At 41.5% G+C, this 72089-nt stretch overlaps 2 protein-coding genes across 3 annotated transcripts in view; both read left to right on the top strand.

Annotated features, from left to right (window-relative positions):
* Nucleotides 1-19292: 19292 nt before the first annotated feature.
* On the top strand, nt 19293-32240 carry Tmigd1 (transmembrane and immunoglobulin domain containing 1). 2 transcript variants are annotated; one of them, XM_008828737.2, is made up of 6 exons: nt 19293-19476; nt 21224-21502; nt 25677-25955; nt 29793-29896; nt 31200-31243; nt 31742-32240. In XM_008828737.2, the coding sequence occupies exons 1-6, from the start codon at nt 19398-19400 to the stop codon at nt 31743-31745; spliced, it is 789 nt and encodes a 262-aa protein (XP_008826959.1). In that variant the 5' UTR covers nt 19293-19397; the 3' UTR covers nt 31746-32240. The 2 variants fall into 2 exon arrangements, with proteins under 2 accessions (XP_008826959.1, XP_029417248.1); XM_029561388.1 differs by lacking the exon at nt 29793-29896.
* Nucleotides 32241-57869: 25629 nt separating this feature from the next.
* The window catches only part of Blmh (bleomycin hydrolase), a 47699-nt gene continuing 33479 nt past the window's right edge, over nt 57870-72089 (top strand). The window contains exons 1-6 of the mRNA XM_008828735.2: nt 57870-58103; nt 58403-58600; nt 62424-62533; nt 63492-63633; nt 65001-65089; nt 66423-66515. Coding sequence (XP_008826957.1) covers nt 58091-58103; nt 58403-58600; nt 62424-62533; nt 63492-63633; nt 65001-65089; nt 66423-66515 — 645 coding nt within the window. The 5' untranslated portion in view covers nt 57870-58090. The remainder of the gene's footprint in view (nt 58104-58402; nt 58601-62423; nt 62534-63491; nt 63634-65000; nt 65090-66422; nt 66516-72089) is intronic.

Raw genomic sequence — 72089 nt, 5'->3', positions numbered from 1 at the left:
ATGGCACTGCACGACATGAGTTGCACTCACATCCTACATGCACGCAATACACTGGTACACATAAAATGAAATATTTTTAAAAATAATAAAATAAAAAGGAATGAAGGATATTAGAAAGGCTACTGATGGGATTCAATGATCAAGTCCTTGCCTAGCATTGACTGAGACCTGGGTTCAAGTCCCAGAACCATAAAATAAGAATTAAAAACCAGAGGGTCCTGATAAGCAGGAGCACATTAAGAAGTAGGTAGGGCAAAGCACAGGGGAAGAGATGTAGAGCTTTCATCCTCCATCCACCTTCCAGAACCTCCATATGGTCAGCTGCCTGGAAGTTCTCTAAGCCTTGTCCTCTGGGGTTTTATGGAGACAACTTTCTTTAGGGTTGATAGATCTAATCATTGACCACTGATGATTGATTTAACTTTCAGCCCCTATGATAGTTCCCTCCCTGGAGATCAGGAAGTGTAGCTGATCAGTCCCAACCCTCTGGTCATCCTTTGGCCCTTCTGGTGACCAGTCTTCATCCTGCAGGTATCTAGGAGCTGTCAGTTACCATCATCTCATTAGCATCTAAGACATGGATCACTGACTATTTCAAGGATTTTAGGAGTTAATATGACAGGAAACTGAGAAGAAGACCAAATATACATTGTACAATATTACAAAAAGTAACTACTATTATGTGTACATCCTAGAGGCTATTTCTCTTTACATAGGAAGGAAATAACTGATATGCTGAATATAAATCAGCCTCTCACATGTGTGTGAAACCGTATGTAGAAAGCATGCGGTGACATTTTGTCCAATTTATCATTGCAGACTCATGCTATGAAAGAAGAGATTTTTCATGTATCATAATTATTTTGTGAGAATTATCTATGTTGGAGATAGTACCTATGGAACCTTCACCATATGTTTTATTTTCAGTCCTGCAGATGGAACTAGAGCCTTGTGCCTGCTAGGCAAGCACTGTTACACGGAGCCCTGTCCCCAGCTTAGCAGAGGAGGGTGCTGCTACAGAAATAAAAAAGCTCTACCTGAATGCCTATGGAAACTGTTTCATTCAGAGAAAAAGTGCCCTGACCTTGAATCAGTTGCCTGTTGTAAGTATGATCAAGCCAAAACCACTGAGTGGTTTTTCACTGTGGTGTGAGAAGAAACAGTGAGAACAAGAATTCTTTCAACAGGGATGCCTATTGCCTAACAGGGCACAACCACAAATTCTTTGTAAATATAGAAAGTGAATGACAGGTGTGGTAGCATGCACCTTTAGTTCCAGCCCTTGGGAGGCAGAGGCAGGTGGATCTCTGTGAGATGGAGGACACACTGATTCACATTATGACTCCAGGTGGGCTGCGACTAGGGAGACCCTGTCAAAAAACAACAACAACAACAACAACAACAAAACACACAAAAAAGAGAAAGTAAGTAAGCCAGGCCTGGTGTTACAGGCCTGTAATCCCAGCTTCTCAGGGAAACTGATGCAGATGGATCACAAACTAAAGGCCTGCCGGGGCTACAAAGTAAGTTCAAGGCCAACAACTTAGTGTGGTCTTGTCTCAAAATAAAAAGTAAGGCCAGGTGTGGTTGGTATAGGCCTATAATCCCAGTACTCAGGAGATGGAGGCAGAAGGATCAGGACTTCAAGTACATTGTTAGCTTGCAAGGCCAGTTTGAGGCTACTCTGAGATGCATAAAACTCTGTCTCAAAAACAAATAACTAAGTAAAAAGTAAAAATAGAGTGGAGGATAGAGCTCAGTGATACAGCACTTACCTAGCATCTGTGAAGCCCTCGGGTCAATCCTCAAAATACAATAACTAACTAACTAACTAACTAAAATAAATAAATAAATAAATAAATAAACAAATGAAATAAGGTATTTCATCGTTGGCACTCAAAATATTTTATTATTTTTATTTTATGTGTATGAGTGTATTGCCTATATGTGTGTAAATGCAGCTGTTGTGCAATCCCTAAATAAATAAATAAATAAATAAATAAATAAATAAACAAATGAAATAAGGTATTTCATCGTTGGCACTCAAAATATTTTATTATTTTTATTTTATGTGTATGAGTGTATTGCCTATATGTGTGTAAATGCAGCTGTTGTGCAATCCCTGCGGAAGTCAGAAGAGGGTGTTGGAGCCCCTGGAACTGGCATTATGGATGGTTGTTAGTCACCATGTGGGTGCTGGGAATTGAACCCAGATCCTCTGCAGGAGCAGCAAGTGCTCTTAACCTCTGAGCCATCTCTCTAGTCCCCATCATTGTCACTCTTAATGCCTTTTTATATTTCTCTACTCTCAGGTGGATTAGTTCAACTCATGCTGGCATAGCCTGACCCTGCTACTTCAGGACTGATGGTAAAACAAACTTGATCAGTGGTAATGAGAATAAGCTAGTAGGATTTCTTAGGAACAGTCAGACCTGAATTGCATAATGGGTTATAACAAAAGTAATTGAAACAACGAACATTCATTGTCTCACAGTTTCTGTGGTACAAGGATATAGATGCCCATCATCTGGGTGACTCTGGCTCAGGGGTTATGATCAAGCCATCAGCCAGGGCTGGGTTCATCTCTGGGCTGATGGAAGAAGGATTCATTTCCAAGTTCAGGTGGCTGTGGGCAGGCCTTAGTCATCCTTGGCTGATAGCTGGCGACATCATTTCCTTGTAGTGTGGGCCTGTTCTCTAAGCCAAAAATGGTATGAGATAGAAAAGCTCTGGCTGCATTTGCCTTTTATTTCTGTGGATACATGTAAATTTCTTTTACAAAAGGATAACTTTCTAGAACTATTCCTGTGCCTGCGGTTTCTCTAAATAAACAACTTGAAATATGTCCATTTGTTTGCTGTGTACACTTCCCACCAGACACAAACTCTGCCCCACCTAGAAACCCAAGACCCTATCCCTTCCTTAAGCTCTGCATGAGGCTCAGCTGTCCTGCCCCTTTTTGAGTCTCATACAGAATGTATACGTGGCTTCCATACTGATACACATAATACAATTTACATGGTCTTTTTCTAATTACCTATCTATTGCCAGTTTATGATAGACTAGAGTTACAGAAAAATCAAAAGGAAAAACATGCATTTGAAACTTCCCAGCTGGGTGTGTTGGTGCACATCTGTAATCCCAACACTCAGGAAGCTGAGGCAGGAGACTCACTATAAGTTTAAGGCCTGCTTGGGCTATATAGTGAGACTTTGTCTCAAAAAACCAAAAACCCTGGAAACTTCCCTACAGTATGAATGTCAGGAAGTAGACTATTGAGGCATCTGAGAAACTGCTTGCCACCATTTTCACATACTTCCACAGGTGTGACTCTGCTTAGCCCAGGTTGCCCACAATTCACCAGGTCTTAGTTGGTGAAGCTCTCTTAGTTGGGATGGCCTGCATTCTCAATGTCTGTGATCCACAGGTGCTTAATATGTGTGCAGCTTGTGATGTGTTCAGTACTCAGCACCACCTCCCCCCACCCTGCCTCCCCCCACCCCCATGGACAAACAAAACAAAACAAAAACAGTAGGCAGAACTTGATCAGCCATGTTAGAAACTGGAAATAGGTACAAGGTCTAGTGGCCCCAGAACTGGTGAATTTCTCCCTTTTGTCCTCATTCTTTAACTGTCAACTTTATACACCCTAGAGTCATCTGAGAAGAAAGGCTTGATTGAGGAATTTCCTAGACCAGAATGACCTGTGGGTATGTGTGAGGGGATTGTCTTAATGATTAATTGATGAAGGAGGGACTAGCCCACTGTGGGAGGTACCATCCTTAGGCAGGTGACCCTGGGCTGTATAAAAAAGCTAGCTAAGCCTGAGCCTGTGAGTGAGCCAGTGGGTCAGTAAGCAGCTTTCTTCTGTGGTTTCTGCTTCTAGATCCTGTCCTGACTCTCCTCAATGATTTGAAGTATACATTTGGAAGTATAAACCAAATAAATCCTATCTTCCCTAACTTGCTTTTGTGATAAAAACCTAAGTGTTTTATTACAGCAACAGAAGGAAACTAGAACCCCTTAACATTGACTTTTTGCTGAGTCAGGTCTTAGCACTGTTTCTCCTTCCCATGGCAGGGACAAAATTGCCACTGCCAGCCCTGGGCTATCTCTGAACATTGTAAGTATGCAGTCAAAAATGAGTTTGCTGGGGGCTGAAGAGGTGGCTCAGTGGTTAAGAAAACTGTTCTTACAGAAGACCCAAGTTCGAATTCCAGCATGGCAGCTAACAACTGTCCATAACTCCAGTTCCAGGGGATCTGACAGCCTCTCTGTCCCTCTCGGGCATTGCATGACAAGAGTGCACTAACTTACATACAGGCATAACACTCATACAATAAAATAAAAATAATAAATAAAATATTTTAAAAATATTTTTTAGAAAAGAAAATGAATTTGCATTTTAAAGTTGTATTTAGATTTTTCTGTTATTCTTAACTGAAACTAAATCAACTCTCTGTGTTCAAGTCCAAATTCTAAATTTATGCGTTTCAAATATAACTCTGTCATGGCCTGAACAGCCCTTCGGCTTCCTACTGTGTTCTTCTAGTGGGTATCATCTCTAAACACTCAGCAAAGGTTATAGCAAACACTGGTAGATCCTACTGGTAATGCATAAGAACCCAGTGGCTGGCTGTATCCAGAGTACGGGGCAATTGGCAGAGAGCTAGATGGCCCTACTGAGCCATAGGGATGAAGCTGTGGCTAAGGAAGGGCAGGGGCTAGACTTTAGGATTCTAGCAGGTAGCAGATCAACAAGAAGCTATTGTTCTCCTGCCATCTGTCCGGGGTGCTAAGTCCAAAGGTCTGATATATATATAAGACTTATAGGTCAAGTCCCTAACCCAGATCCACAGAGCTAGTATGCATCTTTAAAAACAGAGCTAGATGTGGCCAGGGATGAGGAAATACAGATAAAAGACAAGTCAAGTTTGTCTACTTCTGGAAGTAGACAGAGAAAGAAATCTGTATAAGGCACCAACGTGGACAGTGTTTGCATTATGTGTGCGATGCCAGCCAGAGCTCTTGGAAAACAAATGTCCTACTTGTTTTCCTTTCATGGCCTCTGATCCTCTGTTTCAGGGACTTCTTTAGTATAACCTACACTCAAGCTTATGCCAGGGCTGTGCTCAACTCCCTCTCCTTTTCATGATGTGCCAGGGGTACACATAGTTGGCATTTGTAGGATCCAACAATAGCAATGGCCAACTCAGGACACCTACCAGTTTCTTAGGCCTAAAGAATTCCTATTTTAAAATGCAAGTCCTGGTATAGAGCATGGTGGCGCACAACTTTAATCCCAGCACTGAGGAGGCAGAGGCAGGTGGATTTCTGTAAATTTGAGGCCAACTTTGTCGACATAGCATGGTTCAGGCCAGCCAGGGCTACATAGTGAGACCCTGTCACAAACAGACAAACAAAAACAAAATGCAGGTTCTGGGTTGTAGATAGGGAAAGAATTCACTTTAGGTAACAAGATGGTTAGCAAAACTCCAAACTTCTAATAGTTACATTTAAAAAATTGTGGGAGAGGAGGAGGAGATCAGAGAGGTTGATTCTCGACTTCAACTGACCATGTGGGTCCCAGGGATAGAGCTCACATGGTCAGCTTGGTCAGCTTGGCTCTTCTTCTAAGAGCCATCTCATTGGCACCTTAAAAAAACAAAAAACAAAAACAAAAAACAGGATTTTATGCATGCTGGGCAAGTGCTCAACCACTGAGCTGCATCATCAGCCCCTGGACTGTGGGTATTTTTGTTCCCCAAAGCTTCTGAACTAAACTTAATGCAGTGCTGGGGATCCAACCCAGGGTCTCCAAGGTCTCCTACATTCCAGGGAAACACTCTACCACTAAGTCATATCCCCAACCCTAACACTTGACCTTAATTTAATAAACTAGCTAGGGCTCCCTTCAGTTATCTTCTGTCTGGTTTTCCTTGGGCTGTGCTAGCTCAAGAATGTCCCTAGTCCAAATCCATTTCCCAGTGCCATTATTGTAAAATATGTTTCCCTCATTTATGCAGAGGGACCTGGTAGGTGTGGAATGGAAGGGCCTTCGAGTCAGGTAGATGGCTATGAAATCAAGATTCTTACATCAGAATCCAAAGACATTATCTGAGGTTGTTGGAATAAGACACAAAGGTGCAATTACATTCATTACAAAGGAACTAATAAACCTTGCCAAAAGCTTGAAGCAGGTAAGGACAGAAACAAGGAAATATAGTTAGTACACAAAATCCTCACATCACAAGAGGTAACAGGAGATCAATGGATAAGTCCAGAAATGATTAGGGTTGAGGTATAGCTTAGAAGCCCAGGGTTCAAACCCCAGCAGGCAGGGTAGGAGAGGAGGGAGTGTTTTTTCAACAAAAATTTTCATGTGCTAGGTGTGAACACACAGTGAAAACAAAATGAAGTGACTGCACTCATTCTCATATTAATAAACCTTAAAGAGATACCAGGGGGCTGGAGACGTGGCTCAGCAGTTAAAAGCACTGGCTGCTCTCAGCACAGGACCGGAGTTTGATTTCCAACACCCACATGGTGGCTAACAGTCATCTGTAACTCCAGTTCCAGGGGATTTGACATCCTCTTCTGGCCTCTGTGGACTTTGCATGACACCGGTGCTCTTATGTACATTCAGACAAAACACTCATACACATAAAATAAAAATAAATTTTAAAAAAATTTAAAAGAGACACCAAAGTGTCCACCAGAAGAAATAGTTAAAACTCCTAACAAGAGAAGCCTTGGGAAACAGCTTTGGGGGTGGGGGGCATGCAGGGAAGTATGGTAGGGGGTTGTTGTTCCTGATAAATCTTGCTATGTTATTTGATTTAAAACTTAAAAAAAGAAGCAGAGGCAGGCGGATCTTTGAGTTCAAGGCCAGCCTGGTCTACATAGTGAGTTCCAGGCCAGCTGGGGCTACAGGGAGACTCTGTCTTAAAACTGGATGAACATTCCACCAAGGGCCACATTTCCAGTTCACAGTTTTTTTTTTTTTTTTTTTTTTTTTTTTTTGAGACTAGCTCAGGCTGGCCTTAAACTCAAAGTCCTCCTGCCTCAATCTCTCAAGAGAAGAGATTATAAGGGTATATCATCACATCTTGCCTCTCTCTCTTCGTTTTGCTTCTTTTCATTTATCTTTTTCTTTCTGAGTGTAGCTGGTGATTGAACCTAGGGACATGCATGTGCTAGGCAAGTATTCTACCACCTAGCTACACCTCCAGCCCCTCAAAGACTATGTTATAGGAGTACTTGGCATGAAGTAGGCATACGAATGTCCATGCCTTCTCTTACATGCCCCATGCTATACCCTGAAGCTTAAGGTCTTCAGGCTGAGGTCTGATACCCATTGTTGGGTCTGGCCTGAGCAGGTTATGTGACTTCTCTTTGCCTGTTTCTCTCCATCAGACCCCAAAATACTCATATAAAAAATTTCAGTGTCCTAGAGGAATAGAATGTACATTATGGAAACTCAGGAAGGGCTTTTGAGCTTCTTGAGAAACTGCTGGCCAGGGCTGGGGGTGGAGCTTGGTAGTAGACCACTTACTTGCCTATGAGGGGTGAGGCCTGGGGTTAAATCTGCAGCACCGCAAAAGAATCAACACAGACACTGAATCTGACAGTTTCCATTTGGGAGATACTGTGTAGTTGTTGGTGGCATCTGTATTGCCCACTCCTGGAAAAACAGGGTAATTTGCTGTCATGACTGTATTATTGTTACAGGTGTCACAGTCCTTAAGGCACTGAGGGCTTCCTTGTTTAAGGGGGAGAACAACTGAATTTAAAAGAAAGGAAGGAAGGAAGGTAGAGAGAATGAGAGATAGAGGTCACTGACTGGGATTAGGAAGAAATTACCAGGAAAATATTAAGGATGTCCACATGACAGAACAAGCTTGCTGTAAGGGGGAAGTGTACATCTGTGCTCCTTTGTGTGTTTCTGTGTAGACAAATGCATAGAAGAGGGCCGGCAGGTTTGGTGGGATTGGTAGTATGTGTGTTGTGATATAACCATGTGCTAGTAAATGTCTAACCGTTCTGGTGACAGGAGCCTGGATTGTCAGTGGTTGGCAGTTTCAATGACGTAAATACTTTCATTGTGGGCAATTTCAAGCTCCCAGACTAAAATCATTGGATGTGGAGCTGGGAGAGACTAGCAGTTCTCAGCGGTGGGTACAAGCTGCCGGGTCCAGACAGCTTCCAGTACTATGGTTGCTTAAAAATGGAAAAGCTTCCCAGTTCCTAAAGTCATTTAACCTTATAGATATTGCTTGAACCTCTGGAACCTATCCATTTTTCTCAAACAGAATTGTTCATCGTTTTACCAGGCTCATTTTCCCCACTGAGCATTATGCCAATCACCGAAATGACAAGTTTGCAAAAGGAAAGTTTATTGTTGCGGTGGCCAAAAACAGATCCCAAATCCCACCTCCTTGAGGCTAGAATTTGGGGATATTTATGACCTGAGGTGTGGGGAAAGGTGAGTGGAGGTTTAACCAAGAATAGATAAAACAGGGGATATTAAAGGGTTTATTCAGAGCAGGTGGTTTCCCCCGTTCAATTCCACCTCATCATTTATTTTTTTGTAAAGTTCACAGCTCATTAAAACTCAGGAATTCTGGAACCATCGTTTTAGCAGTTTTTTTTTTTTCCAAAATCGACACAATGGTTGGCGGGACCATTTGTTTATTCAGAAAGCAGCTAACAGGATGCTACAGGCCTATCCGTAAAGGTCCACAAACTCTGACCAGCCACAGGAAACTAGGCAGGCAGGAGAAAGGACTCCCTCACTTCCGGTCTGTGCAAACACCAACCCCACCCCCGCCCCAATTCTTTGCCCTTTGGAAGTTAAGTGGCTGCTAGAGTCCTAAGCACTTGTATGAATCCTCCTCAGCCCACAGGAAACCCTCCCTTATTAGCTTGGCGGGTTTTCCTTTGACGTGCCTGCCCTCCTTTTCCTCTCTGCTTGCTTAAATCCTATGTTCTAGAGGCCAGTGTGAGGCTGCAGCCAGGCCCTATGGGGCTTGATGTTTATATGAGGAGTCTCCTTTAAGGAAGAGAATACAGAATTACAAACATTCAGTGATTAGGGTCAGGGTCTTTAGAAGAATCCCTGGGGCTGAAGCTTAAACAATTGTTTAAGACTCATGAATGGGTTTAAAGACAAGTGAACATGGATATTCAGACAGATGCTAGCCTCTCCAGGTTAAAACCTATGGGGCTTGATGTTTATATGAGGAGTCTCCTTTAAGGAAGAGAATACAGAATTACAAACATTCAGTGATTAGGGTCAGGGTCTTTAGAAGAATCCCTGGGGCTGAAGCTTCATTAGTGTCCAGTAAACATATCCTGAGACCACAGGACTCAGAGGAAGGTGAATGTTTGTGGTGATGGCAGGTGATGGAATGTCTTGCTTCGGATGGAATTTTTTTCTTTTCTTTTTTTCCTCACCTTTTGGATGAGGAGTTTTAGAACTCTATTCCCACTTGGAAACTTCAAGGTCAATGCTAGAGAACATTACCCCCCTTTTCTAAGGGAGCCACTTTATTCTACATAGCTCTTTCCATATCGTATCCCAGCTCCCCCACCCCCATCTGCTTGATACAGAATAGACCAGTCAAGCCAGTAACAGGCCAAGGCCTACCGTGCAGAACCTTCTCTAATCCTGGCTCCAGAAGCACTGTGGGTGAGAAGTGACCTCTAGTGGTTAGTCCTAAAGGTCACCTACTTAGGCTCTTCGTGCTCTGGCCTAAAGTGGAGGAAGCTGGGGAAATGAAAGCCCATTCAGTTGATGGGGGCTGGAGAGATGGTTTAGTGGTTGGACCGAGTTTGATTCCTACCACCCATGTCAGTTGGCTCCCAGCTTCAGTTCCAGAGAATTCAATACCCTCAACACCCCTCTTTGAACTCCATGGGTACCTAAGCTCATGTGAACATACACACAGATATACAGATATACACTTAATTTAAAAAAAAAAAAAGCTGGGCATGGTGGCACACGCATTTAATCCCAGCACTCAGGAGGCAGAGGCAGGCGGATCTCTGTGAGTTCAAGGGCAGCCTGGTCTACATAGTGAGTTCCAGGATAGCTGGGGCTACAGGGAGACCCTGTCTCAAAAAAACAAAAAAATAAAAATAAAAATAAAAAAAATAAAAATAAAAATAACTCTTTCATTAAAAAGCCCACTAAGTTGAGTGTGGAGGCTGAGGCAGAAGGATTGGAAGTCTGAGGCAAGCCTGCACTACATGGTAAGACCCTATTTGAAAAATAAGATAAAGGAAAAATAAGATAAAGGGGCTAGGGAGATGGCTTAATGAGTAAAGTGCTTGCTGGGCAAACATGAGGACCTGAGTTCAGATCCCCAACACCCACTTAGAATGTGGTAGCATGCACTTGTAACCCAAGTGCTATCTGTGTGGGAAGGAAGAAAGACAGATGGATCTGGAATCTTGGTGACTAGGGAGTCCAGCCAAAATGGTGAGCTCCAGATTCAGTGACAGATACTGTCTCAAAAAAAGTATGAAAGCAAGGAATGATGGCACACATCTTTGGTTCCAGCACTCAGGAGGCAGATGCAGGCAGATCTCTGTGAGATTGAGGCCAGCCTGGTCTACATATCAAGTACCAGGGCAGTTGGGGCTATAGGGAGACTCTCCTCAAAAACAAAAAAACAAAAACAAGGTGAATAGTGATAGAGGAAGACACCTGACATTGACCTCTGGCATCCATATATGCAGGCCTGTGTAAGCACCAGTGCACACATGCACTCACACACATTATGCATTAAAGTTCATTTATAGTAGTTCAAGAAACAAAAATAAGAAACTCTAAAGACATCTGGAAAAGCATGCAATGGGGCAGACAGCGTTCTGAGTGGATTCTGATTCCCGCTTGGTGACTAGAGGGACCTGCCCCTTTAGACAAGACCCTTTCCTTATCTACACTCTATCTTTGCCTACTAAAATTCAAGTGAGGGGCTGAGGATATAGCTCAGCTGGTACAGCACTTGCCTAGCCTGTGGAAACCCTGGGTTTGATTCCCAGCATCCCATAAAACAGGCATGGTAGTGCATGCCTGTAATCTTGGCACTGGGGAGGTGAAGGCAGGGGGATTATAAATCAGAAGTTCAAGGTGATTCTTGACTACATAGTAAGTTAGAGGCTAGCCTGAGCTATATGAGACCCTGTCTCAAAGAAAACAAAAACAAAGCAAAACAAAACAAGTGAGGATTATGTGGCCAACATTATAATTATCTGAACAAATAAAACGCCTAACTCTTAAATTTAGTTTTTTAAGAGCAGCCCAAACTCGGGGGAAACTAGTTCCCTTAGGTATCTCTTGGAACCGTCTGTCTCCTGGGTATGTGCCGATGGAACTGTTGCTGGAACTCCGTCCCTGGAACTGTGTCCTGAGTCCAGCCCCACCCATAATTTTATTCAAAATGATTTCTCCAGCTTCAGTTGGGGAAGCACAAGCTTGGTTCACACTAATCTTAGCTGGAGAAACCATTTTCATTCCTAGTTCTAGAGTATCTCATTTATCCTAGGTCGCATGCCCTTCCCAATCTCCCTTGTGTCCAATGAATATGAGACACACCTTTTAGCTCTTTGACGTATTAATTCTCAAGCGTACCCATGTTCATTCATTATCATTTTGGATAGAGTACTAAATTGAGGTTGCCTAGGAAACAAGATTAGGTGCCAATGTCACAACATAAAACACAAGAGTACATGGTTATTTTGGGATTAGTTAAAAGTCATTAGTCCAGATTATGTTCTTTAATAAAAATCATTCCTACAGGGCTAGATTCATGTGCAGTTGCCAGATCAAAGAAAGGATGCCTAGCTATATTTGCATTTCATAGAAACAATGGTTTTTGAAAAATTTTTAATTAATTAATTTATTATTTTATGTGTATGAGTGTATTGCCTGCATGTGAGTAGGTGCACCCGTGTCATGCAATGCCCACGGAGGTCAGAAGAAGGTATTGGATTCCCCTGGAACTGGAGTTATGGACGGTTGCTAGCTACCATGGGGGTGCTGAGAATTGAACATGGGTCCTCTGGAAGAGCAGCCAGGGCTCTTAACCCCTGAGCCATCTCTCCAGCTCTGACACAATGATTTTTAAATATTAGTATATATCAAGTATTGAATTTGTCATGAATTACCATATTTATCATTGTACTAGATATACCTAGATTTTAAATGCATGATTTACCCGAAATTTAAATTCATTAGGGCATGTCCTAATATATTTTTACTTGCTAAATATGGAAACTCTAAACAGGTGCCAATTCTGGTCTTTTTATACTTTCTTCATCAGTCATTGGTACTAGGGACTGAACCAAAGACCTCCCATATGCCAAGCATTCACTCTAATACCACTGAGGTATTTCCCCAATAGCAATTCAGGTGTTGATTCAAGGGCTATTGGGTGATAAGGAATCCTAGTAATGGGGAGTGGGAAATTGCTTGAGTTAGAAATGCTGACCCATGAGCAATTTTTTTAAGGTACTGGGGATTGAACCCAGGGCCCTGCAGTAGGCAAGCACTCTACCGCTGAGTTGCATCCCCAGTCCTTTATTTTCATTTTCACATGGATTTTTGCTAAAATGTCTAAGCTGGCCTTGAACTCACTGTGTAATGCAGGCTGGCCTCAAATTTTTTATTCTCTCACCTCAGCCTCTGGCAGTGGAATCATAGGTATGCATGACTATGCCTGGCCTGTGAATAATTTAAAGCAGTTTACTAGACACTGTTGGATTCTGAGTGGAAAAGGCAACACACTGGGTCACTGCATTGGTTCAAAAGCTATACTACGTAACTGCCAGATTCCTAGATTTTCTGTCACTTTATAATCTTTAGTGGCATTTCCAGTGACCTGGTCAGACAACCCTGCTGGCCTGTGACCTTGTTGCTATGGAGCCACAAGGCAGCCCTGGATACATAATACCTTCCCAGGCAGATCAACTCATACCTCTAATTTGTACTGGAATGAACATCCTGACATCTCGCCCTTCAGCTCATGCCTCTCGAGTAGCTATCATGCCTTAGAAACTATGCTAGGGTCTTCCTTTTGTAAAGGGTTTTTACCTTTATCACCTTGGTCGAGGCCTATTTCATAGCCCATGGCTCTCAGAGATCCACAAGCCACCAAGTCACTGTGTATGAGCCACTTGAGAGGCTTATCAAACGTTAAGACTCCCGAGTCTCATCAGAGCTGATGAAGGAAAGGCTAGAGGTGCCCCTAGCACGTTTTACTACTGCTAAACTGTACTTCTGCCACCCCAATCCCCATAGTTCTTACGCTCACCTAATCAGAAAGTTAGAACTGCCCCTTGCTTTACTCCTTTCTCTGATACCTTTCTAGAAAGGCCTGAGTCTGGGAATATGGAGCAGATGTGTCTCTTTTCCTAAAACTTTTAAACTAAGGCTGCCCCTTCTTTGTTCCTTTGGATCTAAGCTAACTTGTGAAAGCATGGAGTACTGAGCTCTGCTTTTGCAGTGCTGGGGATGGAACCCAGAATCTGGTGTGTACTAAGAAAGTGTTCTAGCACCTGTTCCTGCACAAGCCCTGAACTCTACTAATAATTTAGACAGTCAGACTCCTTAGGCTTAATGGTTAACCAGACTTAACTGCTAGTGGAAAGATGATTTTCCTTCTCACTAACTTGTAGGAAGGAGAATGTCCCAGGGATTTATATGACCATAGGCAATCACATCAGTTCCTTGACTCTCCAAAAGGGGCACCATGCTACCATTTTCTTATTGGAAATCTCTCCTCCTCACCCCATGGCCCTTTACAGGGCTCCTGATTGTCTTTAACTTTTCACTCTAGAATGACTGAAACGTTTCCACCTTGAAGTTGAAAGTTTTGTTTTATGCATTTGAGCATCTCTCAGGACACCCACTTAATGTTGTGAAAATTATGGAGCACCATGTCTTGGAGACATCATATCTTTGTAGAGTTACTACAACAGTTTTCCATAGAGGGCAGTAGAGTAATTTAAGAAGACATCTTTCCCTAATTCAAGACAGAGCGATCATATTGGTTTAGATGGGATTGGCATTCCAAATACTTAGTAAATAAGAGCTATTCAATAAATACTTGCTAAATAGACTTCCTCAACATTTTAGTTATATAAGAAAGGTCAAACATACAAACAAAAATTGAAAGAATAGTACAATCAAGATCTAAATAACCCCTATCTGAATTCAGCTTTTTGTGTTGCCAGAGATAGAACCCAAAGCCTTGCACAGGGCAAGCACATAGTCTGCCACTGAGCTAGAGTCGTAACTGTTTTTTTTTTTTTTCTTAAGTCTTTAAAAAAAATTATTATTTTTATTTTATGTGTATAAGTATATTGTCTGCATGTATATAAATGCACCCATGTCATGCCATGCCAGTGGAGGTAAGAAGAGGGTGTCTGATTCTCTGGAACTGGAATTACAGATGATTGTTAACTGCCATGTGCGTGCTGGGAACCAAACCCAGGTCCTTGCAAGAGCAGTCAGTGCTCTTAACTGCTGAGCTATCTCTCCAACCTCTCATTTTTTTTTTCTTTTTTTGAGACAGGGTCTCCCTGTAACCCCAGCTGGCCTGGAATTCACAATGTAGACTAGGCTGGCCTCAATCTCATAGAGATCCACCTGCCTTTATCTTCCCAGTGCTGGAATTAAAGGTATGTGTCACCATGCCTGCCTTCTAGCCCTTTTTTTAAAAAAAAATTTTATTTATTATTTTTATTTAACATATATTAGTGTATTGCCTGCATTATGTAAGTGTACCCATGTTGTGCAATGCCCTAAGAGGTCAGAAGAGGGCATTGGATCCCCTGGAACTGAAGTTACTGGAGCTAACTGGTTGTTAGCTACTATGTGGGTGCTGGGAACTAAACCTGGGTTCTCTGCAAGAGTAACCAGTACTCTTAACTGCTGAGCCATCTCTCCAGTTCCTTATAGGCCTGTTTTTGCTGACTCATTTGAAAGTTATAATCAACAGGACTTTTAATGTCTAAATATTTCAGGAGATATCACCTGAAAATTAGGGCATTCTTCCATATAATTGCAATATCCATATCACACTTTGAATTATCAACTTTTATTTCCTAATATCATCTAATATCTAGTTATAGACATTGCTGTTGGTACCCCACCCATATCCCCATGGCCTACATAGAAGTTTCCTGCAAACCATTCCTATAAAGCAGGTCACTTCCTGTATGTCTTTAAGCTGGCCACGAGGCAGGCTGGAAGTGCTGCGGAGTCAGTGCCTCACACTGTCTCTCAACTAAAGATGGAAAGACACTGGTGGATAGTTACCCAAGCTTCCTTCTGCTTCATGAGTTGACTGTGAGCTGTATTGCACAGAACTTGTCAAAGGCTCCATAGCAGCAGTTATCCACAGCAGGAACTTGTTCACTGACACATCCTTTATTAGTTTCCTTCCTTTCCCTGTCTTACTTTTTGCAATGCTTCCTGAGATGGTCTTCAAATAAACTATCTGTACTCAAAGTTTTGTTTTAGGACATGTTTTGGAGGGATCCAGAATCAAAGACATGAGTCTTTTGCTAGATTCATTTAAAAATAATAATATTAAATCATACCGTTCTTTTATCTGTAGAAAAGCAAACTCCAAGCCTGCTTGGAGCTTGGAGCCGGAGCTGCTCTTGGTGATGATCCTTACTTGAACAATCCTAAAGTGAGGTTGAGCCCTGCCCAGCCTATTTTAATAACAATAATAGTTATGAAGAACCTATTGTTCCATTTCATTTAATCCTCACAGTGACTCTGTAGGGTGGTACTATTATTATTCCTATTGTGTTAATCGAGAGGTTAAATAACTATTCAAAGTCACACAGCCAGTAAGAAACAGATCTCTAGTGTGCTTACTCAATGTGTTACAATGTATTGAAAGAGCCAGGTGTGGTGGTGTGCATCTGTAATCCCAACATTTGGGAGTGGAGACAGGAGGATCAGGAGCTCAAGGCCATCCTTAGCTACACAGTGAGCTCAAAGTCATGCCTCAAAAACAGAACAAAACAAAAATGGAGAGTTGGGGGTATACCTTTGTAGTAGAGTGCTTACCTAGAATATGTAAAATCCTAGGTTTGACCCTGCAACAGAAAAAGAAAAAAAAAGTATGGATAATTGCAGTCTTCTATTTTTTTTTTTTTTTTTTTTTTTGGTCTTTTTGAGACAGGGTCTCCCTGTAGCCCCAGCTGGCCTGGAGCTCACTATGTAGACCAGGCTGGCCTTGAACTCACAGAGATCCGCCTGCCTCTGCCTCCCAAGTGCTGGGATTAAAGGCATGTGCCACCACACCCAGCAGTCTTCTATTTTTTTTATAAATGGGAACAATAGTACTTTATGGATAAAATTTTCATTGGTAATGATACTGTAAACGTGTGTGTGTGTGTGTGTGTGTGTGTGTGTGTGTGTGTGTGTGTGTGTGTACATGTGTTCATGTGTGAAGTATACAGGAGCATAAGTGCATGTGGAAGTCAGGGGATGACTTTGGGTATTGGTCCTGGCCTTCCATCTTGTCTCTTGTTTGCTGCTGGGTACATCAAGTCAGCTGGCCAGTGAGTTTCCAAGGATTCTCCTGTCTCCACCTTCCATCTCACTGTAGGAGCACTGGGATTACAGCTACTACATCAGGCTGTTCGTGGGTTCTGGGGATCCGAACTCAGGTCCTCATACATTCATAGCAAGTGCTTTACCCACTGAACCATCCCTTGAGCCCAAATTTAGCTAGTTCTTGGAAGTATAATGCAAGGATTCCCCAATCAAATGAGAGCCTCAAGGAACTAAAACCATTCCTTGTTGGATTGGCACAGTTTATGCAATGGGCTCAGGCTATCAGTGGTAAAACTTTTCCAGAATTAAGTTGTGTGAAATCTTTCAATGTTTCAACTATTGTGAAAGTCAAACCTGTCCTTGGACTTGTCCCATTGCAGTCCTCAAGCTATCAGATGTTAAAGCACAGTCATCTCAGCTGAGTATGACAGTGTTTGCTGGGATGTGCTACAGATTTTTTTGCACAAGTTCAGGCTTTCTTGGAACAATACACCCCTGTTAGTAATATCCGGCCCCACCTGGTAACCTGGATACACAGAAAAACCTAGATCTTAAGAAGATGCCTTTCCCAATTACTGTCTTCTCTAAGAATCCATAAAGAGAAACAGACTTTGAACCCAATCTATCTGTTACTTGACCCTACTGTCATAAAGTGTTCAAATTCAGGTATTATAAAGGATCGTAACAGGGAAATAACTCAGGGTTCCTGGGCAGAGGAAGAGTTAGCTGAGGAGGTCAGCTGCTCAGAGCTTAGCAGGTAAGTGGCAAGCCTATCTTGTACAGAAAGGAGATTTAAGTGAGGGAAATTTAGTTTGAAAAATTGGTGTCTTGGAAGGAAAGAGTAGACAGCAAGTCTTCCCCTTTACAGGGTGGGGCAAGGTGTGGGAGGAAGTTTCATACTCCAAGTTTTACTGATAACTTATAATGGAAAGTGCTTCAGAAAAGTGACTTCTTTATCATCTTTTTTCAACCCTCCATGCTTTATTTACTTACTTGTTCTTATAGAGCTGGGAATTGAATCCAGAGCCTCAGGCATGCTCAGGAAGTACTCTTCCACTAAGCTATTCAGAAAACGATTAATGATCAAATTCTGAAATCACTATTTTTTTATTTTTATTTTATTATTGATGTGTGTGAGTGTGGGTATGCATGTGCCATGGCACACATAGGGAGGTCAGAGGACAACTTTAGGAAGTCGGTTGTTTTCTCTTACATGGGTTTCAGGATCAAACTCAGGTTTTCAGGTTTGCAGGGCAAGCACTTTTACTCACTGAACCAACATCTCTCCAGCCCTGAAATCATCACTCGTACAACAGAGTGATAGAAATATTTTGAGCAAGAAAATTCTATTACAAAAGAGTTCATCTTAGTACTCATTGCATCTTAAAAGATTGATGCAGGTCTGCCAGCCAGAAAGGTGAGCCTAGCAAGAAGGAAACTTGCTTTTGTTAGGACAGGCCTGGAACAGGAAGGAACAGAGGAGGCCCAAATTAGTCAGAGGTATATTCCTGGTCATGATGGTTAATGCTCATGGTAAAGTTACAAAACACCAAGTTGCTCAAGTTAGTGGAGGGGTCGGGAATGAGAAGAGATCAGCAGCATCTTTTGAAGAAAGAGAATATTAATTTAGGCAGAAGGGTAACTGTGAGCCTAGCCTTGGCTGTCCTGGCCTTGAATCCTGACCCTGACGTTTACCATCTTTTGGATATTGGGCAAATTGCATCATCTCCTTTAGAAACTACCTCAAGAGGTTGGTTGTTGCTGGGCATGGTGGTTTGCACTTGTAATTCCAGCACTTAGGAGGTTGAAACAGGAGGATTATGCGTTCCAGCCCAGCTTGGGCTATATAGCAAGATCCTTTCTCAAAAACAAAATGAAATAAAAAGGTGGTTGTAGGGCTTAATTGTGATTGAATGACTGTATGTGAAGTGTTTAATATAGTGTTGAGAAGTCATTCCATTATGCGTGTCTGCTGTAGGCATAGTAGTTCTGTTTGTCTGCCCGGCCGTCTGTCTGTCCATCCATCTATGCAGTGTTGAGAATCAAACCCAGGACCTTGCACATACTAGGCAGGTAGGTACTCTACCACTGAGAGCTATACCACCTGCCCAGTACAGTTGAACTCTAAAGGAAAGAATCCAAACATGCTTTTCCCAGATGCAAGTAGAAATATCTTAGAGGGATGAAGGAACAAACACATAGGAGAAGGAAAGGTGGATGTCTTGATTATACATCCTTCATAGTCCATGTATGGTCAAGTGGGGGAATGTTAAGACAAGGATATTAGCATGGTTTAAAACTAGAGGCCATGTTTCCACTGAATCCTTTCTAAGTGTGCACTGTTTGAATCTGGAAGTGTCGCAAGAACTCTCCATGATTAGGGAACAGCTTTCCAAAAATGACCCAAGCAAGGCTTTCAAAAAAGAATGACTTTGTTCAGTAAGACCACTGAGAATGGAGTTTCATTTTCCTTTTTGTTAAAGTGACATTCTACCCACTTTTCTGGGGAAGACCTGTTTCATCTTCTTTATGGCCACCCTGTATCATACAGCCTATTTCATTGTGGTTTTCTTTCATTGCCTAAAACAAACAAACAAAAAACCTCTGAAAACTAAAAGTACTTTGAACTTAATCAGAACAGATTGTTTAATTAAAAACTAGAAGTAGCACCGTTACAGCTGGGATGACTCACCTGGGACTTTATTTTAAATCCCTAATACACGGGAAGAAAGTTCATAAACTCATTGTAGAACAAAGTACAGAACCAGTTGCCTTCTTTGCCTCCAGGAGAGCCAACTTGAATTCATTAAAGATGGTGTGGAAGAGCAGCGGTCCACTGAAAACATGCAGACTTCTCTTAGTGGCTTTATTTTTGTCACAGGGGACAGCAAGTAAGTGAATATTCTCTTTGACTTCTTAGATTAAAAAAAAACACTAAAATTAAAATAATAATGTAGGGCTAGAGGGATGGCTTCGCAGTTAAGAGTGCATACTGCTCTTTCAGAGGATCTGAGTTTGAACCTCCAGCACTCATATAAAAAAACCGGACATGGGGGGCTGGAGAGATGGCACTGATTGCTCTTGCAGAGGACCTGGGTTTAACTTAACTCCATTTCTAGGGGATCCTTAACTCCAGTTCCAGGGGATCCGAAGCCCTCTTCTGATCTCCGCAGCATTGCACAACACGGGTGCACTCACATACATGCAGGCAATACACTCATACACATAATATAAAAATAATAAATAAAATATTAAAAAAAAAAACAGACATGGTTGTGCACCTAACCTTAGCATTAGGGGGTTAAAAACTGGGAGATCCTGAGAGCTCACTGGCTAGCCAGCCAGTCTAGCTAAAATGGCAAGCTTCCTATTCAGTGAGCAACCTTGTCTCAAGGCAATAATGTGGAAACAATAGAGGAAGGTACCCAAGTCCTCCCTGGCCTCTGCACACACATGCACAATTGCACATGCATACATCCTTGTGTGTATGCACCCCCCACACACAAACCAAATTAAAGGTGTTATGGGACATAGTAACATATTTTCTGAAAAGAGGTTAAGTGGTATCTGAGGCTCTAACTTTCTTTTACTTGCTTCTAAACCAGGAAAATAAAAACTGAAATTAAGGTATATTGCTATACAATGAATTTCTAAAAAATCAGAGTAAAAAAAAAAAAAAAAAGATCTGCTATAGACCCCAATCATGTACCCTATAAAAACGTCTACTGCACATACCAAAGCCACGTAAATATCTTTTAATTTCACTATACTTCCCAATAGTAAAATATCAGAAATGTGAGACCCAATTTGTCCATATTCCTATCATTTAATCAGAGAAGTATTTTCAAGTCAAGCTTTTCCCATATGCATATTCAATTGATATAATGTGATAATTATTAGAGCTGAACTTTCTATTTTGCCTTTTGGCTTAATGTTAGATCTTAATTACTTTTCCACTATGGCAGCCCCTTTTCCTTTTTATTTCCCTCTTTGACTCCCTTGATTTCCTACTTTTAACCCCTTAAAACAAACATTAAGTCTGATATTTCTCCACTTTTTACCCTATATTTACCACTGCTACTCAATATAAATATATGATATTTTCTCAAGATTTTTCTTCTTGGCTATACATTTTAAATCAGTTCTGCTTTTTACTTTGGTATTTGTCAAATTTCACTGAGCATTAGAATCACCTTGGGAAACTTTACAAGGTCTAAAGGTCAGGTTCTGCTCCTACCAATCCGTCAGATGTCTGGGTATGAGCTTAAATTAACATCAGGACTTTTTAAAAGACCTCCAGGTGATTTCAATATGCAGGAAAATTTGGTAACCACAATGTTTTATATTTTTCTTATTTTAGCTAATAATACTTTATGGGGTAGGCACAATAGCTCACACCTGTAATCCCAGTACTTGACAAACTGAGGCAAGAGGATCTCGAGTTTGAGACCAGCAAAATCTCCAGACAAACATTGTGCCTTTATTTCCCTGTAAAATCATACAGATCCATAATTAATTCTAATTACCAAGAGTATATTTTGCTGCATTAATATAACCTAATTCATTTATCCTATCCCCTGTGTATGGACCTCTATTGTTTGCTCTGCATATTTTAATAGTTTCTTCCTGTATCCTTAGGTTCTGTTTTAACGGTGAATGGTAAAACTGAGGACCATTTCCTGGACACTTTACCTGGGACTCAAGCATCTCTGGAATGTGCTGTTCAAAACCACACCAGAGATGAAGAACTTCTCTGGTACAGAGAAAAGGGGAGAGTGGATTTGAAACCTGGAAACAAAATCAACATCAGCTCTGTCTGTGTCTCTTCCATCTCTGAAGAGGACAATGGAGTCAACTTTACCTGCAGGCTGCAGAGCGACCAGACTGTGTCCATCTCAGTGGTGCTGAATGTCACTTGTGAGTGGAGGGAAAAGAAACTGCTAGTCTGTAATGTATTAAGTGTTGAAATCTAGATCTTGATTTTGCCACATGGCCCAATCTATGTTCCTACATGAAACATCAGCCTGCCTATTTTCCTTCCCCTTGTGAGAACTGGATATAAGCTAGCCCCATTTGAATAGCCCCCCACCCTTCATCTCTCTGTGTCTCTCGTCTTACAATGTTGCCCAGTCTAGTTTCAAATGTATGGGCTCAAGTGATCGTTCTGCCTCAGCCTTCCAAGTGCTGGGACTATAAGTTGTGTGTGCCACTGTGCCTAGCTTATTTTCACCTTTTAAACAAAAATGATGGTAGTTGCCTTTTCATACACATATTGGCCATCCATGTTTCTTTTCTGTGAAATGCCTTTTCACATGCTTTACCCACGTTTCTACTGGGTATTTGCCCCTTTTTCCTCATTAATTTGTATCAGGTAGTAAAGCATGGTGGTACACACCTATAATTCCTTAGGCCCCTGGAGAGGGGCCTAAGGCAGAAGGATTACCAGTTACAGGCCAGCCTGGGCTACATAGCAAGACCTTGTCTCAAAAACAGCAATAATGCTGGGTGCTGTGGTACAAGCCTTTAATCCCAACACTTGAGAGGCAGAGGCAGGCAGATCTCTGGGAAATCAAAGCCAGCCTGATCTACATAGCAAGTTCTAGGCCAGCTGGGGCTACAGGGAGACCCTGCCTCAAAACAAACAAACAAACGAGAAAACAAACAACAACAAAACACAGCAAAACAAGACAAAAATATAATTAGGGAAACTAACCTTTTGTCATTTTGAATTTTTATTGCATTTATTAATCCATTTGTGTGTGTGTGTGTGTGTGTGTGTGTGTGTGTATGTGTGTATGTATGTGGCAATCAGAGGACAACCAAAGGAGTTGGTTCTTTCCTTCTACCATATGGATCCTAGGGATTGAATTTAGGTCATCAGGATTAGTGGCAAGTCCCTTTACCCACTGAGCCATCTTGTCAGCCCCAGCCCCCCTCTCATCCCCCGGCCTCCGGTCCCCTGGCCCCTGGCCCCCAAGCCCCAATCCCCCAGCTCCCCAGTCCCCACCCCATGCCATTTTGGGTGGTATTTCAATTACTTGCTTTTGAAATGTTTATAGTTCTTTTTGTGACTATTTTAACACATATATTTAATTACCAGTCATTTTTTTGTGCTTCTATTTTGAAAGATAATTGAGGATTATTTTCCATCAGTCACCATAAAATATCCCGAAAAGTGAAGTTTTCCAATGGGTGGCTTCCAGGCATCTCATTGGTGGAACAACATAAAAGATTCAGGGCTTGATCTCTAGAACTGCAAGAAAAATAAAACAAAAACATCTAAATGGAAGCTTGATAGTATACCATTTGAGGAAGCGTGTGGAGAAACTGGTTCTGCTGTATGTTGTTGCTCAAAGTATGTGGTATTTTTCCAGTGGGCATATTATATGTACATAGAAAAATACGTTTCTATTTTTATTTATGTGTGTGCATGCCACATATGTGGGTGTGTCTGTGGAGGTCAGAAAATGGCATTGAATCATCTGGAGGTGGAATTGTTTGTGAGCCATGTGGGTGCTGGGATCTGAATTTGTTTCATCTGGAAAAGTAGGAAGCATTCTTTTAAAAAAATTTTTATTTAATTTATTGGGGCTAGAGAGATGGCTCAGCAGTTTAGAACACTGACTGTTCTTGCAGAATACCGGGGTTTGAATCCCAGCACCCACATGGCACCTAACAACTGCCTGTAACTCCAGTTCCAGGGGATCCGACAGCCTATTCTGTCTTCCTTGGGCATTGCATGACACGGGTACACTTACCTACACACAGGCAATACATGCAAACACATAAAATAAAAATAATAAATAAAATATATTTTTAAATTTTGTTTATTTATTTTGGTCTTTTTCAGACAGGGTCTCCCTGTAGCCCCAGCAGGCCTGGAACCCGCTATGTAGACCAGGCTGGCCTTGAACTCACAGAGATCCACCCGCTTCTGCTTCTTGAGCACTGGGACTAAAGGCGTGCACCACCATACCCAGCTAAATTTTTATTTATTTTTAATATTTTATTTATAATTTTCATTTTATGTGTATGAGTGTATTGCCTGCATATATGTGAGTGCACCTGTGTCGTGCAATGCCACAGAGGTCAGAAGAGGGCTTCGGATTCCCTTGGAACTGGAGTTAAGGACGGTTCATAGCTGCCATATGGGTGCTGGGAATCGAACCTGGGTCCTCTGCAAGAGCAGTCAGTGCTCTTAACCACTAAGCCATCTCTCCAGCCCCTAAATATTTTTTATGTGTGTGAGTATATTGCCTGCATGTATGTAAGTGTACCTGTGTTGTGCAATGCTGAAGGAGGTCAGAAGAGGGTGTTGGATCCCCTGGAACTGGGGTTACAGATGGTTGTTAACCGCCATGTGGGTGCTAGGAATTGAACCCAGGTCCTCCTCTGCAAGAGCAGTCACTGCTCTTAACCACTGAGCATCTCTCCAGCCCCAGGAAGTATTCTTAACTGCTGAGTCATCTCTCCTGTCCATAGAAAGATATTTTTAAAAGGTTGAGAAAGGTTTACCCTAAATTCATAGCAATAAGAAGTCAGGAAGTAACTAGGCTGGAGTCAAAGAAAATTTTAGCTTTATCCAAGATGTACTGATTTTTTTTAGAGGGACAGTGTTCCTGTATAGCAGACATGCTTAAGCATTCATTAATGCTAAATGGTTAAAAGGAATAGTCAATAAGATCTGTCCACAAATGATCTGTTGTACTGGCAATTATGCCATCCTTCCCTGCACCTTCCTCTATATCTGAATGCCATATAACATCCTTGCTGGATATGAATACAGAATTCAAGCTCATTCCAAAGAGCAACAAAATGTCATTCTCCTGAGAAAGTTATTAATAGCACAACCTACTCAGGGTCTAATTATTCAGTGTGCAGATTACACAAGCTCCTTTTTCCTCCTTCTCCAGGTCTGTCTCCTTTCCTTACAGCCCACTTTTCAACCATTTTATTAATCTTTTAAACCTTTGCCAATACATACACGAGGCATAAATAAAAAGGGAAAATTGCTGGACTGTCCATGGGCCTGTGACTGTTCTCACTGTGGACGGAGTAAGGAAGGAGTTACTAGGAAAGCAAGATGAAAAGGGATCACTAAGCTCCCATGAAGGCCAGAGCTACCACAGTTGGAACGCCTCTGAAGGTGGACATTCTTTCCAGAGGATCACTAGGGAAATGCAAATATGCATTGGCAAATATGTGGCTAGGGCAAATGTGGTTAGACAGAATGCAAATATAGAGGGTGTGAATAAGCTGTCAAAACCACTGCCACCACATTCATAATAGTAGTTAGCATGATAGCAAATTCTCTACAGGATTGTCTCAATCTTCACAGCAACTCATTTTTTTTTTTTTTTTTTTTTTTTTTTTTTTTTTTTTTTTTTAGATGAGGAAACCAAGATCTTAACAGTTAAGTACCTGTCTCAAAGTCACAGTAGGTGATATGTATGGAACTTGGGCTACCTATAGCACCTGCCTTTGTAGTGTTATTATCCTGTTTTATCCAACTCTAGCACAAATCGGTTTATTATATATGCTCAAAAATCAAGGACCCATGGTTTATTCTCTTGGGTAATGTTACAAACTGTCTACCTGGACAGATTCATTATTATAAATGATGTTCCTCATCATATGCTGTTTCATGGTATTTCTTCACCACATTAAAGATTCTATAAAGTTAGAACCTGAATGCTTGGTATTTACTTTCATGTTCCTAGTTCCTAGCCAACTGCACCCAGTAGCTACTCAGTAAATCTTTGTCAAAGGAGTGAATGAGGGGCTGGCGAGATGGCTCAGTGGTTAAGAGCACTAACTGCTCTTGCAGAGGGCCTGGGTTTGATTCCCAGCACCCACATGGAGGCTAACAACCATCTGTAACTCCAGTTCCAGGGGAACCCAACGCCCTCTTCTGTCCTCCAAGGGCATTGCATGACATGGATGCAATTATATACATGCAGGCAATACACTCATACACATAAAAGTTTTTAAAAGGAGTGAATGACGATCTGATGTTGACAGAAGATCTTGAATTGCTGATGGTGAACTATTGCTTGCTTTCTAACTAACATTTAATGCTTGAGTCTTGCAGTTCCTCCTATTCTAAGTGGAAACAGCACCCAAACAGTCGAGGAAAACAATGATGTGAGGTTGGTTTGCAACGTGAACTCCAATCCCCAAGCTCAAATGATGTGGTATAAGAACAATAACGTCCTGGTTTTAGAGAAAGACCGTCACCAAATCCATCAGACAAGTGAATCTTTTCAGTTGTCAATTACCAAAGTCAAGAAGTCTGACAATGGGACATACAGCTGCACTGCAAGCTCATCGCTGAAAGTGGAGAGCCTTGATTTCCACCTGGTTGTTAAAGGTAGCTGTCTCTCATCTCTCTCATCTCTCTCATTTCTCTCTCTTCTTTCTCTCTTTCTCTCTCTCTCTCAGTAATACTCATCATGGGGCATAACTTAGAATAAAGGCTCAGTAAGCATTTTCAATGACAACAAATGATGATGATAATTACGATTTGTAGCTAAGATTTTCCTTGGAAAACTATCCCTATCCAAGAGATTTCTCATCAAGAATTTTAGCCTTAAGGGCTGAAGAGATAGCTCAGTGGTTAAGAGTACTTGCTGCTCTTCCAGAGGACCCAAGTTTGCTTCCTAGCACCTACATTGGGTGTCTCACAACCACCTGTGACTTCAGGTCCATGGTTTCTGACTCCCTCTTCGGGCTCCTGCAGGCTCCTGTGCATGTGTGTGTGCACACACGCACGCGCACACACACACACACACACACACACACACACACCCACACCCACTAAAATAAAGCTTTTTTTTTTTAGAATTCTAATCTGAGCCAGGCTAGTTCGCACAAGTCTGTAATCCCAGTTACTCAGAAGGCAGAGGCAGGAGGAGAGTGAGTTCAAGGCCTGCCTGAACAATGCTGTGGGACTATGAAAAGGGGCTGAAGCTACAGCTCTGTTGGTAGGGTGCCTCCTTGCATGCGTGAGGTCTTCAGTTTGATCCGCAGCACTGCAGGTAGAGTGTTTCCTTTAAAAAAGAAAAAAGAAATTCTGGTCCATCCTTTCAGAAGATTTATGCATACAAACTTTTGAGGTCTAGGACCGAGTGTAGAAGGCAATTCTGGTGGAGCTTTTTTTTGGCAGGGAGGAGTGAATTCCAGAAATTTTGTTGGCAAAAAGGCATGCAAGACAACCCAATAATGGAAGAGAATTCAGAAACACACAGAAATAAACCATTGATTAGATTTCTGACAAAACAAATCTCTGCAATCATTGCTCCTAACTCTTGACATCTGACCTGTCAGCTGATCAGAAAGGGAGTGGGGAAAGATGATTAAACAAGAAGCTCTCTCCCTGAAGTTCTGCTTCATCCACTCCTTATCCACCTCTGTGATAATGGGGAACAAGTGACATCCCGAGTGTCCTTGGATTTCTTGCTCAGACAAGACGAGGAAGGTAAGATAGCTGGTGCTGTGGATGCACAACCTTCCTGTATACACGTTCTGGTCTTGGGCCAGTACTCAGGGAGCAGCCAAACAAGCTGAGGCTTCTGCATCATGTTAGAACATTACTTACTTTGACATTTGCCTCCCTGTGCCCCCTCATTGCCATTCTTGCCAGTCCCCAGGAAACAAACCAACCTCCAGGATGGACTGATGTCACTGCAGCATATCTTACTTTCTCTCCACACTAGGGAGCCCAGGATATGAACAGAGCAGGTAGTGGGGAGGGAGACTTGTTGTTGGTTAAATGCCTGTCACTGTGATTGCTGAGTTGTTCAGTAATTTGTTCTGCAGAGCAATGACAGTATGCCTAGGCGCTACTTGATTCAAGAACCAAACCTACAACTAACCTGTGTCCAAAGGTCCGAAGCTGTGGAAGGGATACCACCTTGAAGCTTTCAGCTTTTCATCTTCCATAAGGTGCATGTAGGGTGTGCCTCATGCCTGCCACCCTAGCTAAGTGTGAGATGGGGGAATTATACCATCCTTCTTAACCACAGAACCCCAGCCCCTATACCATCCTTCTTGATTATGAAGAAAGTATAATTGCTCTAGGCCTCTTTAAAAATTTTAAAAAAAATCACACAGCTCATGTGGCAATCAGCAAAGTGTCTTTTAGGTGGGCAGAAACTTGTTTTGGGTGGAGTTCTGCCAAGCCAACTTGTTTTTCTTATTTCTTCTTGCTTTGTTACTGGCTGCCTTTGTGGCACAAGCTTTCTTCTGCTGGCACTTGGGCTCAATGCCAAATCTTCCATGAGGCTTTCCCAACTTCCATGCTCAGTGGAGGTAGTTGCTAAATGAAGGCAGAAAAGAGCTGGAAGTGGCATCATGAAGCTTTTCTCCAGCATAAGATTTAGCCCACAAGTTGGAATTATTTTACTCTAATGATCTGGGCGAGGGGACACAGAGGCTGGTTTCAGATAAGAGCATCAAAACAGGATGAGGGGAAGGATGTAGGTAGCTACGTATGTCAAAGTTACATCCAACAGGAACTCGGAATCCAAAGTGAGTCAACAGGTCAGTTGGTTTATTTCAGCTTGGTTTGTGGAATGAAAACTGTCACATGGGGCTTCATTTTTTTTCAGTTTGGTAAAAATACTCCAATCTTTGATTGCATTCTGATTTGTTTTCTGAATCATCTGGTCTTGCTTCCCTTTTGTTCTGATGCCTGTCCTTAGTGTACAAGGAGAGGGACCTCCAGTAAGGTAAAGAACCCAGTATGTCCCAGAGCTAGTTATTATAGCCAAGACTTTCTAGAAGAAGACTCATCAAGCAAACCTCCTCCCACACTTTCATGAGAATAATTTTTAGGAATAGTTAAAAGAGGGCAGAAGTGAAGGATGCTTTAGTGGTAAGGGTGTATCACAGTGGTAGGATTTGTGTTTAGCATGTGCTGGGCCCTGGATTCTAGCCCTGGCAAAACAAAGCAAGGGATGTTTCATTCATTTACTTCCCAAAATTATCCTGAACAAGAGCTAGAAAACTAATGGAAAGAAAATGTTTGAAAAATAATTGGTTGGGCCGATGAGATAAGTCAGTGTATAAAGATGATCACCACCAAGTCTGATGACCTGACCTCTATCCCTGGGTGGAAGGAGAGAACTGACTCCTGCAAGTCATCCTCCGACCTTCACATGTATGCCGTTGCATGTGCATCACACACACACACACACACACACACACAAATAAATAAATAAATAAATAAATAAATAAATAAATAAATAAACTTTATTCTGTAGACTTGAGGCATATTGGGGAATGGATTTTATTTCCAAGCTGTCCTGTTGCTGCAGCCCCCTTCCTGATCCAAGTAACTGTCCTCTGTGCTTTTAGAGAAGTATGGGAATCTTTGCTAAAGTTGGGAAGGCTAATTATTGGAGACACCATGCAGCCATTTTCTAAAATGTCCTATCCTCTGCCTGGAGCACTAATACAAAACAGGAAACAAGTGTCTCCACTGCTCTGTGTGTCCATAGCTCTTTCTGCTTTAGTCTTAGAGAGCTCTTTCCAATTGATCTTTTTGTTCTCCCAGCCTCCCTTCCCTTCTTTCCTCATCCGATAACCTTGGGGCTTTTGAGAAGACAGGAAAAGCCTTGGTTCCAGCCTGCTTCTGCTTTCTGTGTGGCAAAAATTGTAGGTGAGGGGGCTGGAGAGATGGCTCAGTGGTTAAGAGCACTGACTGCTCTTGCAGAGGACCTGGGTTTGATTCCCAGCACCCACATGGCGGCTACGAACCGTCCTTAACTCCAGTTCCAGGGGAATCCGAAGCCCTCTTCTGACATCCGCGGCATTGCGTGACACAGGTGCACTCACATACATGCAGACAATATACTCATATACATAAAATAAAAATAAATAAAATATTTTTAAAAATTGTAGGTGAAGAAAGCACAAAATGGTCTGACTACTTGCTTTGGGGAAGTTGTTAATATTACATTAAATTATTCTTCCACAAAAAAATGGATTAAATTTTTTTTTGTTGCCATTTACCAATTCTGTGGTTTTGGACAAGTAACTTATTTTCTCAAAGCCCCTCATTTCTCACCTTTTAGAGTTTTTGGGAGGATTTAGTTAAAAGGGTGCTACTATACAGAGTATAGAAGGCACCATGCCTGGTACATACATATTAGTAATACACAAATTAAAAATTGGCTTTTCTTCCCTGTGTTTGCATTCCCAACAGAGAGAGGTTTGAGGGTACCGATAGAACCCATCATTGCTGCATGTGTTGTGGTCTTCCTGACACTGTGTTTTGGACTGCTTACTAGGAGGAAAAGAATAATGAAGGTACTTAAGAACTCTGAGCTATTGAAGTAAAAATCTGGGGATGTAGTTCAGTGGCAGAGTACATGCTTTGGCAGGTACAAGGCTCTGGGTTCTGTTCTCGGCACACACACAAGAAAAGAAAGAAAGAAAATGGTGTTGCTCAAGGGGATAAAAATTGTACATACATCATGAGCATAGCTTTACAAAGAACAGAAGTGCATATGGGCGATGCCTGAATGGAAGAAGCCGTGGTACAGGCAGGGGTTTGGGAGTTGGTTTTTCTTCCTTTTAAATTTCTCCTGCCAGATGTGGTAGTGCACACCTGTCATCCAAATTACTGGGGTGATGGAAACAGGATAATTCTGAGTTTAAGTCCAACCTGAGCTGCATAATGAAATTTTATTAAAAAAAAACAAAATAAATAACTTTCCCTTTATAGTTGCTATGGTGCCTGTGGTATAATAAATAAATACAGAGAAGAACATCTGCTCTGGATTTGGAGGTCTGCATGCTTACCTCTTGAAAACAACCACATGCTCCATAGAGCAGATTGGGCTTTGACTTGTCCAGTGGTTAACATCATTGCTTACTATGATTCAGAATATGTATACACAGAGGTCAATGCCATGCATTGGACTCGGCCAGGTCATTCAGGGCCAATGAGGGCAAATGTGGCAGAAAGTCTCTAAGGAAAGCCAGTATGCCTGAGGCTGAAATCATCAGTCAGCATGTGGCATTCTCCATGCAGCACGTAACTGAATGTTATTCAGGACAACAGTGTTTCCCAAGAAGAAACTCACCCCACCCACCCTCTGTTTCAATCCAAAGCATTTTTTTCCAGAGAGAGAGAGAGAGAGAGAGAGAGAGAGAGAAACCTCTGCTGGTGAGATGGCTCAGCAGGTAAAGACAGTCACTGCCAAGCCTGATCCTGATGACCTGAGTTCAATCTCTGAAGCCCACAAGGGAGAGAGAGAACCAACTCCCTGCAAGTTGTCCTATGACCCCCACAGCTGCACTGTGGCACACACATACCACCTCCCCCATCTCATCCCACTCCCATAAAATAAAATAAAAAATAAATTTCTTTTTTTTTTTCATTTTAAAAGAGAAAGAGCTAACTGTCCATGAACCCTGGAAGCATTCTGATGAAGAGTGATGTCTTCTCAAATTTCATTAAGAACTGTCCATGTGCTATAGAAATGAATCTGTGCAGAGGTGGTTGTTCCACAGTGCTTGTCCCTAAGTCACACTGATGCATTCGAAATGTTCACCCATGGGCCTTAGAAAAGGAGGCAAACTCATTGCACTTGTGCTTGCTTTTTAGCTCTGCATCAAGGAGAAAGACCTTCGAAATAGTGAAACAGCTTTGTAAGTGTTTTGGGTCAGGGCTGTTCTTATAAGCGATGGGCAACCGTGGTTTATATCGTTAAATCTATTCCAGGCGGTCTCCTCCAGATAGATATGGGAGGCCCTGAAAGGTGAAGGGGTTCAGAGGAGAAGAGAAGGTGGAAGAAAACCTACCTCAATTTTAGAGGAAGAAGTAGGAATGTTGCCTAAAGCTGAGAACACCTTCAGGCTTTCCACCTACTCTCTGAGCAAGTTTGGCCAAAGCTTGTGCAACTCTCTTGCCACACGAAGCAACTGAGAGGGATTGCCCTGGAGGAGTCATTGTCGGATTATCCTCTTAGAGCAAGGCCAGGGCCACTGCCCTCATCCTACACACTCCTTCCTCTGTGAGCTTCAGCACACGGGAAGTGGGCAGTGGGTAACAAACAAAGGCACTCTGCCAGAGAGGATGGGTTGTGTTTTGAATTTTGTTCTTATTACTACAATCATCATTTGAATTAATTTCTTGGTTCATTTCAGATGAGAAAACTGAGCTGCCGCCTAGCACACGAAGAGTTTTGCATTGGGACCGCCTCAATTTATGTTCCATCTGTATTTATTGCTATTATTAAATCCCCTCCTGTCACATTGTCAGAGGTTATGAAGAAGTGTTTCGTTAATCACTGAACAGTAGTTGTTATGACTAATTTAATATACTTATGGAACAACTTTATGGTGAGGGCTGTTCAGAATGAAAAGTAAGATTTTTGTTAAGCCTTTCTTGAAGTCTATGTTAATTAATTGAGATTTATTCCAAATAGGTTGGTAGCCACTTGCTATTTGACTTTCTTTTTTTCTAGGTAGATTAGCAAACATATGGGTTTTACAAATCAGCATAGTAGCAGAAAATGGAAATAAAAGCAGGGAACACTATAGTGTGATCAGTTTTCTAAGCTGCCAGGGAAGACGTAAAGATGTAAATTATCATCTATTTTCAGTGTCTCATAAATGCCTTAGGACTAAAGAAAGAGGGATATAATCTCAGAATAAAAGACGCTTCTTTAAGTGGAATAAATTTAGTATCATGAAGCTTCGGCATATGTCCTTATTTCTCTCATCTCAGCCTGATTGACAAGATCATAAAATCAACAGCTCTGTGTAGTGTGGAATGTGCAAAGGGCAGGGGGCAGGGCTGGATGGCCTGATGGTGTTCCTCTTACAAGTATACTCTGCCTCTTTTTCCACAGTCATTTGCATAGATCTGCCTGCATTTATTATGAATCAGCATGTACTCATGTCATGTCAGCTTTAAATCACAGCTTACTTCTAATTCACCATTGACTGCCCTCTTTCCATTTTCTGTTTATGTTTTTTCCTCAGAAGAGTTTATGCTTCTCTTTTCTGTTTAACCAGGGTGAGCTGAACAAGAAGCAGAGCTGGCAAGAAACACCTTTCGTGTTTCCACAGCTTTCCACCTCTAACTTGAATAAGAATGTTTTTCTCTATTTTTTTTTTTTCTTTTGAAGTACTTGGGGTTAAACCTAGGGTTTGTCACAGGTTAGACAAGTGCTATACCACTGAACTATATCCCCAGTCTCACCCTTCTCCAAAATTTGTTTGGTCTAATACTGTAGTCACAAAATACAGTAGAAAGAGGTGGGGGGCGGGGGGGGAGGGAGAGAGAGAGAGAGAGAGAAATTGGAGGTTATAGGTTTCTCTGTCCTCTTGGGGGCCCCAGCAGGGTTTTGTAAGGTAGTCTTAAGAACGTATCGTGTGGGTTGGGGCTATTAGTTCAGTGGTAAAGACCTGCCCAGCATGTCTGGCAAGGTTCTGAGATTGATCCCAGCACTGGAAGAAACAAAAACAATAACAACAACAAAAAACTATTTGCTAGGCATGGTAGAGCATGCCTATAATCCTGGCACTCAGGAAGTTAAGTGAGGCAGGAATATCCTAAGTTTGAGGACAGCCTGGGCTATAAAGCAAGACTGTCAAAAAGAAAGAAGAGTCAGAGATAGAGGAGAAAAGAAGAGAAAAGCTAAGATGTTCTAACTCTTGCAGAATTTCTCAGAGCAGAATCTGGAAGGCCTGATGAGATGCTGTAAAGATAAAGTAGGACTGGGGATTAATTTGAAAGCTTAGATGATTTAGTAGAAGTCTGGATCCTATGAAGACAAAACATCTCAGGCAATGACAGGCTTAGATAGTTTGAAAAGGGAAAAGTAAAAATGTACATGTCCAAATGCAGTTGGAATCAGGAGATGTAGTCTTGGCTGCCCTGTCTTGAGTAGTTCTTTTCCTTCCTGTGGACATTTGGAAAATGAGGAGGCCATATGAAGGAGAGCTTTAGGAGCCTATATCAGCTTGATAAGTCTGATTCCCACATACTTTAGGTAAATGTGGGAAAGAGCTGACAAGAAAGACTGAAAATGTAATACCTTTGCTCCACCTAGCAAAATTATGAATCATAGTATGTTCTAGAACATAGAACAATCTTTGAGAATTGCAGGTCATCAGCAAAGAATTTCTTCACCCGTACAAAATACAGTGTCCTTGTACATTGGCACAAAGAACACTTACTAGGTTTAACAGCACATAGCAACGTCATAAATGGCCATTACATTTCATGTTCCCTTTTGGTTCAGAGCAAACAGAGTCAATATTAAAACTAGGGCTACTGTTAGGCTATGACTATTGTTAAAATCAAAAGTAAGCCTGCTTAGAAGGACATGAAATTCCAGGCCTCAAAAGTGGACCCCGTGGCTTTTCCTCCAGTATTTTCTCTACCTCCTGTGAAATTTTGAATCCCAACACTCAGACTTCTCATTTTGACCCTCAGACCAATCCCCAGTAGAGAAGTACCAGAGCCCTTCTCAGTCTGCCCCTAAGAAGGACACTTCTTATTGGTTTTTCTCCTCTTTGGACCTCTTTTTTTTCCCCTTTGTTTTTAAGATTTTATTTTATTTTTAAAATATTTTTTCAAAATTTTATATATATGAGTGTATGGCCTGAGTGCATGTATGTAAATGCATCCATGTCATGCAATGCCTGTGGAGGTCAGAAGAGGCTGTCAGATCTCCTGGAACTGGAGTTACTGATGGTTGTTAGCTGCCATGTGGGTGCTGGGAACTGGACCTGAGTCCTCTGCAAAAGCAGCCAAAGCTCTTAACTGCTGAGCCATCTCTCCAGTCCTTGTTTTAATTTTAATTATATATATACGGGGGGGGGTGCATGTAAACACACTGCTTTCAGAGGCCAGAAGAGGGTGTTGGATCCCCTGAACCTGGAGTTACAGGCAGTTATGAGCCACCTGACATGGGTGCTAGGAACCAAACTGGGGTCCTCTGCAAGAGTGGAATGTGCTCTTAATTGCTAGGCCATCTCTCCAGCCCCATCTTTTATTCTTTTCTTTCCCTCTGGTACTAAGGATCAAACCCAGGGAAAGTGCTCTATCACTGACCTATATCCTCAGGTCACCACTTTTTGGTAAAATTGATCAACCAAAATATGTGTATTATAGTAATCTATCTTCCTAACTTTAGAAACATTTATTAATATGTACCTACCAGTCTGAATTTATATTATGACAGTCCAATTACCCAGTCAATGTAATTCTACCTGAAAGCAAAAAAAGCTGATATTTTTAAAGATAAACAATAAAAGCCAGGGGTGGTAGCATAGACCTCTAATCCTAGCACTTGGGAGATGAAGGCAGGTGGATTAGGGGTTTAAGGATAACCTCGACTAATAGTAAGTTTGACAGCCTGGGCTACTGAGACCCTGTGTCAAACAACAACTACTAAAAACAAAAAGGAACAACAAAAATACTTAATGTAACCATTGATGCTTGGCTTTCTGAATACTTGAAAATAGCCTCTAAACCCCTTCCCACTCTTTCAATTACTCCTGTTATGTCTACTTCGTGTGCCCATTGGCACTCAAATTCTTATAGGAGTCAAGCAGATCAATGAGTGAAACTGTGGATCCATGTGGATTGTGGCCAGAGCTCTCATCTGTCTGCATGAGGCTAATCTTTACCCTGGGACAGAACTGATTCTTTAGGAGAAATCAGAAATCTGCATTCATTATGTATAAGTCTCCTACTGTAATTTTTTTGGTCATTTATCCTGAATGTCTAGGAGTAGATGGCAGGTGGGTTCAAACCCAGGGTTTACTTGGGCTTTCATTCACTCACTGAGATTTTTGTTCATCATGATTTTTATTTTTTGAAAACTATTTTCAAGTATTCAGAAAGCTGGATACCAATGGTTATATTAAGTATTTTTGTTGTTCCTTTTTGGTTTTAGTGGTTGTCGTTGACACAGGACCGCAAGTAGCCCAGGCTATCCTTGAACTTATTATTTACTTATTTTTATTTATTTGTATGAGTGTTTTGCCTGAATGAGGTAAAACCACATGGATGCAAACCCAAGGAGGTCAGAAGAGGGTGTCAGATCCCCTGGAAATGGACAGATAGCCTTTGTGTGGATGCTGAGAGCCAAACCCCGGTCTCTGCAAGAGCAGTCAGTGCTCTTAACTGCTGAGCCATCTCTGCAGCTACTCATGGAGATTTTCATGGAAATGCTCTTACAATTCTTTTTATTCTTTTTTCCTTTTTTTCTTCTTTTTTTGAGATAGGGTCTCCTTGTAGCCCCAGCTGTCCCAACACTTGCTATGTAGACCAAGCTGGCCTTGAACTCACAAAGATACACTTGCCTCTGCCTCCCAAATGCTGGGACTACAGGCACGTGCCACCACGCTGGGCAAAGAGAATGTCAAAGTTACAGATGACAGGCTCTTAAAATTCTTATTCATCCCTTCCTGTTCCCTGCCACCCCAAATGCAGACATGATCATAAGAAAGTGTCAGAAGACAGTTTCACTGTGCTGAGGACTTTATCTGCATTATTTGGTTATATAGCTAGCTTTATAAAATAATCATAGTCATGATTGTCCCAACTTTGAGAGACCTTGATTCAACCTTCAATCACCAGTATAAAAGAAAGAAAGACAGAGGAGAGACAGGAGGAAGAGGAGGAGGAAGAGGAGGAGGAGGAGGAGGAGGAGGAGGGAGGGAGGGAAGAAGGGAGGGAGGAAGGGAGAAAAAAAGAGTGAGAGCTGGGCTCAGAATGCTTATTAACTAAATAGAGCGAGTGACTAAACTGGGATTCACACTAAAGCTGATCCAAAGCCTGGAAGCTGGAGTGGGGAAGAGGATGTCACAGAAGGGGGAAAGGTTGCATAATAAAGAAAAACCTCACTAAACCTCACCTCTCTCCCAATGTGCCAAGAATGATGTCAATATTTATCCTACTTCAGATGACATGCAGAGATCTATGAGGGAAGGAAATTTACAATAATCTTGGTTGAAATGCCTTTGAGAAATGCTACTACTGTCCTTGAGATAGTTTTCCAGATTCAAGAATGTTGCAGAACTGTTGGGGAGAATTTCTGCCTTAAATATTTTGTGTCCTCCTGGTGATGACAATCACCGAGCATCATCTTTGTCAAAGGGCTTACACAGACCATTTCTTATCTTTGTAAGAAACTGAAAGGTGGATGTTAGAATCTCCACCTTACAGGTGAGGAAATGGAGGAGCAGAATGACTTGCTCAGATTTGCATAAATAGTATGAGACAGAGCTGGCAGTCAAACCCAGAGCAGCTTGACCCCATAGTCCATGCCCTTCCCTGTCCTCTACACAGTCCAAGGACAAAGGGGTGTGGATAAAGGTGCTTCAGTCATTGAGATCCTCTTCTTTAGAGGGCTGAGGACTGTGGCAGAGGCCTGTATCACCTTCTGAATATCTCTGTGTTCTTCATATTTCCCTATGTCTTGTGTCTAGGTGAAACAAAGCGGAACAGATGTTAAGTTCCTTAGGCTCTTTCTTTCCCTCACATGGCAACTGTGGAGAGATGTTAGGACATCTGTCAGCATGGGGTTCTGAATAACTATGTGAGTTTCCTGCTCACATGTGAATGAGAAATAGACCTTTGTTCGATTTTAAAGATCTTGTTACTGCTATATAACAGGCTTTTCCGAATAATGCAGGTATTTCCCATTACATTAATAATTCAAGAGAGTGGCTAGAGAGATGGCTCAGTGGTTAAGATTACTGGTTGTTCTTCCAGAGGACCTGGGTTCGATTCCAAGAACTCACATAGCAGCTAACAACCGTCTGTTAACTCCAGTTGCATGGGATCTGATGCTCTTTTCTGACCTCTGTGGGCACTGCATGACATGGGTATACTTACATATATGCAAGGAATACACTCATATATATAAAACAAAAATAATAAAAATATCTTAAAGAATTCAAGAGGGGTTGGAGGTGTAGCTTCTCAGTGATAGAGAACTTACCTAGCATGTGTGAGGGCCTGTGTTCAATCCTTAGCAACAAAATAAAACAGTTTAATAAAAATAGTTAATAAAATAATTTTTAATTTCACAGACCAGCTGGGGCTGCAGGGAGACCCTGTCTCAAAAAGACAAAAAAAAAAAAGAAAACAACAAGCAAAAATACCTGGAAAGGGAAGGGATCTAAGGAGCTAGCAAGGGTCACCTAGCAGTTCACACCAGCCAAAGAGCCTCCCTGCCCCCTGCTCCTACCCCTTGCCATCTCTCTCTTTTTGAGGCGGGTGTGTCTGAGACAGAGTCTCCCTGTAGCCCCAGCTGTCCTGGAACTCACTGTGTAGCCCAGGCTGGCCTCAAACTCACAGAGATCTGCCTGCCTCTGCCTCCCAAGTGCTGGGATTAAAGGTGTGTGCCACCATGCCCAGCATTATTTTAATTTTTTAAATTTTCATTTACTTATTTATTTATTTTTAATGTGTATGACTGTATTGCCTGCATGTGTGTAAGTGCGCCTGTGCCATGCAATGCCTGAGGAGATCAGAAAAAGGCATCAGATCTTCTGGAACTGGAGTCACGGATGGTTGTTAGCTGCCATGTGGATGCTGGAAATCGAACCTGGGTCCTCTGCAAGAGCAGTCAGTGCTCTTAACCGCTGAACCATCTCTCCAACCGAAATTTATTTATTTGCTTGTGTTGGAGGGGACATATGAGTGGAGAGATCAGAGGACAACTTGAGGGAGTTGGGATCATGTGGGGCCAAGGGAGCAAACTCAGGTCATTAGTCTTGGCAGCAAGCACCCTTACCCCCTAAGCCATCTTGCCAACCCAAGGACAGCCTTCTTAATAACCCCCACCCCTCTTAGCCCATATGGACTCTGAGTCATAGAAAATGCTGAGTAACTGCCACAAAATTATATTTTCCCCTTTGAGTAGATTTACATCTATTGAGAATACATCTTTGTAGAAATGGGGCAACAATAATGTGAACCAAGATAAAATTAAACAATTTACCTCATTTCATGAAAAAAATTCCAAATTATACAGTTAATCTCATGCCAATGACTACAAAGAACACAATACAATCTATCCACGAATCACAAATGTCTTAGGTAATCTTTTCTCAAGAACTTATCTCTGCAACATCAAGGTAGTTATATAGCAAATAATTTGTATCATGGGTTGTTTGCACTTGTGTAATTCTACAAAACTGTAGTTCTCAAAGAATTTTTTTTTTTTTTGGTCATTTTGAGACAGGGTCTTCCTGTAGCCCCAACTGTCCTGGAACTCACTGTGTAGACCAGACTGACCTTGAACTCACAGAGATCCACCTGCCTCTGTCTCCCCAGTGCTGGGATTAAAGGCGTGCGCCACCACGCCCGGCTCAAAGAATTTTATGTATATATGTATAGAAAGAAAAATTTTCAATCTGGAGCCAAGGCCAACAGATTCCTGAAATGTGGCTGTGGAAACTCATAACTCACTACTGGCCCTTATTCCTTCAGATGCTCTTGATAGCAGCAATGTTAGTCCCTGTTTAAATAAATTAGTAAGGACAGCTGCTTGTGGTTTCATATTACCTCCGAGTTTATAAAACATTTTACATGTATCTTCTTGATCCACATAGCCTCTCTGATAGGTAATGCTGTCACTGTTTATAGTTTGCGACTGAAGATACTAAAGTTCAGAAAGGTTAAGTGATCTGTCCAAGGCCACACAGCAACTACGGAGGGCCACTCCTCTGTCACTCCGCCTTTTGCCCTTGGTAAGTACTACAATTGCTCTTGGTTTGACAGGACACTCAGCCCTTTTTCCATTGACAGGAAGAATGGAGACAGGAGGTGAAAAATTTGATGATCACATACAAACACCAGTTGTTCCCATTTGGTGTTGTTAGGAATTGTCAAAATCAAGTTCTCTGAGTTACCCAGCTTGTAGTAGGATCATATAACAATGATAATTTAAGCATTAAACCTATGCTATCCCAAGTACCTTAAATTTAATTCAATCTTAGGGCTGTGATAGTACACACCTTTAATCTCAGCAATTGGGAAGCAGAGGCAGGCAGATTTCTTTGAGATGGAAGTCAGCCTGGACTACATAGTGAATTCCATGCCAGCTGTGCTACAGGGAGACCCTGCACGAAAAAAAAAATTAAAAAACAAAAAAAGTCAGTCTTCCAAACAATCAAGAACAAGGGCCATATTTTTATCATGTCCATTTCTCAGTGGGAGAAACTGGGGCAGAGAAATTTTAATTGTGTGTTCCTGAGTCACACTGCTTCCTAGGGGCTGAACCAGGATTTGAACTAAGGAAATATGGCTCCTTGGTCCTTAACCACTAAACTAAATTGCGTCAGCATATAATAATGACAGTACTTTAAAGGATGTAATTAAATAGTTTACTTTAGGCTGGGTATGATGACACACACTCACAATTCGAGCACTCAGGAAGCAGAAACAGGAGGGTCAAGAGTTCAAGGCCATTCTTAGTTATCTAGAGAGTTTGAGGACAGCCTGGGCTACATGAGACTCTGTTTCAAATCAAACAAGACAAAATAAGTCTATTCTAAGGCAAATATGAATTATGATGGCTTGGGAGAAGAATTCAAGTTACCCTAAATGACATGCCCCACTGCAGAAGAGGCTACATGAACTTCCATAGTCATAGAACCAAGGGAAATCATAAATCAATATACTTACCAATTAACATTGGTGGGGGAATCAGGTAGACAGGCTACAGCAAAGTGGGGGAATCTGCAGATTTCAATGCCATCTGATAGTGTGCTTAGCTTTAGGGTTAGTGGAAGCTGGAGGTCTGCTAAGCTTAGTGATACATTACAAAAATAGATATAAAAGTTAAGATAGCTGGGCGTGGTGGTGCACACCTTTAATCCCAGCACTCGGGAGGCAGAGGCAGGCGGATCTCTGTGAGTTCAAGGCCAGCCTGGTCTACATAGCAAGTTCCAGGTCAGCTGGGGCTACAGGAAGACCCTATCTCAAAAAGACTGAAAAAAAAAAAAAAGTTAAGATAAATCTCTGTTCAAGGGCCCAAGATAAGCCCAAGATAATTTTTAATCTCGACCTACACCGTTCCATCTGTCCACAATCACAATATTCTGTTTAGCCAAGGACAGGTCAGCAGTTTCGTTCACATAGATGAAGTTTCTTCAGAGAACTTCACTTTACATCTGCCTTTTATGTCAAGACAAACATTCATAAGATACTTCCTATATGCCAGAACACACATATGTAAACTAAACCCCCAGTGTTGACAAATTTAACATCAAATAGAACACAGAGAGGGGCACAGAGAGAGAGCAAAATGAGGAAAAGGGGAAGAAAGGAGACAATTTATAGTGCCAGTGCTGAGAAAAATGGGAGCCCTGAAGGGGTCCAGAGGCTGGAGGAGAATCAACCCCAGGCTGGTCCTCATTCCTTCATGGTTTTCAAAGTGTGAGCTGCTCATGTGCTGAGGGTGAGACTAGTGTTCAAGGATTTGCCTCATAGGAGATGCACGGCGAAATACAGTCAGAGAGTGCTTGTCTTGTGTGCATGAAGCCCTGGGTTTGATCCTGTCTGTGGTGCTATTGGGAGGTGGTGGGGTCTTTCAGAAGTGGGGCTTACTGGGAGGTCTTAGGTCAGTGGGGGTGTGCCTTCGAAGGGGGACTCTGTTCTCTTCCTCTTTTGCTTTTTGGCCACCACAGAGGAGAGAAGCTGCTTTGCCACAGGCTCCTGTCACAGTGCACTGCATGGCCACTAGCCTAAAGCAACAAGGCCAAATGATCACGGATTGAAACCTCTGAACTGTGCGCTGAAATCAGTCTTTTCCTCTATTACACTGATACCTCACCTAGTCTGTCACAGTCATGGCTAACACTCCTTTCTAAGACATTTATTTCTGAGGAAATCTTTGACAATAATCAATATTTGTTTGACTTTGGAATCTTGTCCTTGAGGAAAACACAGTTGCACTTACAGCTTTGGTCAGGTTCAGTGCTGACCTAAGTAGCCAGATTCCTGAGGTTTGTTCTGTACTGCTCTGCACATTGCCCATGGAAAAGTGCCAGGCATCCAGGAAACTGCCTGGTGTACAAGCAGCTGCTTTGAAAAACTGACCTCTCATCCTGGTTCCACCACACGAAATCATTTATCTCTCACAGATTCAAAACAGAGGGACCAGACAGGATTATCTGGAAGATTGCATGAGCCCTCATATTACATGATCAACAAATACATTTAATGACACGGCTCTCAGGAGGCCTTAGATTGCCTTGTGTATCATTTTCACAAACTAAATGTTCCTTTTGAAACAAATTCTTGGGTGCAAACAGGTCATTTCCACTCCAGCTGTTATTTGTGGATTTGACAGGGAGTTCAAGAGCATCATTAAACAATTCTACTCAAGAGGACATAAACTTTGCTTCTGCTGAAGAATCATAACCTTGAATTCCTGAAATGAGTTTATAGTTATGAGTCTTCATAAAGCTGTTTGATAATAAAACTTGGCTCACATGGAAATCACCCATCTGGAGGACTTTGTTCCAATTCAAGATGTGGGTTTTCTTTCTTTAAAGAAAATATTGAATGATTTATTATCAAGTTCGTACTTCTGTTAGATCCACAATCTCTTCTGATCGCTCTAAATGTGGGGATAATGCTCTTTGATTTCACAATGTTAATAATCATTTAACCGATGCTCCTGCTGTTCTTGATTCCTTGTCTGGCTGTTGAATGGCCATCATTATTTTCTACCTGTATCAAATTAACATAGGCCAGTGGGAAAACACGAGAGCGGCAAGTATGTGTTCCCAAGAAAAGCTTCATGACGGTGTTCCCTTCGTCAAAGCTTGGAATACAAGCACTAATAAATCTAAGCTACTCAGAGACTGTTGCATTACGGCAAACTGAAAAAGTATACACAAGAACACTTGGCAGTTTGTAAATGTTTGGGCTTATTCTCTAAAAGTCAGCATGTTTACAGTACCTGAGTCTCACAGTTCCGCCACTTAGATTGTGTCTTTCCATCTTAGACTGGAGAGTTTCAAGTGCTTAGCTTCTGGAATCAGACTACTTTTATATCCTGACTTACCATTTTTCTAGCTGGGTGATGATATATATGCGGCACCTAATCTCTCTGTGCTCACATTTCCTCATCTATAAAATGGGGATAGTGATAGAGCCTACTTCTGACTTAGGGTTATTATGGGGATTAAATGACCAAAGTCTTACTGAGCAAAGCCTGTGGCTTAGTCAGCACTTAAAATGTTTTTATTTACGATAGCTACTACTAATATAAACAAACATTGCTTTTCAGAAGGGTAAATTTAGGCTCAGAGATTAAGTAACTGTAAAATCCTGTACACAGTAGAGCTGGGGCCTAAAGCCAGGTCCAAGGGACTTCAAGTATTAGGAAGACCAATGGACTTTCTAACTCCATGCTGCTTTTTTCTGGTATCATTTTGAGACAGAGTTTTGCTCAATAGCCCAAGCTGACCTGAAATTTGCAATCCTCCTGCCTCAGGTTCTGAGTGCTGGGATTACAGATGTGAGCCATCACGCCCAGCCCTTTTGGTGCTGCATTCCTTATTTAATTAAAGAAATCATCTTCCCCACCCCCAGGGCCTCATGCATGTTAGGCAGGTGCTCCAGCACTGAGCTACATCCCCAGATTTTCTAATTAAGGGGTTCTGGAGAACACATTTTTCCATTCACATTCAGGATGAGGTGCATGCCATCTCTTCTGTGGTTTTCATTTGGGCTGTGAATATGTTCAGTTTCACCTCTATCTGATGAATTGTTCTTCTCAGCGCAAAGAAGAAACAAAATTAAGTGAAAGAAAAATAAGGTGAGAATTAAAAATGGATGGGAAAATAGCACAAAGGGCATGCATTGGAAAAGGTGAAACTGAGTCACCCTCTGCTGCATGCTCACTTTACTTATTGAAATTTTTTACTTTTTGTCCCAAGAAATGGAGAGGATAGCAACATTGTAATTACTGTACTGAAGTATTTGCTTTGGATAGTAAAGAATGAAGTTCATAAACAAAAAAGCTCTGGTTTTGCAGCTAAGTAAAGCCACTCTGGCAGCATTCCTAAAGGAAACCAGGGCTATGGTCACCAATGCTATCTAATTATTGTTTTCCCTCAGGTCAAATCTCTCCTGTTTCATATCTCCTGTTATTTGTCCTGTTCCTTTTGTCTCCATTCCACCTTTTCTGTATTTCAATAAAATTTAGGTCTTGGTGATTGTGGGTGAGCAATTGATAAGTGATGAGAAATTTATTTAATTGAAGAAATCAAGCACTCTCTCACCACCATCCTTCCATCTTTCTTCCTCTCTTCCTTCCCTCTCTTTCTCTCCCTTTGTCTCTCTGTGTTTGGGTGTGGGTATAGGTGTAGGTGGGTGGGTGCACACCCGTGCATGTGTGTAGAGGACGGAAGTCCACCTCATCTGTTGATCCTCAGGAGCCATCCACTTTATTTTTTGAGACATGATCTCTCACTGGGACTTGGGACCTACCCAGTGGGCTGGGCTGGGCTGGTTGGCCAGCAAGACCCAGAGATCCATCTGCCTCTAGCTCTTCAGTGGTAGGATTTCAAGTGTGGACCGCTATAGCCAGCTGCTTTTTACATGGGTGCTAGAGGTCAAACTCAGGTCCTCATGCTTGCCAGCACTTCATGACTGAGCTATCTCCCCAGCCCACTGTCTCATTTTTCACAAGGATCTTCCTTTCTCTCAGGCGGAGGGAAAGAAAACTGAAGACAATTTCTTACATCTTTCAGGATTGTGTTTCAACTTCACTATGAGCACAATTGGCCCTCCACATTTCACCTCTGTCCTCGCTCTCTTAGTTCCTACTATGTTCAAGTTTCCAGAGACTTGCTGGTTGGTTTTTTTTGTTTTGTTTTTGTCTTGTCTCGTCTTTTTGAAACAGGGTCTCCCTGTAGCCCCAGCTAGCCTGGAACTCACTATGTAGACCAGGCTGGCCTCCATCTCACAGAGATCTGCCTGCCTCTGTCTCCTGAGTGCTGGAAGTAAAGGCGTGTGCCACCATGCCTGGGTGGAGACTTACTGTTTGAAGATAGTTGTCTGTCATTAACTCCAACTAGAATTCCTTTCCCTGAGACATTAAAGCTCCCAGTCTGATTTCAGAATTCCTCCACTGTGTGCCACATCACACCGTGCAAACCTCTACCACAGGTTTGCCACCAGTGTGTATCCACATCCATCCTCTTCCATCTTTGCTGCTGCCTTCTTGACCTGGATACTCTTCACAAATCACTAACTCCTAAGATACTTTCCTCTCCTTCTGCTCCCTCCTCCCATCCTCTGCTCACCTCTCTCCACTCTCCTCTCTTATATTGTCTATGTTTCCCAGACTGGCTTTGATTGTTGGCTCAGAATACTCTTATTCCCACCTCCTGAGTAGCAGGGACTGCAGGCGCACACCACTGTGCCCAGTTTACATTCCTTTCTCTCTGTAGTTTAACATTCACATTGATTCATTAAGAAATAATTTGTACAAAATATAGATAATAAATAAAATTAGTTATAATGAGTAAAATGAACATCCGTGTCCCCAACTTAAGAAATAGAGAACTAGGGGCTGGAGAGATGGCTTAGCAGTTAAGAGCACTGGTTGCTCTTGCAGAGGGCCCAGGTTTAGTTCCCAGCACCTACATGGTTGTTAACAATCATTCTTAATGCCATTTCCGGGGGACCTTATGCCCTCTTTTGACCTCCATAGTCTTTGCACATCATGGGTGCACTTACATACATGTAGGCAAAACACTCATACATATAAAAGTAATAAAAATTAATATTAATTTTAAATTAATATTTTAAAATTAATATTAATTTTCATACAGTATAATTTGATGGTACTTAGATGTCTTCCCCTATACCCACTTTCCCTTATTGCCCCAAATTTAGTGTTCTCTCTAATTTGTAGGCCAGGCGTGGTAGTACAAACCTTTAATCCCAGCACTTGGGAGGCAGAGGCAGGCGGATCTCTGTGAGTTTGAGGCCAGCCTGGTCTACATAGTGAGTTCCAGTTCAGCTGGTGCTACAGGGAGACCCTGTCTCAAAAAGACAAAAACAAAACAAACAAAAAACCGCCAACATGGTAGCGCACGCCTTTAATTCCAGCACTCAGGAGGCAGAGGCAGGCAGATCTCTGTGAGTTCAAGGCCAGTGTTCTGGTTTGTCTCTCCATTGCTACGACAAAACACTCTGACCTATACCAACTTGGGGAGGAAAGGGTTTATTTAGCTTACATATCCTGTGTCACAGTTCATCTGGGAGCCCAAGGTAGGAACTCAGGGCAGGAACCTGGAGCAGGAGCTGGAGCACAAGCCATGGGGAATTACTGCTTACTGGCTTGCTCCCCTGGCCCCTACTCAGCCTGCTTTCTTATGCAACACAGGCCCACCTGCCCAGGGGTGGCACCACCCACAGTGGGCTAGACCCTCCCACATCACTCATCAAGCAGGTGCCCTATGGACATGGCTACAGGCCAGTCCAATGAAGGCAATTCCCCAGTTGAGGCTCCCTCAACCCAGGTGTGTCAAGTTGACACTAAAGCTATCCAGCGCAGCCAGCCTGGTCTACATAGTGAGTTCCAGGCCAGCTGGGGCTACAGGGAGATCCTGTCTCAAAAAGACCAAAAAAAAAAAAAAAGAATGTTTCTACCGGGGACAGATAACATATAAGACAGTGCTCCTACAAGATTATAGTGGAGTTGAAAAGTTCCTATGGCCTAGTGACCTTGTGTCTTGATATCACAGCACAACAGATTACTCACATGTTTGTGGCGGTGCTGCTATAAGCAAACCTGCTGTATCAATCATTTAATAGCATAGCACAGAGGGTGCATCATGTTTGATAACAAATGACTGTTACTGGCTTCTGTAACTCACTTTGTAATACTTTGTATTGTCCCTTTAGAGTACACTCCTTCTACTTATATAAAAAGCTTTACTGTCAAACAGTATGCCATGTTACACTAGCATTAACCTCATGCATGTTGGATTCACCATACCTCTTGACTGTATCTAGGGGCCATATCAAAAGACTTATGCCATCTAGGCTTGTGTAAACACACTGTACGTTTGCACAATGATGTCAACCAACAACACGTTTCTTGGGACGTGTTCTTGTCACTAAGCAGCAGTGACTGCATTGACAAATGTTTTCTAAACTGGTACTATTAATTTATGTTCCCATCAGCAGAAGAATTGTCAACTGTATTTTTAGTGTGCCTTTAACATTTTTTAATCATATAGGTATAAAATAAGTATCTTATTTCAGTTTTAATTTGCAATTCTATCATTTTTGCATTTACATTTCCTTTTTGGCAAACTGTAGGTCTATTGTACCTTTTTTTTTCTATTGACTTATCTTTAAATTTTTTCATTGCATTTATTTATTCTGTCTGCGTGTGTGTTGGGGTGTGCATATGCCACAGTGTACAAATGGAGGTCATGAAGACATAATGACAACTTGAGGGAGTCGGTTCTCTCTTCCACGATGTGAATTCCAGGGATTGAACTTAGGTTCCCAGGCTTGAAGGCATTAAAGTAATTTGTTTAATTTGTGTCTGGGTGTATATATGCCACATGTGTGTGGAGACCAGAGGACAACTGGAGGGAGTCAGTTCTCTCCTTTTACCATGTGGGTCCTGAGGATAGAATTCAAGTTGTCAGGCACAGCAACAAGAGCCCTCACCCAATGAGCCATCTCATTGGCCCTGGCTTATCTTTTTTCTATTGATATCTAGAAGTTCTCTTATATCTCATATTTTTCCCAGATTAAATGTGTCTCATATATCTTCAAATGCATTCTCAAACACATAAGTTTAAACACGTCCTTCATTCCTTAAAACTCCACAATGATGTCCCACTGCACTTAGAATGCAATCTAAACTTACTGTAGTGTACTGTGAGCAAGCTGCAGCACTGAGGAGATACAGTGCAGGTTGGGAATTGACACTAGAGCTAGGCCTGACTGATGTACAGGTGATCCCATGGCCCTGTCCAGTGACTAGTACAGAAAAAGGGGCATGACCTGACTTTAGTTTTTTGTTTGTGTGTATATGTGTGTGTGTTACATGTTTGTGTGAGTGCATGTGTGTGTGGAGGACAGAGGACATTGGGTATCATTCCTAAGATGCCGTCCAGTTTTGTTTGTTTGTCATTTGTTTGTTTTTTTGAGACAGGGTCTTTCACTGGCCTGGAACTTTCCAAGAAGTTTAGGCTGACTGGCCAGCCAGTGTTCCATCTTGTCTCAGCCTCCTCTGTGCTGTGATTACAAGTACCTGCCACTGTACTTTTTACATGGTTTTGAAAATGGAACCCAGGTGCTCATGCTTGCAAGGCAAGTACTTTACTGACTGAGCTATCTCCCTAGCCCCCGACTTTGAGTAATAAAATTCAAGGAGAGGTTTGCTGAGAGCTTCTGGCAAAGTTGATCTCTTAGGAGGAAGTGTTAAAAGGCATTGAACTTGAAAAAGGAGGCATGGGGGCTAGAGAGATGGCTCAGTGGTTAAGAGCACTGACTGCTCTTGTAGAGGACCCGGGTTCAATTCCAAGCACCCACATGGCAGCTACAAACCATCCTTAACTCCAGTTCCAGGGGAATCTGAAACCCTCTTCTGACCTCCGCCGTATTGCACAACATGGGTGCCTTTAAAAACATGCAGGCAATACACAAAGACACATAAAATAAAAATAATAAACAAAATTTAAAAAAAAAGAAAAAGGAAGCATGAGGAGAAAGAACACAGCGTGATGCCAATTCCGTGGGTAGCAGATCACAGTGCTGAAAAGAAGCTGACCACTGCTTGCTCCCACCCTAAGGCCTTTGCTCTCACTTCCCCGCCCTCCACTTGCAACATTCTCCCACAGATCTTCTCAAGGCCGGATTCTTACCACCACCCAGTCTCAGCCCAAATGGTCACCTACTCAGAGAGGCCTTTATTACCACTACCACCCCTGGCCAATCACTCCCCTGCCATCCTATTTTATTTTCTTTATATCATGATTTGATATTATCTGCCTTATTTATGTATGATCAAGATCCTCCAGGAGGGTAGGGATCTTGTCTGTCTGATTTTCCTGTATGTTTCTGTGTCTAATACAGCACCTGGCATATAGTACTGGTCAATAAAATTGTTTTGTATTAATTTAAGCACAATGGGTAGGGTTTGCTTGTTTGCTTATTTGGGGTGTGTGTGTGTGTGTGTGTGTGTGTGTGTGTGCGTGTGTGTGTGTGTGTGTGACTTGAGATAGGATCTCAGGTAGTCCAGTCTGGTCTTGAACTTGCCTCTTGCCTCTACTTCCCAAGTGCTGGGATTATAGGCATGCACTGCACATGATAAAAACACAATGATTAATTTTATTGATTATCTCCCATACCCTAAACTTAAGCCTCTTAAAGCCAGGGACCTTGAGACCTTGAGGTCTTACATACTTTGGTATTTCAAGTATATGGTACAGTTGCTAACAAATAACTAGGTGTTCAGTAAGCAGTTGAATGAATGAAGAGGAAGAAATATAATGTCAATAAGTTGATAAAGTCTGACTATGCATGTACATATTTATTTTATTATTTATTTATTCACTTATTTTGTGAGTGAGAGAGAGAGAGAGAGAGAGAGTATAGAGAGAGAATTTCATGGATGTGTATGCCTGCAGAAACCAGAAGAGGGTACTGGATTCCATGGAGCTAGAGTCACAGGTGGTTCTGTGCTGCCTAATGTAGGTACCGGGAACCAAACTCCAGTCCTCTGGAAGAGCAGGCACTCTTAACCACTGAACTGTTGCTTTAGCCTCACAATTTTTTTTCAAAGTTTAAGGTGATTAAGTGTCCTTGTCTGTTGTGTAAGATATACTTAAGTTAAAGTCATTCGATTGTAATCCAGGGTTTTCTTTGTCTGAATCTCTAAATTTTTTTTTTTTTTTTGCAAAACTCATTTCTGTAATTGGCATGCTACCCAGCAGGCAAGACCAATCTGATTCAGTAACAACATCTTTTGAAAACTTTTCTCATTGGGGGATTTTGTGCATATAGTACTATCTCAATGAATAAAAGGAGCAGAGCCTTAAAACTGCTTTAGAATCTGATTACAAACCTCATTTCAACATCATTTCTGACCTCCTGACCTGACCTTCTTTCTTCCATCATTTATTCTGTACTCCCATCACAGTAAAACCTGGAGCAATTGATTTTTATAAAAAGGATTTAGTCCTAAATCTTCATACAAGGGCTGGGGAGATGGCTCAGTGGGTAAAGGGCTGAATTTGGATTTCAGAACCCATGTAAAAGGTGTGGCAGCACATGCCTGTATGTCCAGTGCTGGGTGTGTGGGGAGAGACAGGTGAGTCCTAGGAACTGACTGGCTAGCCAGCCAGTCTAGCTTAACTGGTAAGCTCCAGATTCAGTGCGAGACTCAGGAATGAGGTGGAAAGTGATTGAGGAAGAAACCTGAAGTTGAGCTTTAGCCTCCACATGAATGTACACAGGTGAGCATACTGCACACATGTATACACACACACACACACACACACACACACACACAAATCCTTCACACAAAATTTAAAACTTCCTCAATTCAAGACCAATTTTCTCTTACCAGTAAGTGCAAGTTTATTGCAAGGCAGATATTATTTTTCCAGCTAAAATGGCTCCGCCATGTGGCAAAAGCACAAATAGCTTCTATTTCACTCAGAACTACCAATTCCAAAAGTATGCATTTTTCAATAGTTACTTTGTTTATGTATGTGTGTGTCTATGTGAATGTACACCGCATGTGTGTGGGTGCCCATGGTGGCCAAAAGTCAGATCCCCTATAGCTGAAGTTACAGATGGTTTCGAGCCATCCAATATGGGTGCTAGGAACTGAACTCAAGTCCTGTGGAAGCACAGCAAGCCCTTTTAATTGCTAAGGCATCTCTCCAGTCCCCAAGGTATGTATAAGGTATATATTTCTTGGCAAATAATAAACATTGTGAGGGCTTCACATTTTTTCAATTTTGTGCATATAATGAGGTGTTATTAATGGTTATAATGAACTACTTCAAATGTACTTATCAAATAGAATTGATCTTTCACATCCATGGGTTCTATATTCACAGATTGTGTATCTGCAAATTCAATTGACTGATGATTGAAAATATTCAGGAAAAATGTGCCTGTACTGAATATGTATAGACTTTTCTTATTATTCCCCAAGCAATATAGTCGAACAATTGTTTACACAGCATTAGATATTAGAACACTATATATACATAGTGCTAGATATTAGAAGTAAATTAGAAATGATTTAACTATATGGGAGGATTATATAGGTAATATACAGATACTATGTGACTTTATATAAAGGAGTTGAGCATCATCTGAGGATCCCAAGACAAATTCCCTGTGGATCCTGAGGAAAGCTGTTCTTGACCAGACTTTCTCATTGCTCCTGTATCATACCCAAGTCCATTCAGGCCTCTGCTTCTGTATATGCTGTTTCCTCTGTCCAGATTGTTCAGTGAATTGCTAACACCTAGGAGGACAATGACAGAAATGTCATATCCAGATGCAGGAACAAGTTTGCAGATAGAACAACATTCAAGATCCTTGGGTAATGTTTTAAGAAAGAAAACAAAATGAAAACCCAGTTTACAATTAAAGTTGAATATGCCAAAAGACATTAAGTCTTTGGGCCAAAAAAGAAAAGTCAAGTGTTGGGTTAAGTTCACATGGGGTTTAGGAGCAGCAGGGAACACAGAAGTCACAAAGCTACAGTCACCTGCACTCAGATGCATTGAAAATGTAGTGAAGGATTTAGGCTCCTTTGGGCCCAGAAAGTCCCAGGTCCACTGTCTCAAAACTTTAGCAGATCAACTCCTGCTGGCTTTGCTTATTCTAGGGATGAGGGTAAGGGAGAGGATAAAGATGGAAGAAGAGGGGCTGGAGAGATGGCTCAATGGTTAAGAGTAGGTAGTGCCTGCTCTTGCAGAGGACCCAGGTTCAATTCTCAACACCCACATGGTGGCTAACAATCATCCATAGTTCCAGTTCCAAGGGATCCAATGCCCTCTTCTGACCTCTGTGGGAACTGTATGAGATGGATGCACTTACATACATGCAGGCAATACACTCATACACATAAAATAAAAATAATAAAATTAAAAAACATTTTCTAAAAGATGGAAGAGGAGAAATAATTCCCCAAAACTTTACCTATGAAAAAACTCCAGTACCCATAGGCAACCAAGCTAAAGTCATGTGGACCCCCTTGATTTTTTTTTCACTTTTGATGGAGAAATGACTATCATTGGAAAATGACATTTGTGTGGGGGAGTATACATGTATTTGCGTGTGTGTATGTGTGTGTGCAAGTGTGCAATGTTGGTGCATATGCACATGTGTACATGTGTGTGTGGAGGCCAGAGGTCAATGTTGGATGTCTTCCTTTATACTCTCTGCATCTTATTTTTTTATTGCATTTTATTTTTCCAGGTATGATGGTGTATGAGCAGTTAGGAGGTAGAGGAAGACAGATCTCTGTGAGATGGAGGCCAGCCTGGTCTACATAGTGAGTTCAGGTCCAGCTGGGGCTAGAGGGAGACCCTGTCTCAACAACAACAACAACAACAAAAATTTTATTTATTTTGTATGTGTACACACATGTGCATGCATGCCATGTGGAGGTCAGTGGTCAACTTTTGAGAATTGGTTCTCCTTTTATCATGTGGGATCTGGAGATCAAATTCACGTTATCAGGTTTGGCAACAAGCGCCCACTTAGCCATCTCATAGGCCCTCCACCTTATTTTTTGAGACAGGGTCTCTTACTGAACTGATTAGGCTAGGCTGGCTGGCCAGCAAGTTCAGCATGCTGCCAATCTGTTTTTTTACATGGGTGTTGGCAATCCAAATTCAGGTACTCAATTCTTTTGTAGTAAGTACTTTAACAAATGAGCCATTTCTCTAGCCTCAAAATAACAAGAGTTTTAAGGCCACCCAGCTACCCAGATTTGTCTTATAAAACATATAAATTTAAGATATTGACTAAAAAATTTTTAATCACACCAGGTGTGATGGTACAGGCCAGTATCTTACCACTGAAAAGGTAGAAATAGGATAAGCTCAAGTTGGAGGCCTGCCTGGACTATATTGCCAGACCCTGTCTCAAAAGTCAATAAATATGAACTCACTATACAGCTCAAACCAGGCATCCAAATGCTGGATTTAGTACAGTAGGCTACCATTGTGTCAACTCTGAAGTTTATTATCAAGAGGCTTTCTAACAAAAGCAAATCTCAGTACTATTAGGGCAATGCTTAAACGTAAATGAGCTTTGTAGAACCATAAAACGTTTGTGTTACATTTTAGTCCAGACCTCTATCTACCATAAAAATCTGATCTTTTCCATCATAGTGGAAACATTTGACCAATACATGTCAAAGACTGGTGAACAACAAAGGAGAGACCTGATGGAAAATTTGCCCTAGACTGGCCCTGTTTGCTTTACCTTGGGGGCAGCCCCATAGAAGCAGGAGGCAGAAAGCCCATCTGCACTGCAAATGGTACTGTTACACAGGATTCATAAAGACCGCCTTTCCTAATGTGGATTTCATACTAGAATTCTGTTTCTCGTTGCTTTGTCTCATGAGGCATCACTAGGACCCATCACATCTCTTCTGGACACTGTTAGGGGGAGAAATTCTAAAAATTTTATTCTTGAGGAATTGTCTTCCAGGGTGGGTCACTTCGGGAGGACCCAATGAAAACCAGTTTATTGTGCACCTCCCCTCCATGCCCACAGGAGGGCTGAGTGTTTGGGTGTGAGCTGCTTGGGTAGAAAGCAGATATGAGGGTGTCACTCTGATAATAGGGCAGAGCCAGAGATCTGGGGGAGAGATGATGATAGGAATCTCTGGGCATGGGGTGGGGAGATCTAATGACTGGCATGAGAGGGTGACTGTAGTTGTAAAACAAGTCCCCTCAACCTGCGGGGTGATTCCATCTGCCCTTGGCCTGAGCTCTTATGTGAGCATCTGTACCCTCTCTGACACACTTCATCTCATCTCTCATCTGAACTGGCTCCTTCCTCACAATCCCCAGTAGACAGTCTTCTTTTTCTCCCATAAGAGCTTCCCTATTTATCTCATTAGAGTATTACAGTGAAGCTTCTACCCACCCTATACTTCCACTGCAACTGCCCTCTCCAAAGCAACCATATCTTACCTTGCCAGAGTTTCAGCCCTATAGTCTCAGTCACCATCTTCCCCTTGCCCTTCTGGAATTTCAACATGTAATGCCTCAGGTCTTCTCCAGTGCTGTTCTTTTCCCCCTGGCTCCTCTGTTTTCAGCTGTGTTTTAAATGTTACTGTTTCCAGAGCTAATGCTACCCTTCCCCCATGGTGTCCTTGTAAATAGTAAAAGGCCCATCATAACCTGACTGCTCTGTCCCAGGCCAGGGTCCATGGTTCAGCAAGCAGAGCTCAGATTGGATTTTAGCCCTGCTAAGTATACTTAGCCTGGTGCCCTTGAGGGAGGCCCGAACACCTTTGAACGCATGCTGAGGCCCACAGTGCTATCCTTGGTCGCCATCTCTTTCTGGATCTAGCCTCTTTATTTCTGTTTCATGGTTCCACATCCAGCTGCTGTGTCTTACCTAATTTCTAGACCCTTTCATATGTCTCCTGGATGTCCCTTCCTTGACTTCCTGTAGGAACCCCAAACTTCATGCCTCAAAGTGAATTCAGATCTACAATTTTCATACTACCAAATAGGCCTGTTTTTCTGTATTTCTTTTCTTGGTTCAGGACTTCTTTTTATTTTTTTATTTTATTATTTTATGTGTATTCATGTGTATTGCCTGCATGTAGGTAAGGGCATCTGTGTTGTGCAGTACCCGTGGGGAACAGAAGAGGCTGTTGGATCCCCTGAAACTGGAGTTATAGACAGTTATTAGTTGCCATGTGGGTGCTGGGATTCAAACCTGGGTCTTCTGCAAGAACAGCCAGTGTTCTTAACCGTTGAGCCCAGTTCAGGGCTTCTTTATTCCCACTTACAACCCTTCTTCATCTAACAACTTTTCTATGTGACCCTAGGTATATAGGTATATATAATAGCTATATAAATTAAACATTTATTGCTAGTAAGTCATAAAGAAATGTATCAGGGGCTGGAGAGATGGCTCAGTGGTTAAGAGCACTGACTGCTCTTACAGAGGACCCAGGTTTGAATCCCAGAACCCACATGGCAGCTAACAACCTTCCAGAACTCCAGTTCCAGAGGATCCGACATCCTCTTCTGACCTCCGAGGGCATTGCATGACACGGGTGCACTCACATACTTATATGAAGAAAATGATGGTAAGAAAATATTTTAAATGTTTTCTGTAATTAAATCATTGTATTTCATTAAGGGCAAAAAATTTCATATGTACAGTAAAAACACTGCAATGCATAATATACAATAGTCTAGACTTTACTGCCGAGGTATCTCAGGCAATGTTCACTGGTGCTGTGTGTTGTGACAGCACGTGCAGGCAGGCCAAAGTGCTCATGTTGAGTGTTCAGAAACAAGGCTGCAATGAAGTTATGTGATACAACACAGGCAAGTGCTGCCAGAAACATCTCAAATTCAATAAGTGCTGGATTAATAAGTTCAGTCATTACACATTTGGAAACCTTTTTTTATTGTCCAATTTTTCATGACCCCTATCCCACCAGTTACATGATCCCATAGGGGTTGAAGGCCAGTTTAAGAAGCTGGGTCACCATCTTTTATCCTCTTATTCAACTGAAGACTTCAAGGTTATCTATGCTTCTTCCCTTTCCATGGTCTAAGGCTAGTATTATCTCCCAAGTACACTACTGTAATAGCATTCTGACTAGTTTCCTATTGCCAGTATCTTGCCCCTCCCCACAGCTACCAGATTTTTCTTTACACAGATCTGAGAATATTGCTCCTTTGTTTAAAACCTATTTGGGCTTCTAATTAAGCACAAGATAAAGTCCAGATGCTCAGGTGTGGCATATAAAAACCTTTCATATCCTGGCCCAAACCCACTTTTCCAGTCCTACACCTTGCCTCTGATCTCAACACATACCTTGCTCTTAACCACAACAGATCATGATGCACAGTAGCTTGAATTTGATTTTGTCATGTGCTTTCATGCCTCTGTGCCTTTGCCGGTACCTTGAATGCCCTTCTATTCTTTGCCTCATAAAATTCCATCCACTCTTCAAAATTATGCCCATTTTCTTTTCTTTTTGTGGTACTGGAGACCAAAAACAGAGTCTTCATGCATGCTAAGCAAATGCTCTACCATTGAGCCTAGACTTGTCACCTCTTTTTTTTTCAGGCATCTCTGACTCTTATTAACAGTTGTTGCTTCTACAACATGACTGTGTGGTAGTATAGATTGTCTTGCATGTCTTTCCCACCATGAGTTTCTTTTGAAATGTTTATTATTTATTTATATTTTGTATGATTGTTTTGCATGTATGTAAGTGCACCCAAGTCATACAATGACCATAGAGGCCAGAAGAAGGTGTTGGGTCCCCTGGAACTGGAGTTATGGACAGTTCTTAGCTGCCATGTAGGTGCTGGGAACCAAATCCCAGTCCTCAGAGAGAGCAGCCAGTGTTCTTAACCCCTGACCCATCTCCTCAGCCCAAGTTCCTTTCCTCCCTCCCTTTCTCCCTCCCTCCCTCCCTTCCTTCCTTTTGACTGGCCTGGAATGTCCTATGTAGACCAGACTGGCCTCAGTCTCACAGAGGTCCACCTGCCTCTGCCTCTGGAGTGCTGGGATTAGCGAAAGGCATTTACTACCACACCCCGCTCCAAGTTTCTTTCTTTTTTAACATCTAAAAATTTTTATTTATGTATGTGTGTGGGGTGTGTGTGTGTGTGTGTGTGTGTGTGTGTGTGTGTGTGCAGGTGCCTATGGAGGGCAAAGGAGGATGTCAGATCCCCTGGAGCAGGAGTTACAGGCCACATGAGTACTGGGAAGAAACCTTGGTCCTCTGGAAGAGCAGCAAGTGCTCTTATCCATGGAGCCACATTTCCAGCCCCACATTATGAGTTTCTTGAGGACAAGATTAAACTTTTTAGTCTTCAAATCAGCAGAAGCTCGACTAATAGCTGTTATACTGTAGATATGGAATATAGTTTTATGATTTGACTTGGGCAGGACTCTTGAACATCGTTTTGTAAAAGGACCAGTGGCTTCTTCAGCCTAAATTTTAGCCTGATTCTTTTTTTCAGATCCTGGAAGAATCTCAGAATAGGAGGGTGGATGGGCTCCCTTGGAGATGGTTGCTATGTCACATTGCCAGTCTTAGCCCAAGTCTCTCAGGAGCATAGAGACTGAATTCTCAAATGACAGATTGGTGTCTTTTTTTTTTTTTTTTCTTTCCCAGATATCAGAATCCTCAGAACTACCAATGATCATCAATTTAAGACTTAGGTTCTGTGTTCCACTAAAAACTTGTTTTGAATAGAGGGTTTCAGGGTGTAGGAGTACTTGTTTTTATCTCCAGTGGGCTCCCCTCTTCCCCAATCCTGGAAAACTGCTGATGGGGTATTTTGAGGGGGGGTGTCATTTACGAGTTTTGTGGATATTGGCAAACGGTATTGATGCGCAAAACTGACCGCAGTCATTTCCCCTTAGCCCAAGCTGTGCTCAGTAGGAGCCACTTAGGGCTTTGTGAAATGTGTGGTTCTCTTGAAATGAGCAGATGTGTATTTGTAGAACCGTTGTAGTAGCTTCTGGGTAGGTGGGAAAGACTAGTTCCAAAATCCTTCCAAATGAAAGAACTTGGTTCTCAACTAGAATCCAAGCAACAAGCTGCAACTGAAAAATGAACAGATTGGTCAGCTAAGTACCTACAGGAAAAGCCTCTGGGTGGGTTTCTTGAGAGCTGTTAACCCTTCTTCAGCCCTGTGCATAATTTTGGGCCTCTCAGCTCCTTTTCACCGCCTGCAGACCCCTTCTGGCTTCTTCTCAAAAGACTTTTGGGGGGCTCAGTTGCCCAGGGCTAGGACGGGGGGGGGGGGGGGGGGATGTGAGCGGAGCATGGAAGCCTGCAGCCTCGCTCCTCTGCGAGTGACTGAAGAGTGACAGGAAAGCGCTCCCCGGTGGTCCGGACGAGGGTCGCAGATGGCCGAGGGTGCCGCTGCGGGGGTGGGCCACGCTAGCGCCCAAACCTCACGGCTGGGAGTGGGGGTGGCCACGGCCGCGTGGCGCCGGGTCGGAGGTGCGGACCACTCCGCGTCAGCGAGGCCACCCCCGTCGGCCCTCCCTCGGGCGGGGCCTGCCCCGACGGCGCTGACTCAGCAACGCGAGGGGGGGAGTTTTGTCCCTCCGCGGACCCCGTTTCTCTCGGCCACCATTGAGCCGGTTTCCTTTTTCCGGCGCTCCGGGTGCGAGAGCCAGGTCCAGCCACCTAGGCAGCGGGCTTCAGTGTCACCCCGGCGCTCACCGGAGGACCCCGAAAACTAACGTTACCCTGCGAAGGCAGCGTGGGCGCCATGATCAACGCGGGTGAGGCGCCGCTCTTCCCGCGAGTGCCGGCCGGGGTCGTCTCCGGGGCTCCGGGAGGCCGGGCGGCGTGGAAGGCCCGGGCCGGGACCTGGGGCGATGGCGGGGATGCAGCGCTGCCCGCGGGCCTAAGCGACCGGGAGGGAGGGGGACAGGAGCGTGGAGGAGGACGCCGGGGAAAGGCTTCCCGGGCGGCTCTCACGGGATGCTCCTGCAAAGTCCAGGCTCTACGGACCTGCTTCCCAGCCGCCCCTCGACACCCTCTGGGTTTGCTGTTCTAATCGCGTTTGATCTTTCCACAGGACTGAATTCCGAGAAGGTAACTGCTCTTATTCACAAACTAAACTCCGACCCCCAGTTCGTACTTGCCCAGAATGTCGGGACCACCCACGACCTGCTGGACATCTGTCTGAAGAGGGCCACGGTGCAGGGTGCCCAGCATGTGTTCCAGCACGTTGTACCTCAGGAAGGCAAGCCAGTCACCAACCAGAAGAGCTCCGGTGAGGTCTTCAACTTATTGCATACTTCACTTGACTTTCTTGGCTCGTGCCTTATTTTGTTGTTCTAAAAATGGCCTTGGGAGAACAAAGCTTTGTAACAAACCAGAAGAATTAATAGTAAACCAGACAATGGGCACCAGTAAGGCAGGCCTAAGAACATTACCTGTGTGGTTGTTTTGGTGTTCTGTGGCTTGTTAGGATTTTGTTTGAGCAAGAAAGTGACAAATTGATGATGGTCATTGATCTGCAAGTCACCAGTTGTCTTGATGTTACTGGATTTTGGTTATGCATAGTTTGTTCCTTGTAGTTTTCATCTTAACAGTTCATCTAGAAGTAGCAGAAAAAAAAATAGTGTATAGGGGAGAAGTGGCATACAGATAAAGCTGAAGTAAAAATGAGCTACAGTAGGCAGATTTGGTCTATGCCCTTGGTCACAAATAGACCATTCAAAGATGTCCATTCCCCAGAGGATTTGCCAGAATTGCCCTAAAAGGTAAATGTATGAAACAGAAAAAACAAAAACAAACAAACAAACAAAAAACCCTAATGTGATTACAACAAAGTGTCATCAAATGTTATTTTTAAATAAGCTCCTGGGTTGCAACTGGAGTTACTGTGCTCATAGGCTTAGTTCCCACCAATAGGCTAGTTTGTAGTAACTATAAGCTCTCATGACTTGCTGGTTAAGAATTCTTGTTTTGTGCTGGATATAGTGGCACTTGCTTTTAATCCCAGCACTCTGGAGGCAGAGGCAGGTGGATCTCTGTGAGTTCCAGGCCAGCTTGGTCTACATAATGAGTTCCGCACCAGCTGGGGCTACAGGGAGACCCTGTCTCAAAAAGACCAAAAAAAAAAAAAAAAAAAGGCTTGATTTGCAATCTGCTGTCTAGTTACCACTATTAGAAAAAACATCTACAGGGAGAAATGGATCATCCAGGATCCAAGTAAGCAAATCTTCTCGTGTCAAAATTGAACTAAAAAGACCTTTTCTTTATTTAGAAACTACACCCAGTCTATGTATGTTGACAGAAAGCACATTGCTTCTTACTTAGAGCAGTTCAAACTCATAAAGGATACATTTAACATGGGAAATATTTTGATGTATATAAATTATACCTTAGTAAAATGCATTTTTTTTTTTTTATTTTAAAGGAAAAAAATCATGTCTGTTTTGGTGTTTTGATGTAGTAGAAAGTGCTTGGGGTGGACTGGGAATGTAGCTTGGTGCTTGTCTAGCATGCACAAGGCCCTGAATTCAGAAGTGCTTGAGATGCTGTGGTCTGTCGGGGTACAAATAATCTAGTTAGTATGTCACAGTAGTCTTACATGTTTTGATTGCCATGATTTCATAGGGTAAAGCTTAGAAATGTTCATCTGGAACAGGTCAGGTTTTACATGTTGCAGTGCTTTAATTTACCAAAAATACAAATAGTACATGAACAATGTTTGTTCTCATGAAGTTTTCATCTTAATAGTTCCGGAAGTAGCAGAATCGTAGAAATACTATACAGGAGAGAAGTGGTGTACAGATGACCCTAAAATAAAGATGAGCTACACTAAGGCAGTGCTGACTTTCAGAAGCAGTATTTAATTTTTTTTTCTTTGTTACAAAATTATTCTTATTCAAAATAGAAGATTTGCAAAATCCCAGTGAAAGAATAGTTTTTCTATCTATCTATCAGGTTCTTATTCTGTGTATGAATGTTTTAAATATGAGTTCATTCCTTACACATTTTGACATCTACCTTTTATACGCCTACCTTTTTCACTTACTCATATGTTGTAGACATAGTTTCATATCTGTAAAAACATATCCAAATATGTCAAAGTTTTCCCTTTGAATTTTCCTTCAAAAGAGTGTTACCCTATAACACTTTAAGGCCTTGGAATTTCAAGATAAACACACTAAGTGTATTGTGAAGTAGAGTATATTTTGGTAAAGACATTCTGAAGTTATCCTAGTCCATGCTAGTTTAGAATGCTTACCGAGATTTGATTCCATCTGCTTTTGAGACAAAAACTTTGAGCATTCTAAAGATATGATCTCACATAGAAATGCTGGAAGTCAGAATGTTGGAAATAGACCTTAAAAAAAAATCACTTAAATTGGTATAGAAAGTGGTGAATTGTGGAAGTTCTGATTATGTGCTTACAGGTAAACGAAAATAGGACTGCATTCTTAGCACTTGGTGTAAAATGGCCTTAGAACATTGCTATGACAGAAACATACGAAATGGAAGAAAGATGATGTGTTCTGGTTGAAAATGTGGATGTAATGATGGCAGAGGCACTGATAGCAGGGTGCATGTAGAGTGTGAAGCCGTGAAAACAAGTGGAGGAGTAGAAAAAAATAATGCTTCTGTGTAGCTGAGGATGATCTAGAACTTCTGATCCTCTGCCTCCACCTCCCAAGAGTTGGGATTACGGACATTGACCACCAGGTCCAGTTATGCATTGTTGGGGCTTGAACCTAGGGTTTCTTGCATGCTAGTCAAGCATTCTATCAACTAAGCTACATTTCCATTTCTGTCCTAGAAAAACTGTGGTTTTTTTGTTTGGTTGGTCTTGTTGTTGTTGTTGTCTTTTTGAGACAGGGTTTTCCTGTGGCACCAGCTGGCCTGGAGCTTGCTATGTAGACCAGGCTGGCCTTGAACTCACAAAGGTCTGCCTGCCTCTGCTTCCCAAGTGCTGGGATTAAAGGTGTGTGCCACCATGCCTGGCTGAAAAACAGTGTTTTTAGTAATTATTATGTTAATATTATTTTAACAGGCAGATAGTTTACTATTTATGCCTCAATTTTAAAATTATACTTAAACTCTTGGGCTGAAGTGATTCTCAAGAACTGCTTCATTCTTCCCAAACTTACCATGTGCATTTAAATGTTAAATGACCCAGTTAGCCAAATACCTCCTTTAAAAAGAAATCATTGGGAGAATATGTTAAGGATACCCACTCATTGGAAGGCTATCCTGTTTATTCCATTAAATTTTTTGTTAGGAATAGCCAAAGTGATTTCAGGTGTTTTGTACCTACTTAACTCTCTATTCAGAACTGTGATGTTTATTTCTTCAAGTCCTTGCCAATACTGGGCATTATCGATTAAAAAGAAAAAAGATGTTTTCCCACTTAACATGTGTCTTACAATGAACTTAAAAAAAATGTTTCATTGCCATTTGTATCATTTTGGGCCATTAAATTATCTACTCATGATCTTGTTCATTTTCTACTGTGTTTTCTAGGCTAGCCTAGAAGTCGCTGTGTTGCTCAGGCTGACCTTGAACTTACGTCAATCTTCTTGACTCAGCCTCCCTAGTATTAGAATTACAGATATGAGCCATTATGCCCTAAAAAGTTTTTTTGTGTGTGTTTTAAAAATATTAAACTTCTACATGTATATACCATATAGTAATCACTATATGTCCTTTGTTTTGCTTTGATTTTAGTATTTCTGTTCTTGACTCAGGACATAGCTCATTTGGTAGAGTACTTGCCTAAAATGCACAAATTCCTGGGTTCAATTTCTCAGCACCACATAAAACTGAGTGTGGTGGCACATACCTGTTATCTTAACACTTCAGAGGTGAAGCAGAGCGATCAGAAGTTCAGAGTCATCCTTGGCTACAAATAGAGCACTCCAGGCTAACCTGGGCTACATGAGACCCTATCTCAAAAAGAAACAAATTGATTGATTTACTATTTCTGTTATTTATGATTTAGTCTTAATTGTCCAAATCTTACGATGAGTTCAGTGTTGAGAAATGTAGTTGGAGCAATGTGATTTATGTGAGCATTCATAATTTCTTATTTTGCTTTCTCATTTTAGGACGCTGCTGGATTTTTTCTTGTTTGAATGTTATGAGACTTCCATTCATGAAAAAATTTAATATTGAAGAATTTGAGTTTAGTCAGTCTTACCTCTTTTTCTGGGACAAGGTATGGGCCTGACCTTGCATGATTCTTTTTGCTTCAGTTGCAACCTAGGTAGGGACAGCCTTTATATTTCTTGGATTTTTATTTACAGTCTTGTTATATATATGACACCATTCTGATTCCCAAAGAATCAAGTCTATTCTTTCTAAAGGCGGAACTGCTTTTGCTTATTTTTTCCTTTTGTGGTGGTGAGGATTAAACCCAAGGCTTCTGACATGATGCTGACAAGGGCTCTTAACACTAAGCTATAACCCCAAACCCCAGAACTATGGTTTGGTTGATACATGGCTACTTTCCGCAATGAAATAAGTCTGCTGACTGACCACTTGCTATTTCTCCATTTAAAATTTAAAATTTTTTTTTTCAACAATTTCCCTTTCAAGCATCTTTATTTAGGTTATTTGGTCTTTTAAGGGCCTAGTTCCTTCTTTTGGTAGCACTTGTATATGAAAAACAGTAATTTTATTTTATTTAAAAATCTTTAAATATGTATGACTGTCCATTAGATGTTCACTGATTAAAGACTCTATCAGGTTTTATTTCAGTATTAGAATGTATATATAGTATACATATATGCAGTATGTTAGAATATGTACACAGGTATAAGAAGAAACAGATATTCTTTTGAGGCCAAATACCGGTATTTAATTACTAACTTTAGTTATAAGAAACCTAGTATATGTTGGGCATGGTGGTGCATGCTTTAACCCCAACACTCAGGAGGCAGAGGCAAATGGATCTCGTGAGTTTGAGGCTAACCTGGTCTACATAGTAAGTTCCAGGCCAGTCAGGACAACATAGTAAGACCTCATCTCTAAAAAACAAAAAACCCAAACAAATAAAAACTTACTATATTAGATTCATGGTAATTCTAATACCCCCTCCCCCCCATTCTACTGATTATACCAATAAGTTATTGGCTCCCTTTGCTTTTAATTTTATTTATCTTCTCTTACTCTAGGTCGAACGCTGTTATTTCTTCTTGAATGCTTTTGTGGACACAGCCCAGAAAAAGGAGCCTGAAGATGGGAGGCTGGTGCAGTATTTGCTTATGAACCCTACAAATGATGGAGGACAATGGGATATGCTTGTCAATATTGTGGGTAAGGGCTTTTCTCTAGAACTGAAACAGCATGATGGAGCAAGCCTCTGTAGTTAGGAATAGGCCATTCTTTTGTTGGTTATGTGCAGAGTAGAACTGGCTTCCAAGAAGGCCGTATAGTTATTTCTAAGAACCTTTAGTTTGAATTTTTATTTTTGAAGGTCTTTTCTTAAATGAGTGATAAAGAGATAGGTACTGTGAAGGCTGGATTGGACAAGAAAAGGTAGAAGTAATTGGGAGTAACTTTGCATCAAAAAGCTTATCTTTTGTCTGCTGAGGAGTCAAGAGACACATTAAAACTTCAGCTGTTTGGTATGGGGTATTATATAGGCCAGTGATAGAGTGCTTGCCTAGCATGTACATAGCCCTGGATAAAAAAACCAAAAAGAATTAAAAAATAAAATAATCTAAACAAAAACTATTGGAAAATGCCCTATCCAAAACATTTTCTTTTGGGGAGAACTCATATGCTGAGTACTTTATGTATTAAGTATGATAGATAAAAATAATAGAACTAATTTCAAGATAGATAAATATGCACATTAAAAATATGTTTAAGGTGAGCCAGGTGTGGTGGTGCACACCTTTAATATCAGCATTCAGGAGGCAGAGGCGAATGAATCTCTGCGAGAGCAAGGCCAGCCTGGTCTACATAGTTCTAGACTAGCTGGGACTACAGGGAGACCCTATCTCAAAAAATAAGCAAACAAACACAAAATCTGTTTAAGGGGCTGGGAATATAGGTCATTGGTATTGCTCAGCATGCCTGAGGCCCCAGGTTCAATCCCCAGAATTGCAAAAAACAAAACAAACCTGTTTAAGGGCTGGGAATGCAACTCAGTTAGAAGCTTGCCTTGAATGTGTAAATCCTGTGTTTGATCCATAGCACTGCATAAACCAGATACAGTGATACATGTCTGTAATCCCAACACTCTGGAGGTAGAGACAGGAGGATCAGAAATTCAAGGTTATCTTTGGCCTCATAGGGAGTTTGAAGCCAGGCTGAAAGAGACCCTGTCACAAAACAACCAACCCTCTGCCAAAACGGAAACAAAAACCAATCCCTTGTTTATTAATATAAAGCATAACATTTTCTGAGTCAAATCTATAGAATACAGCCTATTTGTTTGTTTGTTTTTTGGTCTTTTTAGAAACAGGGTCTCCTTGTAGCTTCACCTGGCCTGGAACTCACTATGTAGACCAGGCTGGCCTTGAACTCAGAGAGATCCACCTGCCTCTGCCTCCCAAGTGCTAGGGCTACAGTCATGGACCACCACACCTATTTTAAAGTCAATAATTTCTGCAGGATTTCTAATATTAGAGTATATAGTTTTGCCTTATTGAACACTAAAATTTGTTGTCTTTTAGAAAAATATGGTGTTGTTCCTAAGAAGTGCTTCCCTGAATCTCATACGACAGAGGCAAGCAGAAGAATGAATGACATTCTGAATCACAAGGTACCGGATATGAGCAGGGGGGATTGGGTTTAGTGTACTTACCAAAGCCTTTAAAGAAAGAGACAAGATAACTACTGATGTCAAGGTCTATCAAAAACAGTGTAACTATGTTAACTTTAAATAATTAAGATTAGTATTTTTTCCTTAGTTCCAGGAGAGCTGAGGCTACAGGGAGACCCTGCTTCAAAAAGACAAATAAATAAATAAATAAATAAATAATAAATAAATAAATAAAATGCTGTCTTTTGTTTCTGTTGATGTTTATGTTTTTTTATGAGTACCCAAGGAAGAAAAGTCCTGTGTTCAGTTAATCTGGGCTGCACACATACTGGGTTTTGAGCGTCTTACTTCTAACAGAGGTGGGATGAGACTGCTTTATGAACTAGTAAAACCAAAAGCTATTTGTAATACTTTCTTTAAAAGTATGCTGAGTTCTTAGACTTGCCCAGACCACATCAGTGTGGTTTAGCCACCCACTGAAGATTTGATGCAGTCACTGAACTGTTTTTTATGGCTTAAGCTACTTTAATGAATCATTTCTCTCCTCCACATTAACTCATATTCCCAAGGATGGCTATAAGCCCTATAAGGGTGTTCTGCTAGCCAGATACCTTTTTTTGAGAACTGGGAGTTGCCAAAATCTGCCGTCCTTATCTTTGTGGCTGAAATTAGATGCCCTGGGGAAAAGATTGCATTTTAAAATAAATGTAGACATGTTTCCTCAATATTAGAAGTAAGTTGTTTTCTATCTAGGAAACTCTGAGAATTCTTATCTAAAGGCTAAAAGATCATCAATACTAGCTTTGGATTCCGTTTTGAGCAAGAACAAGACTTTTTTTTTAACACTCTACTTAAATTTCAGAATCTCCTTCGTATTGGGCATCTCTCTAACTGAAAGAAACAAAAATGATATTGGGGGTTGGTGTAGTCATTGGTCGTAGTGATTAGCAGAGAAGGAAGTAGACAACTAATAAAGTTCAAAATAAAAATCTGAGAGTGATTAGCGCTGTAATGATCTTGCCTTCTGCTTTCTGTAAGGGTAACAGGCATTGTGGAACCAGATGTTCTCTCTATAGACATGCAGAGGGGCTTGTTAGTTGCAGAGCCAGAATGGTTCTAACCAATATTCTTTGGGAATAATCCATGTCTTGTCTCCTAATTGAAAGTATTTTTCACTGTCTGTTTAAGTAGACTGGAGGAAATCATACTTGTTTTTTTAAACTTTGCCCTGGGTCTTGGCTGTGTTGTACTTCAAAGTGTAGCTAGCATCGATCTGTTAGATTTATTAACAGTTTGGGTAACTATTGGAGTGCTGAATAAATTTCTATCATAGATGAGAGAATTCTGTATACGACTAAGGAACCTGGTATACAGTGGAGCAACCAAAGGAGAAATCTCAGCTACACAGGATGCCATGATGGAGGAGGTAATAATAATTATTTGAATTGTTTATATCTCTTCTAAAAAGCTCTCAGAATATCCTCCTAAATTAATTACAAAATGTAGTCATTGCAATGAATATTTAATTGAATGAAAGCTATTTATTTCACTTAGGAAGTGAAGGGAGGAAGGTGAAGAGTTCAAGGTCAGCATTGGCTCTGTAACCTGGGCTAACATGAGACCCTGTCTCATAAAATAAAATAAAGTATAACCACAACAAAAACTACTTATTTTAAAGGTAAAAAGTATGAGGTTTAAGATTGTTGGCATATTATATAGGACTTTTACTTAGGTGTTCTACTTTCGGCTCAATATAAAATTCATTCCTTCATGCATTTTATAAATATTTTCTGTGAGACTGACATTGAGGAAATTGTAATGAGAAAGCCAGTTTCTCCTCTGAAATAATTTTGTTTTGTTTTGTTGGTTTTTTGAGATGGGTCTCTCAGAAGCCCCAGCTGGCCTGGAACTCACTGTGTAGACCAGGCTGGCCTCAGACTCACAAAGCTCTGCCTGCCTCTGCCTCTCAAGTGCTGGGATTAAAGGTATGAGCCACCATAATTTAGTTTTATATGTCATCCCCACCCTAATACCCCAGTACTGGAAATGGAACCCAGGGTGTTACGCTTGCTGTACCACTGAGCTGTATTTGCAGCTCTCAGAGTTTAGTCTTTTGGAAAAAAAGAAAGTATGATAAATAATAATAATAAATCCTGTGCTAGATATGTAAGAAAGGACTTGGTAGTCATGGGAGGGGAAATGACTAATTCAGGTCACATAGGGAAGATATTTGTACTAGCAGTAGGAATGCACCATATGGCTAGCAGGGAATACCATCCTAGGCAAAGGAAATATATATAGTATATATAGTTGCATGGGGTATAAGGAATTTTGGATAGATGGTAGAGCTTTTAATTTTAAACAGTAAGAATTAAGATAAGGAGCTATTGATGGTTGTATTTGTTAAAAATAGTGTACATGGGGGCTGGAGAGATGGCTCAGCAGTTAAGAGCAGTGACTCCTCTTGCAGAGGACCCAGGTTCAATTCCCAGCACCCACATGGCAGCTACGAACCATCCTTAACTCCAGTTCCAGGGGAATCTGAAGCCCTCTTCTGACCTCCAAGGCATTGCATGGTACGGATGCTCTCACATACATGCAGTCAATACACTCATACACATAAAATAAAAATTTAAAAAAAAATTGTGTGAATGAAGACATTTTGAAAAACTTAAAAGTTGCCAGATAGATATTTGATGGTAATAGTATTTATTATCAAGGCAGATAAAAATCTTTATTAATAGTATCTATATCCAGAACTAATATTACATAAAACTGTGAAGTTGCTCTGAGAAATGAAGGGAATAAGTGTTACTTTTTCAGCTAGTGGGTCCATTAGTAAGAAGTTCTTTTAAGGCAGTGGAGTGGCCTAGTTTTTGTTTGCTTCAATAGAAAACATTAATGCTTTTCTTATGTTTTCCTTTCAGTTTTAAGGGAGGCAGTGGCACATAGTTAAGAGTATAGCAGCTAGGCGTGGTGGTGCACACCTTTAATCCCAGCACTTGGGAGGCAGAGGCAGACAGATCTCTGAGTTTGAGGCCAGCCTGGTCTACAGAGCTAGTTCCAGGCCAGCTGGGGCTACAGAGAGACCCTGTCTCAAAAATACCAAAACAAACAAACAAAATGAACAAACAAAAAGAGTGTCTATGGAGTTGTATTGAAGTCTCGTCTTTTCCTAACCAGCTAAGTGACATGGAACAAGTTCCTTGATCCTTTGATTTGTTTAAGTGTTACATATCCAATGATTTTTGTTTTTTGTTTTGTTTTATGTGTATGAGTGTATTACATGCATGTATATAAGTGTACCCCTTTCATGCAATGCCTGAAGAGATCAGAAGAGGGTTTCAGATTCCCTGGAACTAGAGTTACAGATGGTTGTTAGCCACCATGTAGGTGCTGGGAATTGAACCCAGGTCCTCTGCAAGAGCAGCCAGTGCTCTTAACTACTCAGCTATCTCTACAACCCCCATATCCAATGTTTGACACTGTAGCTGTCTTTAAGATGTTTGAATAGATGAATGCACAGGTTTTATTTGATTAGTGCATTTAAATTATATTTAACTGTCTTAAATGTTTCTGTTGAAAAACAGTAGCGGGGGAAAAACAGACTGTGGAGTTAGATACACCATGGATTTAAATTCTGACTTTATTACCTAATATCCTGTGATTTAGGATAGCTCACTTAAGACTCAGTTTGGGATTTGAGATACTTTCCTTGGGGGCTGGAAAGATGACTCAGTGGTTAAGAGCACTCACTACACTTGCAGAGGACCCGGTTCAGTTCCGGGCATCTAATGCCCTCTTCTAGCCTCTGTGGGCACTACATGCATGTGGTGCACATACATGCAGGCAGAACACTCATACACATACTTTTTTTTTTTTTTTTTGGTTTTTTTGAGACAGGGTTTCCCTGTAGCCCCAGCTGTCCTGGAGCTCACTATGTAGACCAGGCTGGCCTTGAACTCACAGAGATCCACCTGCCTCTGCCTCCCAAGTGCTGGGACTAAAGGCGTGCGCCATCATGCCCAGCCACTGTTTTTTTTTGTCTTTTTTGAGACAAGGTCTCCCTGTAGCCCCAGCTGTCCTGGAGCTCACTATAGAGACCAGGCTGGCCTTGAACTTACAGAGATCTGCCTGACTCTGCCTCGTGAGTGCTGGGATTAAAGGTGTGCGCCACCACGCCCGGCTACACATACATTTTTTAAAAATTTTAAAATACTTTCCTTGTTGGGTGTTTTTGGAGATCAAATAAGGAATTACATGCAAGAATACAAGGCATTAGTGCCTTGTATGTAGTAAACGTTCTGTAACCTTTAGTTGTCTTCACTTCCTGAATAAAATGATATCTCTTGTTGAGCCCATCCCTCCTAACAATTTGCTTTGACTTATGATTAGATTAAGGTGATAGGGATGTAACAGAGATGAAAATTATGCACAAGAAGATCAGCCAGTGGCTCGTCAGTTAAAGGCATTTGCCTCTAAGCATGATTAACCTGAGTTTAATCCTCAGGAACCACATGGTAGGAGAGGATGGATTTCTGCAAGTTGTCCTCTGACCTCCACACATGCACTGTGGCACAAACACGCTCATATATATACACATGCACACACAAATAGAGAAGTAAGTAAATAAATGAATGTAATAAAAAAATTTTAAGAAAGATTTTTCAGCATTGGGCACGCTAGTGTATGCTTTTAATCCCAATACTTGGGAGGCGGAGCCAGGTGAATCTCTGTGAGTTTGAGGCCAGAGTTACATAATGAGACCTCCGTCTCAAAAAAAAAAAAAAAGGAAAAAAAGACTGTACAAATTGTTATGGTTATGGAAAAGGTCCAGATAATATTTCTTATAGCTCATAAGTGTCCTATTGGCCTGTGATGTTTGCTTGCTTTAATGACCTTTAGATTAACCATTATGTCTTAAGATTTATGCTCTGGGGCTGGAGAGATGGCTCAGTGGTTACGAGCACTGGGTGTTATTGCAGAAGACCTGGCTTTAAATCCTAGCATCCACATGGCAGCTGATAACCATCCATAACTCCAGTTCTAGGGGATCCATGCCTTCTTCTGTCCTCCCACAGGCATTGTACGACATGAGTGCACTTACATACATGCAGGCATAACACATTAAAAAAAAAACTAAATTTTAAAAATTAAAAAAGATTTATGCCCTAACCATAGGATTGGCAGAGGACAGTAAATGACTGATAAAGAATTGGAGTGGTGTAGTTTTGCGTTTTGTTTCCTTCTCCTGCCCCTATCTTAAAATCCTGAGACTAGTTTACCAAATCTTGAATAGGGGTGTTTTATAGAATTGTTTACTTAATGATTCTTTTTTTTTAAATTTTTAAAAAAAATTTATTATTTTTATTTTACATGTATGAGTGTATTACTTAATGATTCTATCTCACCCGTTCAGTACAGAATTTTGTGTGGTAGGTTTTAAAATTTTTATAATCCTCCAAATGACTCGTCATTACTGAACCTGACTCTTTGGTAATAAGGAGTCTGGCTTCACGTAAAGCCACAGATTAGTACCTATGATTTGTCTAGCCTTGTGGGCAAGTCAAAATGATGACTTCAATAAACAACATGAAGCTGAGATAGCTTTGAATGGAATGTGTTTATGCCAAAGGCATTCTTTCTGAGAGAAGTGTAGGTGGTTTGTGGAGGTGATAGACAAGCAGGTCTGTTTTGGAAATGTGTAGCCACCTCTATTACTGGTGTTCTTGACATATTCATTTTTTAAACCTCCAGATTCCCCTAGAATGAGTAATGTATTCTCTACTAAAACCCAGTCTGTTAAAAACAAATTCTAAAACAAAGACCAAAGCCAACATTTGTCAGGGCCATGAAAAAAGGACAAGAAGCCATTTTGAATGGCTGAGGAAATTCTATGGCAATGGTGTTCAGCTCTTAAAAACAATATCGAGTTGAGGATATATCTCAATGATGTCGTGTTTGCCTAGAATGCTCAAAGTATTTAGTGCCGTCCCTAGCACTAGAGAAAAGGTGGAGGAGGAGGAGGAGGAGGAAGAGGAAGAGATGAAAATACACATTTATACTTTCATATGTAATGCTAAATTTCCTGGAGATTATATTAATGAACATTCCTATTATGAATGAAAATTAGATTTAGGCCAATCTAATAGGTAAATAATGTTATCTCACTATAGTACATTGTATATTTTTCTTATTTGGGGTAAGGCTGACCATTTCCATAAAGTATATTCATACCCTGTACCTGTTTGGATAGGTCTTCCTGAAGCCAAATCTGAGCTGAGCTAAGAATAACAAGTATACCAGGCAGGGGTCAACAGGAGAAAGCCCTAAGGTGAAAAAAAGCTGGCATTTTTGAGGTACAGAAAGAAGGTACTATGGCTGACCTTGAAAAATGAGAATGGGAGTGATGTGAACAGATCTTGTAGAGGAAATGGGAACTGGGTTAATATGGGACCAGGTATGGAGCTTGCACTTAACTCAAGTGAGGTAGCCCTTAGGGGGCTTTAAGCTAAGTTTCTGTTTTAAAAGGCTTTACTCTGAAGCCAGGCATAGTGACACATATCTGTCTGTAATCCCACCACTAGGGAGGCTGAGGCAGGAGAATCACAAGTTTGAGCCACAAGTATGACTACATAATAAGACCTTGTTTCAAACATGAGAGTTGGGGAGGAGAGAAGGGAGACAGAGGGGCGGGGTGGTGGGGAGAGACCTTTACCTTGGGTGTTTTGAGAGTTGATTGTAAAACAGTGAAAGAAGTAGGGAAACCAAATGGGAAGTTAATTACAACCACATAGATAAGATTATAGTGGACAAGAGTTGTATGTGGAAGACAAGGGAAGGGGAATATATTGGTGATGTCATGGTATCTTGAGGAAGGATTGTAGATATGAGAGAAGACTTTTTGTCAATTAAAGTAGTAGTAAGGACCCAGTCTGTCAGGGAAGGAATGTGAAGGAGAGAAGTAATATTAGAGGAGGGAGAGAAAGATGAGTATGAG

The sequence above is a fragment of the Nannospalax galili genome, unplaced genomic scaffold (genome assembly GCF_000622305.1).
Source record: "Nannospalax galili isolate Female #2095 unplaced genomic scaffold, S.galili_v1.0 scaffold212, whole genome shotgun sequence".
NCBI classification, from domain to species: Eukaryota; Metazoa; Chordata; class Mammalia; order Rodentia; family Spalacidae; genus Nannospalax; species Nannospalax galili.
Note: the sequence above shows the minus strand (reverse complement) of the source record. Positions and strands in the feature narration are given on the sequence as shown.

Coding starts and splice junctions, on each gene's coding strand:
- Tmigd1 (XM_008828737.2), top strand. CDS start 19,398: ATGGTGTGGAAGAGCAGCGGTCCACTGAAAACATGCAGACTTCTCTTA. Junction 21,503..25,676: donor AGTGGTGCTGAATGTCACTT/GTGAGTGGAGGG, acceptor TGAGTCTTGCAG/TTCCTCCTATTCTAAGTGGA. Junction 25,956..29,792: donor TTTCCACCTGGTTGTTAAAG/GTAGCTGTCTCT, acceptor CATTCCCAACAG/AGAGAGGTTTGAGGGTACCG.